Raw genomic sequence first — 72,089 nt, forward strand, 5'->3', positions numbered from 1 at the left:
TCATTTCTTGAGTTCTTTTTATATTTTGGATATTAGCCCTCTCCCAGATATGAAAGTGGTAAAAATCTTTTCACATTTTAGAGGCTGCCATTTTGTCACATTGAAGGTTTTTTTTTTTAACCTTACAGAAGCTTTGCAGTTTCATGAGGTCTCATTTGTTAATTGTCTATCTTAGCACCTGCACTATTGGTGTTCTGGTCAGTAAGTTATCTCCTGTGCCAATGCATTCAAGAATATTCTCTGCTTTCTCCTCTATCAGGTGCAGAGTATTCAGTTTTAAGCTGAGGTATCTGTTGTGTTCGATTTGAGTATTGTGCAGGATTGTATATATAGATCTATGTTTATTTTTTGCATACTGACCTGCAGTTATTCCAGTATCATTTGTGGAAAATGCTTTCTATTGTATATTTCTGATTTTTTAAAAATCCAATCTCTATAGGTATATAGAGATATACATCTGGGAATTACTAGCCTGAACATCTCATCTAAATATTATGTTTCTTAAAGTTTTCTTCATTTTTAAGTACACAAATTTAAGTGTATATTGATATGAGAGAGGGTTGAGAATAAGAAAGAAAATTGATGTGAATAGGCATTTGTCATGATTAGCTGAAGGCCTGTGATGGGGAGGGGTAGGATACAGAGAGCAGGATATCAATTTACCCACAAAACCTTCAACCTCAAATTTGTCTTATCTACAAGATGTGTAGGAATAAAGATGGAACAGAAACTGAGGGAATAGCCAATCAATGATTGCCCCAACTTGAGACCCATCCATGTGAATGATGCAACCCCTAACACTATTAATGCTATACTTGAAGGTAGGAACCTAGAATAACTTTCTCCTCAGAGGCTTCACACAGTTCTGGGTGGAGGCAGATGAAGAGACCCACAGCCAAACATTAAGCTGAGCTCATGTGGGTCCTCTAGAAGTGTGTGGGGGGACAAAAGAGCAAGCTGAAGAATTCAAAGCCACCATAAGAAGACTACGAGAGTCAAATAATCTGGACCATGGGGAGTTACAGCACCTGGGCCATGGAGCATCCAGGAGCTGGATCTAGACCTCTAGTACATTTATAGCAAATATGCAGCTTGTGTTCATGTGTCATGAGTCCCCAAACACTGGAACCAGGGCTGTCTCAATCTATGTTCCCTACCATTGGATTCTTTTACTCACTACTTGGACTGCCTGGTTGGGCCTCAGTGGGAGAGGATGTGCTTAGTCCTGTAGAATAGTCCTCCAGGGTAGGGTAGTACCCACTGGAAGCTCCACTTCTCTGAGAAGAAGGGGAGGAGGCAATGGGAGTAGTATTTGGAAGGGTGGTACTGGGAAGAGAGTAGGTACAGGAAATGTGATTGGGATATAAAGTGAATAAAATATTTAAATAAGTAAATAAGAAAATAAAACACAAAAGGAGAGAGTTTGTGTTTCCTTACTTTTGATTCTATTCAGTTGAACCCTCAATGGGTTGTAGGATTATAGTATTTGACATTTTGTTTTTATAGCCAGCTATTGTTTGTTGAGTACCCACTAAGAACCAGGTATCATACAAATATGAATGGTGATCCTCACCACATTATAAATTGGATTTTATACAGGAGTTTAAAGTAGAAATCTCAAGTTCAAATAGGGTAATTAACATGTCCATGAAAATAAAGAATTCAGAACTTCACTGTTTTTATATCTCATTTCCTTTTGTGTTTCCCTCTTTTTTTTTTTTTTTTTTGCTAAGATGTCTTGTTGTGTTGCCCAGGATGATCTCAAAACATTCAGCTTAAGTTATACTCAGCCACAACTTTCTAAGTGCTAAGAAAACAAGCAAGTGACACTGTTCTCAATTTAGTGACTTTTGGTAGAAATAAAGAGTGTAGCTCCTTTTCCAATGACTTTTGGTTCTATTCAGGTGAGCCCTCCATGGGTTGGAGGATGATAATGATTAAAATCATTGACTAAGTCTACTTTTTAAAAGTATCACTTTTAAATACAACCTCATATTCTAATCATTAAAAATGAATTAAGTTTTTGCTATGAGCATTTGGACATCCCTATACAGAAATGAGCACAATTAACTGAACACAAAAGTGTAACTACTTAACAAATCCATGTCATATTACTGGAAGTTTATAACATTCATTTGTTATAGTCTTCTTATGAAACCTATAAATATATCTTCAGTTTAAAGGACTTTGTATGCAACTTCTTGCATATATTTATATTGGTAAGACAGAATAATATTGTGTGGAAAAAGATTGAATATGATAATATAGTAAATTAATTTTTCAGAGTCTGACCTAGAGTTATCATAGCCATATCATTCAAGTCTTACTCTTCTGAAGAAGATGACAGCATTCTGAAAACCAACAAGCTATTGCTAAGATCAAGATGTCACTTCACTTTCTTGAATTTGGTATAAGATGAGAAAATGTGATTTATTATAGAGTTGAGATGAATGTGTCAAAGTTTTTTTTTTAGATTAAGATTTTATTTGGTAACTGAAGAAACACACAGACACTGACGTTGCATAAGCAAATCAATGTACACACAGATACAGAAAATTTGGATCATACATTTTTAAATTTTTTTTTCTCAATCTGCTTTTATACCATTTTAAATACTTGCAAGTATTAAGGTCAGTTCTAGGTTGAGGAACTAGCAATACAATAGATGCAAATAGTCTAGGAACAAGCAAGACAATAAACACAAATAGTCAAAGAACAAGCAAGGCAATAAACAAAGTTCTGTGATCACTCCTGTGATCTTGTTTCTAAGAGCTTATAAGGATGATCAAAATATCTGAGCCTATTTCCCTGGTTTAGCCCAAAGTCATTTTTATGCCTGAAGCTACTTATTTGTTCTAGCCAAATATATCGATTCCTGCCTGAAATTGCTTCTTTGTTCTAGCCTAATGTCAGATTCCTAACTGAAGTCCATTTCCTTGTCTTTGACCAGTGTCAGATTCCTGTTGTAGATGAGCCTTTGAGATATTTAGTCAACAATTTAATATTATCCATATTACCAAGATTCCTTAGAATCCTTAAGGACAAGGTATTTTGGAATAGATCTAAGTTTTTTTTTTCATTCTAAATACTAAAAATCAAAGTAGCAACCATCATCTGATTTCAATACAATCTTTGAGAATGCACTTTTCACATCCTTGTTCCTCAGGCTGTAAACCAGAGGGTTCAACATGGGGATGACTATGGTGTAGAACACAGATGCAATTTTGTCAGTGTCCATGGAGTGACTGGAGCTGGGCTTCAAGTACATGAATATGATTGTCCCATAAAAAATGGAGACAGCTGTTAAGTGTGAGCCACAAGTGGAAAGAGCTTTGCGATATCCTGCAGCTGAATGCATCTTTAGTATGTTGGTGAAAATGAACACATAGGATATCAAGATGAGTATAATTGCAAAAAATACATTGAAGCTGGCTACATAAACAAGAATCAGTTCATTAACATGTCTATCAGAGCAAGATGTAATCATGACCGCCAAAACATCACAGAAAAAATGATGGACCATATTGGACTCATAGAAGGAGAGACTTAATGCATCTATAGTACAGATGGAAGCATTCAGCAAACCACAGATATAACAGCCAATGACTAAAGATGTGCACACACGTGTTGTCATGGTGATGGTATAATGTAGGGGCTTACATACTGCTACATAACGATCATAGGCCATTGAAGCCAAAAGATAGTTTTCCACATTGCCAAAGTTTGCAAAAAAGAACATCTGAGAGGCACAAGCATTATAAGACATGACTTTGTCTCCTGTAAGGAATCCAGCCATGACTTTTGGAGTGACTGATGAAGAGTAACAGAAGTCCACTAAGGACAGGTTACTTAGGAAAATGTACATGGGTGTGTGGAGCCGAGAGTCCAAGAGAATCAACAGAATCAGCCCCAGGTTTCCTACAAAGGTGATGGTATAGATGAAGAGGAAGGTAATGAAGAGGGGAAGCTGCAGTTGTGGGTCATTGGTGAGTCCAACCAGGATGAACCATGTCACTTCTGTTCTATTCTCCATTAATGATATCAGTTAATCAATAGAGGGCCTTAAAATTTTCTAAAGCAAAACGAGTATAAGGAGCTAGAGAGGTGGTTTAGTGGTTATAGCTCTGGCTGTCTATTCAAAAGGACCCAGCACCTTCATGGCAACTCACAACTGTCTATTCCAGCACCATGGGATCTGTCTGACATCTTTTGTGTTATAGACATACATGTAGGCAGAGCACCTGTAAACATAGAGTTAATTTTGAAAAATGTTTAAGATTGGGATAATAAAAGAAATGGAATCTGTGAGATTTCAATCAACTTTCAAAGAAATAAAAAATGATATAAATTTATTAGCCACATATAGACCATTTAATAATTGTAAAAACTATTTTTAATGTGCCTGTGTACCTGTTCTATTTTCTAGGTTGTGTACTACTAACACTACTGTTCTTATCTGACAAAAGATAGTATAGCAACAGCCTGTTTTCTGTCAGTAGTGTGATTACTTTGATAAATTGTTACCTCCAAGGAAATTGTCTAGCACAAAAAATATAAATTCTGTGCATTTAAAAATATTACAAGCCAGGTTCAAAACTAAGTGTTTTAGTTAGGAAAGATGACAGAGGTTCCGGTTAGTCAACAAAATGATGGACTGGGTATTAGGACTATCTTGTACCTCACTGGTACAAATTGGCATACATATGCTCTAATTGTACTTTGAGAGAAAAGTTTTATTTTAACAGGAAGGGTGATATATAGGAGGAGCTAAGGGGGAAGGAGTACCAAGAGGAAGAGATGGAGTAAGGAGAGGAGAAGATGAAGGAGAGGAGAAGCTAGGTGATGAGAGAGAGAGAGAGAGAGAGAGAGAGAGAGAGAGAGAGAGAGAGAGAGAAAGAGAGGGGTGCATGAAGGCAGATGTTCACGTGTCTCCACCAGTCAAAGATAGTTTATATATCTAGGTTGTGCATTGGGTTACACTTCTGATTGAGCATTATGAAACTTATAAAGCCTTTGATTAATATTTAAAAAATGTATAAGAGCAAAAAGGAAAAGGGGGCATGGGATGGAGGTTTTCTAGAGAGGGGAAATGGGGAAAAGGGATGGCATCTGAAGTGTAAATAAAATATCCAATAAAAAAGAGAGAAAAAAAATAAAAATATTACAATTAAACATTTAACCCATTGAAAGGTATGCATCAAAATAATTTGACTTGAGTATAATGAATAATTTTTTTCATTTATCCACAGCTATCTGAGTGGCACTCTATGTAGAAAGTTTTTCTTGGTCACTGAATAAGGTTTTTCATTAAATATCAATTGAGAAGCTAATCCCTAACCTAATCATGAAATGTTTGTTTGGTATACTAGAAGGTTATGTATGAAGTAATAAGCTCTGAATTGAATTTTTAACATTTTTCCTACAAATTTTCTTGCTTTTAATATAGTATTTCTAGTTACATTGATGAACTATATCCAGAAACATGAAGGTATGATTAGGTCAAAATTTTAATGTGAATCAGTATTGTTCAACACTGTAATTACTATTTTTGTTGAGCTTGCATTTATGTTGGGAGAATGTTCAGCCTCAAATTCAATATTTAATAAAGACATATCATTTAAAATATAGAGAGTTCAAGTTCTTAGAAGAGATAATTACTAGATCATTAACTAACTCCCCTGCAAGTGGCTGCCTCCTCTAAACAGCATTTTGCCATCTGCATTTGAAGACAGTAATGAAGACTACCTTGTGATATTATTGCAAAAATAAAAGAGCATACCAAAGGCAATATAATTCTGGTTGTTAATATGGCTTAGTGCATGTTACTGATTATGATGTCATTGCTGTATAATAGTATAGAAGGCTTTTATTCTCGGTAAGTTTAAGTTGTGTGTTTAGGTCACTGGTATTGCCTGTACCTTCACATGATCCTCCTTTTATTTTCACTTAAGACTATGTATGCTGGTCATGCTATTCCACATGGCCCATTCTTTTAAAAAGGTTCATTATTATAATTCTTAATTTTAGATAAAAATTTATTTTTTCTTATTTTTAGTTTTATTTTTCTCAGAATATCAACCAACAGTGAGAACAGAGTACAATATAGCTTAAGTTCCTAGGTTATGGTCTTTATTTAGTCTCAGATATATGTACTTCTTGCAGTCTCATGATACTTAAACATTTTTTCCTGGCTTAGCATATTTGGAAGAATAGCTTCTCTATAATCATCCTGTTGAGCTTTTACACAATTTAGTTATGTATTATACCTTGAAAACATTTAAATTGCCAGTATTGTCTTATATAATTACTTTCAACACTGGCTACATTATTTACAAATGGATTGTGTTTGTGTGTGTGTGTGTGTGTGTGTGTGTGTGTGTGTGTGTGTAAAAGAGAGAGAGAGAAAGGGGGGAGAGGTAGAAAGGAAGTAATCTTTGTTTCTTTATTCACAGGAAAATGTAATATATAAGAAATTACATGAAAATTACAATTTTTGAAAATACATGAGAAACATTCAGGAACAAGAGTTACAAATTCTGTCCAACAAAGATTGACTGAGGGTCCATGTTTGTAAATGTGATTGAGAGAGTATTCATTTATGTCTAAACATTTGTCAGTGTACAGAAAGATCATTTTATCTTCTTGGTCTGCATCTTTAATGTTTGCTTCTTCTATCCAACTGAATGAACCATACATTGAACAACATAAAGTTATATCAATCAAATTACATTTTCTGTTCCTTCTGAGAGGAAATTTTTAATATTTGAATCATCAAAATTCCTGCAGTGTTTTGACACTTAGACTCAGCATTTCAAAACTAGTTTGAGAAGAATAACCTTTAGCCTTTAAACAGTTTTAGCCCTCAAGGCTATTTTTAAACAACTGTTTTCAAATAACTCACAGTAGCTATACATAGCCCATTTATTTTATTGAATTATACTTCACATTGGTTTATAAGTAAGGAGTTTAAAGTGGGGTATTATTTTACCCAGAATAATTACTGTAATATCTTAAAATTCTACTATGTGATATTTTTCAAAACTTCTCCCAGCTGGTTGCTCTTAGGAAATGGTCAATTTTTACAGCTTGTCTAAAGCAAGAGGTATTCAGAACTTCTACACAGACAAAGTTCTGAGTTCTCCAAGCATTTTCCTTTTTCCCTTGGAAGATTCACTTACCTCCTTACCAGGAATGCACACTACAGGAATACAAGACAGGATAAATTCTGTCCCATAGTTCATAAGTTATATCTGTACATAAAAAAACAGGAATCTGTAAGAAAACCCATGAAGAGCTTGCCAGATAAAAGTCAATCAATGTGTCAGTTTATCTTTGTTTTAGCTCACCTTTCTTGAAGGCTCAAATCTAATATTCACGTTAGCCCAAAGACCTGCATATGATAACAATGACTACAATTAATAAAGTAAATGACATTTAATGTAAGAATGGCATACACTGTTTCCCCTCATGTGTCATATTGGTATTTCAGAGGCTAGTACGTGGAGGTGTAAGAATTATAGACACTCAGAGAGCTCTGGATAATCCCCCAGAGTATAGCTAAAGATCAGCATACTGTCTTCTTAAGGGAAAAAACTAACTAGCCATGGGGACCAAGCTTCCTTTTGCATCATAGAAGTTAAAGTTCATTTTTAATAAATACATAACACCAAAAAAGTCATACATATTAATGAGGTGCCCTACAATGTTTATACACATTATGTACATTGTAAAATGTTAAAATGTTCAGATTTGATTAAGAATACATGTCTTCACAAATACTATTTATTTGTGGTAAAACTTTCAAAATTCTTTCTCCTAGCAATTTTTTTATTTCTTCTAGCCTCTCCAAAATTATACTACATTATTTCTATCTATTGCAACCCTTTTTTCCCAGAAAGACAACTGAGCTTTCTGCTCCTACTTAACTATAAATTTTTAAAATACCCAATGATCATTGGTCATTCTTTATGAGCTGTTCATTCTTGAACTCTATAAAGTGCTTTGTGTTACATTTAACAAAAAGTCTACTTATTTCTACTGGCTTCTAATTATTCTTACTAATATTTTATTATATGTGTCTGTTGCTTCTTTTACTTGATTACAGAATTAGTGTGTAGAAGTCTGAGAATATCTTACAGAAGTCAGTTTTCTCCTTCCTTCATGTGGTCTAGAATTTAAACACAGATTGTCGGATTTCTTTTTTTCCCAACATAACAGCTGAATAGAAATTTTCTTTTTTTATATATGTGGATACATATTAAGGTTATATTTTGTTACAATGGTATAGATCTTCATATATTGATACATATTAAGATTATATTTTGATACATTGGTATAGATCTTTATGTATTGATGCAAAAATTAAGGTTATTTTTTTCTTTTTTTTCTTTAATATTTTATTTACATTTAAGATGCCTTCCCCTTTCCCCATTTCCCCTCCCTAGAAAACCCCTGTCCCATGCCCCCCTTTCCTTTTTGCTTTTATATAATTTTTTTAAAAATGTTAATCAAAGGATTTATAAGTTTGGTAATGCTCAATCAGAAGGGTAACCCAATAACCAACCTAGATATAAAAACTATCTTTGACTTGTGGAGACCTGTGAACATGTGCCTCCATGCCCCCTCTCTCTTTCTCGCTCTCACCACCTAGCTTCTCCTCTTCTTCATCTTCTCTCCTTACTCCATCTCTTCCTCTCAATACTCCTTCCCACTTAGCTCCTCCTACATATCACTCTTCCTGTTAAAGTAAAACTTTTCTCTCAAAATACAGTTAGAGCATACTTATTCCTAATTGTACCAGTGAGGTACAAGATAGTCCTAATACCCAGTCCATCATTTTGTTGACTAACCAGAACCTCTGTCATCTCTTCTAACTAAAACATTTACTTTTGATCCTGGCTTTTTTTTTTTTTTTTTTTTTTTTTTTTTTTTTTTTTTTTTTTTTTTTTTTTTGGCTTTAGAGTGAATGTCAGCTGAAAACTATATACTTAGATCTTTTCTCTCAAAGTCAATAGCCAGGATTAGCTATGAGACTATAGGTCTTCAACCCCATCAGGAATCCAGAATGACTGAGTTAACTGAAGTTATGGGAAGCACTAAACGTAGCTTCTAAAACTTAGCCAATTTATAGAGACCGCTGAACACCTGAAAAGCCCCTATACTACCGAACGTTCGAGCATCAAATCTTCAGCCTTCTGGCCCAGAGTCATCTGACAGACCTTAGTGATGCAGAATTATTAAGGGCTGATTACTCTGTCTAGGCAGATATAATCAGTAGAATATTCTGCATGTGTGTCCTCTTCTGGACAGTAATTTGTCTGTAGATGGAGAGAGGCAATTCTTGCCTAGTGGCTGTCACCACACAACTGGAGTAACTCCAAGGATGCTCAATTTCCTCTTAGAATCCATGACAGGAAGCTGTCAGGAGCAGACAGGTCTCTAATCAAAATGAACATTAATATAGAAATTTTTGTAGCGTCAATTCTATGGACTTCTGACGTTTTGAAAACCAACTATCCATGTAAGGTCATCTGGACTGTTGTCTGTTCACTCCTCTCAGCTATTTCTAAATAAAATATGGGAAACCTCCTAACAATAAACTCAAAACCATGAATTTGCTATAGTCCCTTAACTCATAGGTTAACCGTCCCAAATCAGTTTAAAAAGTTAGAGAAGGACTGGGTCTAGGCCTTGTATTCCTAAATGTGTTATACAGGCACATTGTCCATGAGAGTATCAATATTCATCTCACTTTTATATTAATAAGAAGCTCGTGCCAATGAAAACCTTAAATTTGAAATCAAAGTAAGTTTTGTACCATTTAAGAAATTATAACTTCATCTTGATAATAATAATACAGATTTCTAAAAATAGGTTATGGCTATGCAACAAGTCCTAGCTAATCCTCCCTGTTCCAACAAGACCACTACTTTTCCCTAGAAAGAGAGACCATTATTAACCACATTAGTCCCCAAGCCCAGGGAATAGGGGCGCTGATTCTTCTTTAACTTCTTCAAGCTGATTATGGGCGTTGAGATATTAGAAGAGGGGTGGGGGGAAGAGTAAGTTGATAAGCCTCTGTTGCTGTGTCTTCACTGAATCCAGATGGAATTCCAGGACATTGGAGGTTTGGGCAGGTCTGCTCAGTATGCTTGATGAGTAGATACACCAAGGCTGTGTATTCTGCAATATACAATTCTCAGAACAAGTTTTAGTATCAAGAAAAAAAAATTCCCCCCCAGGGGGCTGACATTCTTTTTAAAGATGTTGGTTCTAACAACTTTTCTTTTTTTCCCCCCTTTTGAAAATTGGTTGTAATATTTATACTTCAGATTTTATCCCCTAACCCCACTTCCTCCCATCACCCAGAAACCTCCCATCCCATCCCCCTCCTCATGCTTCTATGAGGCAGTGACCGCACCTACCCCCCCACTATCCCCTCCCCACCCTCACATTCCCCCCCACACACTCTGTGTTTATTTTTTATGGGACCAAGAAACTCCTCTTCCACCTATGCCCGACAAGGCCATCCTCCCCTCCATATACCGCTGGAGTCTTGGGTCCCTCCCTATGTGTTCCCTGGTTGGTGGTTTAGACCCTGAGGGGCTCTGGTTGTTTGGTATTGTTGTTTTCCTCCTGGGGTCGCAAACCCTTTCTGCTCCTTCAGTCCTCTTTCTAAGTTCTCTATTGGGAAACCCCTGATCATATCAGTGGTTAACTGTGAGCATTGTCCTCTGAGTGTATTAGTCTTTGGCAGACCTCTAAGGAGACAGCAATATCATATTCCTCAGATTATGCACTTCCAGCCATCCACAAAATTGTTTAGCTTAGGTGGCTGTACATGGGATGAATACCGAGGTGGAGTGGTCTCCTGATGGCCCCTCTCCTTCAGTTTCTGTTCCATGTTTTGTTTCCCTATTTGCTCCCTTGAGCATTTTTGTTTCTCGTTCTAAGTAGACCTGAGGCACACCCTCTTGGTCTTCCTTCTTCATGAGATTCATGTGGTCTGCTGGTTGAGTCTTCGCTAATCCTAGCTTTGGGGCTAACATCTGCTTAACAGTGAGTAAATACCCTGTGTGTTCTTTTGGGATTGGGTTAACTCACTCAAGATGATAATGTCTAGATCCATCCATTTACCTAAAAATTTCTCGAATTCATTATTTTTAATAGCTGAGTAATACTCCATTGTGTAGATGTACCACATTTTTTGTATCCATTCCTCTGTTGAGGGACATCTTGGTTCTTTCCAGCTTCTGGCTATTATAAATAAGGCTGCTATGAACATAGTGGAGCATATGTCTTTATTATGTGTTGGAGCATCTTCTGGGTATATGCCCAGGAGTGCTATAGCTGGATCCTCAGGTAATGCTATGTCCAGTTTTCTGAGGAACCGCCAGACTGATTTCCAGAGTGGTTGTACCAGCTTGCAATCCCACCAACAATGGAGGAGTGTTCCTCTTTCTCCGCATCCTCGCCAGCATCTACCATCACCTGAGTTTTTGATCTTATCCATTCTGATTGGTGTGAGGTGGTATCTCAGGGTTGTTTTGATTTGCATTTCCCTGATGACTAAGGATGTGGAACATTTCTTAAGGTGTTTCTCAGCCATTCGAGTTTCCTCTGTTGAGAATTCTTTGTTTAGCTCTGTACCCCATTTTTAAATAGGGTTATATGGTTGTCTGGAGTATAATTTCTTGAGTTCTTTGTATATCTTGGATATTAGCCCTCTATCAGATGTAGGGTTGGTTAGGATCTTTACCCAATCTGTTGGTTGCCGATTTGTCTTATTGACTATGTCCTTTGCCTTACAGAAGCTTTGCAAATTGATGAGGTCCCATTTGTCAATTCTTAATCTTAGAGCATAAGCCATTGGTGTTCTGTTCAGGAACTTTTTTCCTGTGCCTAGGTATTCAAGGGTCTTTCCCACCTTCTCTTCTATTAGTTTCAGTGTATCTGGTTTTATGTGAAGGTCTTCTATCCCCTTGGATTTGAGCTTTGTACAAGGAGATATGAATGGATTGATTTGCATTCTTTTACATGTTGACCTCCAGTTGAACCAACACCATTTGCTGAAAATGCTGTCCGTTTTTCACTGGATGGTTTTAGCTCCTTTGTCAAAGATCAAGTGACCATAGGTATGTGGGCTCATTTCTAAGTCTTCAGTTCTATTCCATTGATCTTCATGCCTATCTCTGTACCAATACCATGCAGTTTTTATTACTATTGCCCTGTAGTATAGGTTGAGGTCAGGGATGGTGATTCCCCCAGAAGTTCTTTTGTTGTTGAGAATAGTTCTCGCTATCCTGGGTTTTTTGTTGTTCCAAATAAATTTGCAAATTGCTCTTTCTATCTCTATGAAGAATTGATTTGGAATTTTGATGGAATTTTGAATCTATAGATTGCTTTTGGCAAGATGGCCATTTTTCCTAAGTTAATCCTGCCCATCCAGGAGCATGAGAGATTTTTCCATCTTCTGAGATCTTCTTCGATTTCTTTCTTCAGAGACTTGAAGTTCTTGTCATAAAGATCTTTCACTTGCTTAGTTAGATTCACTCCAAGATATTTTATATTATTTGTAACTATTGTGAAGGATGTCATTTCCATAATTTCTTTCTCAGCCTGTTTATCTTTTGAGTATAGGAAGGCTACTGATTTGTTTGAGTTGATTTTATATTCAGCCACTTTACTGAAGTTGTTTAACAGGTTTAGGAGTTCTCTGGTGGAAGTTTTAGGGTCACTTAAGTATACTATCATATCATCTGCAAATAGTGAAATTTTGACTTCTTCCTTTCCAATTTGTATACCTTTGACTTCCTTTTGTTGTCTCATTGCTCTAGCTAGGACTTCCAGAACTATATTGAATAGGTAGTTTGAGAGTGGGCAGCCTTGTCTGGTCCCTGATCTTAGTGGGATTGCTTCAAGTTTCTCTCCATTTAGTTTGATATTGGCTACTGGCTTGCTGTATATTGCTTTTACTATGTTTAGATATGGACCTTGAATTCCTAATCTTTCCAAGACTTTTAACATGAAGGGATGTTGAATTTTGTCAAATACTTTCTCAGCATCTAGTGAGATGATCATGTTTTTTTTTTCTTTGAGTTTATTTGTGTAGTGGATTACATTGATGGATTTCTGAATATTGAACCATCCCTGCATTCCTGGGAATAAAGTCTACTTGATCATGATGGATGGTTGTTTTGATGTGTTTTTGGATTTGGTTTGTGAGAATTTTATTGAGTATTTTTGCATCGATATTCGTAAGAGAGATTGATCTGTAGTTCTTCTTTTTTGGGTCTTTGTGAGGCTTAGGTATGAGCATAATTGTAGCTTCATAGAATGAATTGGGTAGTGTTCCTTCTGTTTCTATTCTGTGGAATAGTTTGAAGAGAATTGGTATTAGATCTTCCTGGAAGTTCTGATAGAATTCTGCACTAAAACCATCTGGTCCTGGACTTTTTTTGGTGGGGAGGTTTTTAATGACTGCTTCTATTTCTTTAGGGGTTATGTGACTGTTTAGATGATTCATCTGCTCCTCGTTTAACTTTGGTACCTGGTATCTATCTAGAAAAATGTCCATTTCATCCAGAGTTTCCAATTTTGTTGAGTATAGGCCTTTGTAGTAGGATCTGATGATTTTTTTAATTTCCTCTGTTTCTGTTTTTATGTCTCCCTTTTCAGTTCTGATTTTATTAATTTGAGTACTGTCTTTGCGCCCTTTGGTTAGTTTGGCTAAGGGTTTGTCTATCTTGTTGATTTTTTCAAAGAACCAGCTCCTGGTTTTGTTGATATTTTGTATAGTTCTTTTTGTTTCAACTTGGTTGATTTCAGCCCTGAGTTTGATTATTTCCTGCCGTCTACTCCTCTTGGGTATATTAGCTTCTTTTTGTTCTAACTCTTTCAGGTGTGCTGTCAATTTATTAATGTACGTTCTTTCCATTTTCTTTTTGTGGGCACTTAGAGCTATGATTTTTCCTCTTATTACTGCTTTCATGTAGTCCCACAAATTTTGATATGATGTGTCCTCATTTTCATTTAATTCTAAAAAGTCTTTAATTTCTTTCTTTATTTCTTCCTTGACCAAGTTATCATTGAGTAGAGCATTGTTCAGTTTCCACATGTATGTGGGCTTTCTGTTGGTTTTGTCTAAGTCAAAGACAAGTCTTAGTCCATGGTGGTCTGATAGGGTACAAGGGATTATTTCAATCTTTTTGTATCTGTTGAGGCCTGTTTTGTGACCAATTATATGGTCTATTTTGGAGAAGGTACCATGAGGTGCTGAGAAAAAGGTATATTCTTTTGTTTTAGGATGAAATGTTCTATAGATGTCAGTTAAGTCCAATTGGTCCATAACTTCTGTTAGTTTCATTGTGTCTCGGTTTAGTTTCTGTTTCCACGATCTGTCCATAGCTGAGAGTGGGGTGTTGAAATCTCCCACTATTATTGTGTAGGGTGCAATGTATGCTTTAAGTTTTAGTAAAGTTTCTTTTATATATGTGATTGCCCTTGCATTTGGAGCATAGAATTTCAGAATTGCAAGTTCCTCTTGGTTCACTTGTTCTTTGATAAATATGAAGTGTCCTTCTTTATCTTTTTTGATTACTTTTGGTTGAAAAACGATTTTATTTGATACTAGAATTGCTACTCCAGCTTGTTTCTTGGGGCCATTTGCTTCGAAGATTGTTTTCCAACCTTTTACTCTGAGGTAGTGTCTGTCTTTTTCAGAAAGGTGCATTTCCTGTATGCAGCAAAATGTTGGGTCCTGTTCATGTATCCAATCTGATAGTCTATGTCTTTTTATTGGAGAATTGAGTCCATTGATATTAAGAGATATTAAGGAAAATGAATGTTGTTTCCTGTTATATTTGTTATTGGCGGTTGTGTTATGTTTGTATAGCTACCTTCTTTTAGGGTTTTTAGAACATTAATTTCTTGCTTTTTCTAGGTTGTAGTTTCCCTCCTTGTTTTGGAGTTTTCCACCAATTATCCTTTGAACGGCTGGATTGTGGTAAGATATTGTGTAAATTTGGATTTGTCATGGAATATTTTGGTTTCTCCATCAATATTGATTGAGAGTTTTGCTGGGTAAAGTAGTCTGGGCTGGCATTTGTGTTCTCTTAGGGCCTGTATGATATCAGTCCAGGATCTTCTGGCTTTTATAGTCTTTTGTGAGAAGTCTGGTGTAATTCTTATAGGTCTGCCTTTATATGTTACTTCACCTTTTTCCCTTACTGCTTTTAGTATTTTTTCTTTGTTTTGTATATTTGATGTTTTGATTATTATGTGACGAGAGGTATTTCTTTTCTGGTCTAGTCTATTTGGAGTTCTGTAGACTTCTTGTATATTTATGGACATCTCTTTCTTTAGGTTAGGGAAGTTTTCCTCTATAATTTTGTTGAAGATATTTACTGGCCCTTTAAGTTGGGAGTCTTCACCCTCATCTATACCTATTATCCTTAGGTTTGGTCATTGTGTCCTGGATTTCCTGGATGTTTTGGGTTAGGAGCTTTTTGCATTTTGCATTTTCTTTGACAGTTGTGTCAATGTTTTCCATGATGTCTTCTGCACATGAGATTCTCTCTTCTATCTCTAGTATTCTGTTGGTAATGCTTGCATCTATGACCTCTGGTCTTTTTCTTAGGTTTTCTATCTCCAGAGTAGTCTCCTTTTGAGATTTCTTTATTGCTTCTACTTCCATTTTTAGATCCTGGACAGTTTTGTTTAATTCCTTCATCTGTTTGGTTGTGTTTTCTTGCATTTCCTTAAGGGCTTCTACCTGTTTACCTGTGTTCTCCTCAAATTCTTTGAAAGTGTTATTTATGACCTTCTTAAAGTCCTCTAACATCATCATGAGAAGTGATTTTAATTCTGGGTCCTGCTTTTCTGGTGTGATGTGGTGATCAGGACTTGTTATGGTGGGGGAATTGGGTTCTGGTGATGCCAAGTAGCTTTGGTTTCTGTTGTTTACATTCCTGCACTTGCCTTTTGCCATTTGGTTAGCTGTAGTTCTACTTACACTCACTGGTTCTGACTGGAGTCTGCCTTTTCAGTTATCTTGGTTGTATCAGAACTCCTTGGGGTATGGATGACTCTATGATCCTGAGCTCCAGCTGCTCTGGGTTCAGTGGCTCTTCTAGGATATTTCAGGATATGGAGTCTCCACAGTGGTAGATCAGCTAGGTGTTTGCTATTCTGAATGTAGTTGCTCCTCTATGATGCTTCGAGATATGGTGTTCCCTACTCTACTGCTCTGAGGGCCGTGTCCTCACTAGGATGCCTGCAGCTCTAGGGTCTTTGACCTCTCTTGGGTGCCTCTGCAGCTCTGCAGTCTGTGCCTTCCCTAGGGTACCTCCAAACTCAGTTTCCAGAGGGGAGCAGATCGGCTGGGAGACTGCTGGAGCCACTGGTATCTGGGCCAGAGGCGGGAGGGGAGTGGTTCTTCTCAGGGGCAGGGTCTGGCTGCCAGGTGCCCTCTGGGGGGGGGGCTCTCAACTACCAGATGTGTTTCTAAGGCCTAGGGCTGTGGGCCGGTTCTCCTACCTTCTGCTCTGTGATCCGTGCCCTCCCTAGGGTACCTCCGAACTCAGTTTCCAGAGGGGAGCAGATCGGCTGGGAGACTGCTCAAGCCACTGGTCGATTGTCGGATTTCTAAAGAAGCTTTTTTATCCATTAAGCTAACTTACCCATCCTGTTTTATTAATTAATATTGAGTTTTCTAATTATTTTTTCTTTTCTTTTTCTCTTTTTAGATTTTTAAAATTTTATTCTTTAGTCTTTTTTTACACTCCAGACTTTATCTACCTCCCACTGTTCTACATCCCACATCTCCTCCTGCCATCTCCAAGAGGATGTCCCCACTTCCCCACTTCATTACCTGGGGCCTTAAGTCTCTTGAGAGTTAGGTGCATTTTCTCTGACTGAGTCCAGTCAGTGGGAAAAGACCTCATCATGTAAATAGCAGGCATGAATACTAGAGTTGTGATCCTTAAATTTCACATAAGTGGCTAGGTAGTCATGGAGGCCTGCATGTGATTCCAGCTCTGAAAGAAAAGACTCGGGTTCTTCTGAGTAAACTTATTAGCTAGGCTAGCATTATTGGTGAACTGGGTCAGGTGAGAGACTCTTCCTCAATTAATAAAGTAGAGAGGAAATACAGAAATGTCCTGGCATCATTTACCATTGTTCTCTGTCTGTCTGTCTGTCTGTCTGTCTGTCTGTCTGTTTTTCTCTCTCTCTCTTTCTCTCTCTTACACACATGCACACATGCACACGAACACGCACATGCACACGCACACACACACACACACACACACAAATCAGTGTACCAATTCATATTCAAGAAGAGTAAACTTTAATGAGAAATTGCCACTATGAGATTGGCCTGTAGAAATATCAGTTTGGATGTTGTCTTGTTTGCTAATTGATATAGGAGGAAATAATCCACTTTAGAGCGATGAGATCCTTGGCTGTTGAGCCTGCAATATATATAAAATGTTGCTGAGTAAGCCAGGGAGAGAAAGAGAGCAAGCCCATAGCAACTTCATTCATGATTGCTTCTTCAGTTACTGCATCCAGGTTTTTGCTTTAGCTCCTCTCTATAATGGATTGTGACATAGAAGCATAATGGAAATAATACCTTTATTTTATAAGTTTTTTTGATCAATGTTTTATTACACAGACAGAAAAGAATGCTAGAACATGTGTAAGTTCACTCAAATGCAGTTTGCATGCATATACATGGGCATTCATGCACACATATACAAATAATAAACAAAAAATAAAACAGATAATCCTGAAACAACATTATGGATGCTCCTCCATTACTACCTGAAGCACAAACTCAAAATCTATCTACTTCGGGTCTGTGTTTAAGGACCAACAGCAAAAGTGAAATCAGTTGGATGATTTAATTGACATGATGGGTGCAAGGAACAGTTATCAAAGATAATTACATATAGTTTTACTTACTCTATTATGGTAGTAGATATAGGGCTAGACATTTGATAGCATTCTTAGTACTATACAATAAAATGTTTGCATCTTCCAGAGCATTAATTAGACCATATTGAAAGAAACAGGAAGTTACAAGTAGTGCAAACACACTGGTACATATAAAAGTAGCCAACCCGATCCCACAGTTCATTTAATTGCTTCCTTCTTACCCTGTAAAATCAGAAGCATCAGACAGAGTCCTGAAAAGAAATATCAAGAGCTCCTGGAGTCCTTATGATTCATTCCTAATCTCCATGAATTTGTCTCTGAGATCTTGTATAACTCCACACCTCATCATTTTTGGGGAAACACTCTCCATGTAATGCTTTGTAGGTCTTTACTTTTCATTTCAATAATAATGGTTGTAAGTATAGAAGGACTTCTGACCTGACCAATTGCTGTGATCTCCAAACATGGTAAGGGAAAATACAGAATGTTAAATATCAAACTAATTGATTTTTAAAATTGTCAACTTTAAATCATGAGGTTTACATTAATGTCTCTATTCATTTATTTTAATTTTGAATTACATGTCTATTTCTTTTGTGTCTGTGTTTCTTTATGCATGAGTGAAAGAACTGACTAGGTAAGAGGAATGAGATCTGGATGGACCAGGAATTACAAGCTGCTCAGTGTGGGTGCTAGCACCAGAGTTTAGATTCTCTGCAAAAGCAATGTGATCTCTTAATCTATGGACCAGCCCTTCAACACTTCACTTCCATTTGTTACTGCTGAAATTTGTAAAATTGGGGCATATATGTTATTGCAGTGTTTGCAATGCCTATAGGAAGGAGTTGAACCACATTTTAATGAAAAACAAAGCAAAGCAAAACAAAACAAAAATGTATGTCCAAACAAATTGGAAATTGGTTCTTGCTAATCTTGATTTTTCCATTTTTCTTACCTTAGTGAAATTGAGATCTTTTGAGTATAACCAGGAAGAGTGTATCTATAATAATAATTAGATTGCACTCCATTTCTGACTTGATCATTGCATACTGACTATTAATAGATTCTTTTATACAATAACTAACAAGCTTGCATAGGCATTTTAGATAGAAGAATAATTCACAAAAGTCAGAATGACTATGCATGTTTGAAGGTTAACATTTATTTCAACATATTTCTAAACAACTGATTTCAAATTGAATTATAAACATTAAAATCTCCATCATAGGTAATTTCTTGATTGCCATATTATTTATATTTATTTATATTTCTGTGGAGATACAAAAGAAAAAAAAGATCTTTCAATGTTACATTGTCACTATGTGTTTATGTATAAGAAGAGGAAGCTAAGAATTAGACAAATAAAGCCAATACAAATAATGAAGAAAATAACATGGTTCTTGTGCAAATGATAAAACTACCCTAAGTGAATCAATAGGTTAAGACCGTATTTTATTTTATTCTTCAAGCTTACACTTATAAGTGAGAGGAGACAGTGAATACAAAGTATCTCTTCAGTTCATGGCAGATAAATACTGTGGAAGTGATAACCTTTACCAAGTTACTAAGTGAACAGCAGGGTATACTAATTTATTTTTGGTCAAATATTTTAACTGTTTAAGAATTAGCTAACACATGGACAAAACTTTGAATTCCATGTATGATTCATTAACATTTTTCAGACTTATCAGCATGTGGCTGTATATGTAATTAATACAGGAAATTGCGATTCAAATCCCAGGCTTTTATATAGTAGTTTTAAGACTATATTGCTCTTAAAATGAAGGAATATATCTTGTATTAGTAAATTTCAATTTCAAGTTTGTTATGATCTCGTTCCTTTGTTATTGCCACAAAACACCTAGTGCTGTCATATGACAATGATGGAGAACATGACAGAAGTGACACAGTTCATCCTCATGGGACTAACTGATGATCCAAGTCTGCAGCTTCCCTCTTCATCACTTTCATTCACGTCTACACCATGCTGGTGGGAAACCTGGGGTGATCCTAATTATTGTGTTGAACTCTCAGCTCCACACAGCTATTTACTTTTTCCTGGGTAATCTTTCCCTTGTTGATCTTGGTTACAATTTAGATATTACTCCCAAAGACTCATATGTGTGTGTGTGTCTCTCTCTCTCTCTCTCTCTGTGTGTGTATGTATGTGTGTGTGTGTGTGTGTGTGTGTGTATTTTATTTATTTAGATTTCAGATGTCATCCCCATTGCTATCCCCCCTTCCAAGAAACCACATATACCACTTTCCCCTTCATTTTGCTTTTATACCATTTTAATTACAGGCAAGTATTAAGGTCAGTTCTAGGTTGAGGAACAATAGATGCAAATACTCAAGGAACAAGTAAAAATAAACACAAATATTCTGAGAAGAAGAAAGGCAATAAACAAAGTTCTGTGATCACTCCTATGATCACTATTTCTAAGGGCTTATCAGGATGACCAAAATATCCGAGCCTACTTCCCTGTCCTACCTAAAAATCATTTTCATGTCTGAAGCCTACTGTTTTCTCTAGTCTAATATTTAGATTTCTGCCTGAAATTACTTCTTTGTTCTAGTAAAATATTCATATTCTTGCCTGAAATTACTTCTTTGTTCTAGCCTAATGTCAGATGCCAGCCTGAAGCCACTTTCTTGTCCTTAGCCAATGTCATATTCCTACCAAGCAGCCCATTTTCTTGTCCTTGGCCCATGTCAGATTCTTGCCAAGCAGCCCCAAAAGTTCCCTGACTCTCACCTCCTCTTTTTTTTATAAATAAGACTGAAGCTTTCTTAGGTCATTATGACAAGAATGCCTTACTTACACATCATGAAATATACATTATCATAATCAATGCACTTCTGTCTTAGGCTGACAAGTTTCTGTGCAGAATCTTACCCATCCTTGGCTTGCCAGCCTGCTAAATTATTGACTCTGTCTGTCGGTCCTTTTAAAGATTCAAGCCATGTACTTTGGGTGCCAACATGTTGATGTTGTTAAAGACAAGCTTTAACAGAGTAGGTAAGAATAAAATTATTCTCAGGACAAAAAGGGCTAGCATAATAAAGCTATATATGCCATTCTTGAAGCTTTGTCAAAATGGAAATACTGACCTCAGGCCACAGGTAATTTTATTATTAGTATCAGGAGATTAAATTCATAATCTCATTGTGCAAAGTTAGAACATCCAGTGTGGAGTTAGAATATGCCAAATAAACTGCACGGGTCTTTAGGATTTTTCTTAATTATATAAACTGTCATTGTAAATTTTAGAAGTAACACAACTCCATTGGTATTTGGCATTACACTTGAGATGGCTCGTTAGTGTTAAACTCTGAACTTCTTTCCATTAATTTGAATAGAATAAAGTGTATCAGTTTATTGTTCCAAACACCTATCTAAATCCTCTTGTATACTCAACACATTAGTAACAGTTTTTGCTATATGATTAACAAAAATAGGTGTCTTAACTTCTCATGTCAAAGCAATTGCAGAAGTAGTGGTGCTAGCAATTAATGTAATTAAAGCATTAGTAATAATGCTTTAATTACATTAATAACAGCACCACTGTTTTATATATATAATATAATATATAACATATAACATATAACATCATATAACATATGACATATAACATATAACATATAATATATAATAACAACACTGTTATTAATAATAACAGCAATAATCAAGCCCACTACCCCCTTTCTTCTGCTTAAATCCTGACTCACTTCTTCCTGTACTTGCAAGCTTTTTTCAGAATACCAAGGTTCTGTAATACTCAGGGCAATAAAACAAAAGCTGGTTGATAGACATCCCTAACAAATATGCCAGGTTTCAATACACTAAAACAATTAAAAATTGTACAATCAATGCAACTTACATTAAATACTGTAAAAGAAATAAAAGTAATTTTAACTTGACAAGTAAAAGTGCCTTAACACATGTACTAACAGTTGTTGGAAATCCAGATCCAGTCCCAGCTTTATCTCTTTCTAACACAACATTATAGAGAACTGTAGCTAACTTCCAAATATGTCTCTGAAAATGCAGAACCAGCCTCCCAAATGAAGGCTGTTATTTCCAATATTGGATTGACTTTTAAACCAGCCTATGATTGAGTCCAAAAACTGGTCACATTTAAGAAAAATACAAGAGTCATTATAACATCTCTTTTTGATTCTCTTTTCCTCAGGGTCTAAAATCTTGAGGCAAGTCAGCTTGTCTTATCTGGAATATAGACAGCAAAGGTGGGTTGGGAACATATGCCCAATACAGCTTCCCATGGCTGGGCTTTTAATATGAAACAAAGTCTTCTATTTCTTACAGTGACTGTGCTGTTCTGATGGCTTTTTTTTCAGGCTTTGGTACTGTGGAAAATTACCTGTTGGCTGCAATGGCCTATGATTGCTATGCAGTAGTGTGCAAGCCCCAACACTATGCCACTTTTATGACTATAAGTGTGTGTGTGTGTGTGTGTCTAATCATAAGCTGTTATGTCTTTGGTTTCTTGAATGCGTTTGTATTCATTGTAGATATGTTCAGTCTCTACTTCTGTAAATCTAAGGTGATCCACCATTTTTTTTCTGTGATATACCAGCCATCATGTATATCTTTTGTTCTGATAGACATATGAATGAACTGGTTTCTGTTTGTCTAGCCAGCTTCAATATATTTCTTTTTTGCATTCAAAATTATCTTATTGTTATATATGTTAATTTTTTATTTATATTCTTAAGATGCACTCATGTACACAATACCAAAAGGCTATATCCACCTGTGCCACCCACATCACTGCTGTTACTATATTCTATGGGACACTTACCTTCATGTACTTACAGCCCAGTTCCAGTCATGCAATGAACACTGATAAAATTGTATCTGTGTTTTATACTATGGACATCCCCATGTTGAACCCTCTGGTCTATAGCTTGAGGAACAAGTAGGTCAAAAAAGCATTCAGAAATTTTTTTCTGATGAAAAAATAAGCTTTTTGTTAATAACTTTAAGATTTAGTTATGTACACTCTCTAGATTAATTCTTACCTCTCTTTTTCTTCATGCACTTAGTTGCATTTAAAACCAATGATATTTTTACATGACTGACTTTGTTTCTTCCCTGTATTCTGTACTGAGAAAAAAGTAAAATTATATTTAAAAACATAGTCAGTATAAAGATGCTTTTCATATATTTGATTGTATTTTGTCAAAAATATTGTTACCAATATTGATACACTTAATAATTTTTCTTGTATTTTGACTATAATTTACCATGAATTAATCCTCGTTTTCACTAATACTTCCCTGAGTAATTTCATAATGTGTTTAATGAAAGGTTAACCATTATGGAATACCCATCCTTCCAATGGAACAATTGATGAGCTGTGGACCTGTATTGATTAAAAAAGAATATTAAAGATTCATAGTAGAGATATTTCTGCCTCTGTTGTACAAAAAGCTTATTTTTCCATCAGAACAATTCTACTCAAATAGACTTACTAAGCAACATATTTTCTGGTCATGAGGAACACAGCCTCAAACACTGAGATTTACAGAAAAAGAACAAAGAATTATGTAATAAGAAAGTTATTTAAATTTACAAATTATGTCTGTTTTGGACATTAGCATTATTGGATCTCCTGATTTCATGATTTGCTCATTGTCCATGAATGGCATTGTCCATATGCCATTCCTGACTGCAAACACCATGTCTTTAAATCTGAATTAATTGTATCACATTCATGTTCCACAGCTTTCAGGTAGCATGTAATGATACTGCTTAGGATCCAATCTCACTTTAACAACATAGTATAACAAATACCATATTTCTCTACTCATGTCCTGTGGATCTGTGTACTGTGGAATGCTAACAAACTGATATTTAAGAATCATGATCAATTTTCAGTGGATGTATTAAAATGTAAATTCTATAAATTTAAAAATACATTTCCATTCTATTATGTCTAACTTTGAAATTTCATATTTTTATTTAATCTTATTTATTTATTTATTTATTTACACTCCAGATTTTATACCACTCCTAGTCTACTCTTTGACTCTTCCACATCCCATACCTCCTCCTCACCCCTTGTCTCCATGAGGAAGTCCTCAACACCCACCATCAATCCCACCAGACCTCTAAACTCCCTGAGGTTTCCACCTCTTGAGGGTTAGGTCCATCTTCTCTGACTGAACCCAGACCCGGCAGTCCTCTGCTGTATATGTGTTGGGGGCCTCATATTAGCTGGTGTATGCCACCTGGTTGGTAGTCCAGTGTTTGAGAGATCTCGGGGGTTCAGATTAATTGAGATTGCTGGCCCTCCTACAGCGTCGCCCTCCTCCTCAGCTTCTTCCAGCTTTTTCCTAATTCAACCACAGGGGTCAACATCTTCTGTAAATTGGTTGGGTGCAAATACCAGCATCTGACTCTTTCCATTGTTTGTTGGGTCTTCTGTAGGGCAGTCATGATAGGTCCCTTTCTGTGAGCCCTCCTTAGCCTTCATAATAGTGTTAGGCCTTTCGACTTCCCCTTGAGGTGCATCCTACTTTGGGCCTGTCATTGGACTTTCTTTTCTTCAGCCTGGGTTGAAGATTCTGGCTATCACAAACAATGCTACTATGAACATAGTGAAACATATGCTCCTGTGCCATGGTATAGCATCTTTTGTGTATATTCCCAAGAGTGGTATTGTTAGATCTTCAGATAGATCTATTTCAGATTTTCTTTTTTTTATTGGATATTTTCTTTATTTATATTTATTGCAAATGCTATCTTCTTTTCAGGCCCACTTCCTGGAAACACCCTGTTCCATGCCCCGTCCCCTGTTTCTTTGAGGGTGTTCACCCACCCACTCCCACCTCTTCCCACCAAAGTCCCCTACACTGGGGCATCTAGTTTTCACAGGCCCAAGGGCCTCTCTTCCCACTGATGCTCAATAAGGCCATCCTCTGCTACATATGCAACTGGAGCCAAGTGTCCCTCCATGTGTAATCCTTGGTTAGTGGTTTAGTTCCTGGGAGCTTTGGGGGGGTCTGGTTGTTTGATATTATTTTTCTTCCTATGAAGTTGCAAACCTGTTCAGATCCTTTCTCTAACTCCTCCACTGGGGACACCATTTGGGACCCAGTGTTCAGTCCAATGGTTGGCTGTGAGTATCTACTTCTGCATTTGTCAGCCTCTAACAAAGCCTCTCAAGAGACAGTTATATCAGACTCCTGTTAGCTTGCACATTTTGGCATCCACAATAGTGACTGGGTTGGTGACTTTATATGGGATGGATCCCCAGGTAGGGCAGCCTTTGGATGGCTTTTCCTTCTGTCTCTGCTCCACCCTTTGTCTCTGTATTTGCTTCCATGAGTATTCTGTCCCCATTCTAACAAGGAATGAAACATCCATACTTTGGTCTTTCTTCTTCTTGAGCTTCATGTGGTCTGTGAATTGTATCTTGGGTATTCCAAGCATTTGGGCCAAAATCCACTTATCAGTGAGTACACAGCATGTGTGTTGTTTTGTGATTCAGTTACTTCACTCAGGATGATATTTTCTAGTTCCATCAATTTGCCTAAAAATTTCATGAATTCATTGTTTTTAATAGTTGAGTTGTGTAAATGTACCACATTTTCTGTATCCCTCTGTTGACTGAAATCTATTTTTTTCAGCTTCTGGTTATTATATATAAGGCAGCTATGAACATTGTGAAGCATGTGTCCTTGTTATATGTTGGAGCATCTTCTGGGTATATGTCCAGAAGTGATATATCTAGGTTCTCAGGTTATACTATTTCCAATTTTCTGAGTAACTGCCAGACTGATTTCCAGAGTGGTTGTACCAGCTTGCAATGCCACCAACAATGGAAGATTTTTCCTCTTTTTACACATTCTCATCAACATTTGCTGTCACCTGAGTTTTTGATCTTAGGCATTCTGACTGGTGTGAGGTGGAATTTTAGGGTTGTTTTGATTTGCATTTCCCTGATGACTAAGGATGTTGAACATTTCTTTAGGTGCTTCTTGACTATTTGGTCCCCCTCACCTGAGAATTCTTTGTTTAGCTCTGTACCCCCTTTTTAATTATGGTTATTTGATTTCCTGAAGTCTAATTTCTTGAGTTCTGTATATATATTAAATATTAGCCCTTTATCAGATGTACGATTGGCAAAGATGTTTTTCCAATCTTTTGGTTGCCATTTACTTTTTAAAAATTATCTTTACTCTTTTTTACAGTCCAATCATTATCCCCCACTCTGTCTGCCCACCTACAGTTAGTTCCTCATTCTATTTCTCCTTCCCCTTCACAAAGAGATTGTCCCCACACACCCACAAACCCCCAAATCCTGTCAGACATCCACATTCCTTTGAGCCTCAATTTTCTTGAGGGTTATGTACATCTTCTCTCAATGACCAGATCAGGCAGTTCTCTATTGTATATGTGTTGTGCATCTCAGATCAGCTAGTGCAGGCTGCCTGGTTGGTGGCTCAAATTCTGAGAGATCTAGGGGTTCCAGTTAAATTGAGACTGCTGATCTTCCTATGGGATTGCCCTCCTCAGCTTCTTCCAGCCTTTTCCTAATTCAAATGCGGGGGTTCTGCCTTCATTCCATTGGTTGTGTGTAAGTATCTGCATCTGACTCATTCAGCTGCTTGTTGGCCTCTCAGAGGGCAGCCATGCTAGGTTCCTAACTGTAACCACATCATAGTGTCTGTAACAGGGTCAGTCCTTGGAACCTCCTTTTGAGCTGCATTCCAATTTGGGCTGGTTACTGGAACTTTTTTCCCTTAGTCTTTTCTCATTTTATGTCCCTGCAGTTCTTTTAGACCATTCTAGGTCAGAGTTTTTTGACAGTAGGATGGCAATCCCGTCCTTCCACTTGATTCCCTGTCTTTCTACTGGAGGTGAACCCTGCAAGTTGCCTGTCTCCACTGTTGGGCATTTCATCTAATGTCCTAGGTGTCTCTCATTTTCCAGGTCTCTGCTACATCTAGAGGGTCCCCCCACCTCCTACCTCCTGCCTGTTTCCATTCTTTCTGCTGTCCCTCAGTGTTTCACTCCTGTTCCCCTACCAATACTTGATCATGTTTTCCTTTTCCTCTCCCTGTCCCCTCTCCCAATTAAGACCTCCCTCCCCCTGTCCCACCCCCATGAATGCTATCTTCTCCCTCTCAAGTGGGGTTGAAGTATCCTCACTTGGGATTTTGACTTGTTAAATGTCTTGTGTTCTGTGCATTATATCCTGGTATTCTATGCTTTTTTGGCTAATACCCAATTATTCGTGGTTACATATAATCCATGTCCTTTGGGGTCTGAGTTACTTTACTCAGGATGATATATTTTAGTTCCATTCATTTGTTTGCAAAACTCATGATGTCTTCTTTCTTGATAGCTAAATAGTTTTTATTGTGTAAATGAAACTCATTTAATGTACCCATTCTTCCATTGTGGCACATCTGGGTTGTTTCCAGCTTCTGGTTATCACAAATAAGGCTGCTAGGATCATAGTGGATTATGAGCCCCTGAAGCATGGTGGGGCAAGTTTTGGATATACACTAGGTTCCTATCTGTAACCACACCATAGTATCTGTAACTGGGTAACTGAGTAGTCAGTCCTTGGAGCCTCCTCTTTTTTTTTTCTTTTTTTTGTGATTTTTTTATTGGATATTTTATTTACACTTCTGATGCCATCCCCTTTCCCAATTTCCTCCCTTAGAAAGCCCCTATTCAATGGCCCCTTTTCTTTTTTTCCTTTTTATTTATTTTTATTGAGTATTTTATTTATTAACATTTCAAATGTTATCTCTTTTCCAGGTTTCCCCTCCTTTTTTATTAGATATTTTATTTACACTTCAGATGCCATCCCCTTTCCCCATTCCCCCCTCCCTTAGAAAACCCCTATCCCATGCCCCCTTTTTCTTTTTGCACATATATATTTTTTTAAAAATGTTAATCATAGGCATTATAAGTTTGGTATTGCTCAATCAGAGGTGTAACCCACTACCCAACCTATATACTGTTTTTGACTGGTGGAGATACATGAACATCTGCCTCCCTGTCTCCCCCCTCTTTCTCTCTTTCATCACCTAGCTTCTCCTCTCCTTCTTCTCCTCCTCTTCTTACTCCTTCTCTTCCTCTCAGTACTCCTCCCACCTTAGCTCCTCCTACATATCACCCTTCCTGTTAAAATGAAACTTTTCTCTCAAAATACAATTAGAGCTTAATTATGCCAATTTGTACCTGTGAGGTACAAGATAGTCCTCATACCCAGTCCAACATTTTGTTGACTAACCAGAACCTCTGTCGTCTCTCCTAACTAAAACACTTAGTTCTGAACCTGGCTTTTCCCTTGGCTTTAGGATGAATGTCAGCTGATGACCATCCACTCATATCTTTTCTCTCAAGGTAAAGAGCCAGAATTGGCTATGAGGCTATAAGTTTTCAACCCTGTCAGAAATCCAGAATGACTGAGTTAACTATACTTGTGGGAAGCACAAAGCATAGCTTCTAAAACTTAGCCAATTTATAGAGACCTCTGAACACCTGGACACTCGCTCTACTACAAAACGTTGGAGCATCTGTTTTCCCGCCTTCTGGCCCAGGATCATCTGACAGACATTAGTGCTGCAGAATTATTAAGGGCTGATTACTCTGTCTAGGCAGATATAATCAGTCGACTATTCTGCAAGTGTGTCCTTTTCTGGACAGTAATTTGTCTGCAGATGGAAAGAGGCAATTCTTGTCTAGTGGCTGTCTCACCACAACTGGAGTTACTCCAAAGATGCTCAATTTCTTCTTAGAATTCAATATAGGAAGCTGTTAGGAGCAGACAGGTCTCTAATGAAAATGAACATTAATACAGAAATGTTTGTCATGTCAATTCTGTGGATTTCTGAGGTAATCTGGACTGTTGCCTGTTAACTCCACTCAGCTATTTCTAAATAAAACATAGAAAACACCCTAACAATAAACTTCAACCCATGAATTTGCTGTAGTCCCTTAATTCAGAGGCTGACCATATCAAAGCAGTTAAAAAATGTTAAAGGACTGGGTCTAAGCCTTGTATTCCTAAGTGTGTTATAATGGTACAATGCCTATGAGGGTAAAAAATTCATCTCACTCTTATATCAATAAGAGGCTTGTACAAATGAAAACCTTAAAATTTGTAATCAAAGTAAATTGGTGCTGTTTAAGAATTTATATCTTCATCTTGATAATAATTGTACAGATTTCTACTAATAGGTATGGCTATGCAATAAATCCTAGCTAATCCTCTCTATTCCCACAAAACCACTACTTTTCCCTAGAAAGACAGCCCAACATTATCACCTTAGTCCCCAAGCCCAGGGAATGGGGCCCTGCCTCTTCATTAGCTTCTTCAAGCTGACTATAGGCGTTGAGATATTAGAAGAGGAGTGGGGGGAAGAGTAAATTGATAAGCCTCTGATGCTGTGTCTTCACTGCCTCCAGATGGAATTCCGGGACCTCAGAGGTTTGAGCAGGTCTGCCCAGCTTGCTTGTTGAGTAGATACACCAAGGCTGATCATTCTGCAATATACAATTCTCAAAACAAATTTTAGTATCAAGATAGTTTTTTTTTTAAAGAGGGCTGAAATTTTATTAAGGATGTTGGTTCTAACCGCTTTTCTTCCCACCCCCTCTTTTATTGAATATTATATTTACATTTCGAAATTTATCCCCTTACCGCATTCCCCCCACCTCCCAGGAACCCCTTATCCCATCCCCCCTCCTCCTGCTTCTATGAGGGTGTTTACCCACCTACCACCCAATCCCCCTCCCCACCCTGAGATTACCCCCCCCCACTCAGTGCTCAGTCTTCAAGGTACCATTGACCTCATCTCCCACCTATGCCCAACAAGGCCATCCTCCCCTATATGTACAGCTGGGGTCATGTGACTCTCCATATGTGCTCCTAGGCTGGTAGTTTAGACCCTGGGGAGCTCTGGCTGGTTGGTATTGTTGCTCTCTTCATGAGGCCACAACCCCTTTAGGCTCCTTCAGTTTACTCTCTAACTTCTCCATTGGGAATCTTTGATCAGATTAATGGTTAGCTGTGAGTATCTGCCTCTGGGTATGTCAGACTCTGGGGAACCCCTAATGAGACAGCCTTATCAGGCTGCTGTCAGCTTTCCCTTCCTGACATCCATATCAGCGTCTATTTTTGGTGACTGCACATGGAATGAATACTCAGGTGGAATGGTCTCCATATAACCTCTCCTTCAGTTTCTGTCCCACACTTTGTCTCCATATTTGCTCCCTTGAGTATTTAGTTACTCCTTCTAAGAAAGACCTAGGCATCTTCACTTTTTCTTTCTTCTTCATGAGCTTCATGTCATCTGGTAGTTGAATCTTTGTTGTTTCAAAATTTGGGATACTCTCTGCTTATCAGTGAGTGAATACGATGTGTGTTCTTTTGTGATTGGGTTACCTCACTCAGGATGATATTTTCTAGTTCCATCTGTTGGGTCCTGCTTACCTATCCAGGCTGATAGTCTGTGTCTTTTTATTTGAGAATTGAGTCCATTGATATTAAGAGATATTAAGGAGAAATGAATGTTGTTTCCTGTTATTTTTGTTATTGGCAGTGGAGATATGTTTGTGTAGCTACCTTCTTTTAAGGCTTTTGGAAGATTACTTTCTTGCCTTTTCTAGGTTGTAGTTTCCCTCCTTGTGTGGAGTTTTCCACCAATTATTCTTTGAAGTGCTGGGTTTGTGTTGAGATACTGTGTGAATTTAGATTTGTCATGGAATATTTTGGTTTCTCCATCAATAATGATTGAGAGTTTTGCTGGGTATAGTAGTCTGGGCTGGCATTTGTGTTCTCTTAGAGTCTGTATGATATCGGTCCAGGATCTTCTGGCTTTTATAGTCTCTGGTGAGAAGTCTGGTGTAATTCTTATAGTTCTGCCTTTATATGTTTCTTTGTCTTTTTCCCTTACTGCTTTTAGTATTTTTTTATTTGTTTTGTACATTTGATGTTTTCACTATTATATGGCGGGAAGTATTTCTTTTCTGGTCTAAACTATTTGGAGTTCTGTAGGCTTCTTGTATATTTATGGACATCTCTTTCTTTAGGTTAGGGAAGATTTCCTCTATAATTTTGTTGATTATATTTACTGGTCCTTTAAGTTGGGAGTCTTCCCCCTCATCTATACCTATTATCCTTAGGTTTGGCCTTCTCATTGTGTCTTGGATTTCTTTTATTTATTTATTTTATTTATTTATTTTTTTATACTTTGGGTTAGTAGCTTTTTGTATTTTGCGTTTTCTTTGACAGTTGTGTCAATGTTTTCCATGGTATCTTCTGCACATGAGATTCTCTCTTTTATCTCTTGTATTCTGTTGTTGATAGATGTGTCTATGACTCCTGATCTTTTTTTTATGTTTTCTATCTCCAGGGTATTGTCCCTTTGTGGTTTCTTTATTGTTTCTACTTCCATTTTTAGATCCTGTATGGTTTTGTTTAATTCCTTCACCCTTTTGGTTGCATTTTCTTGCAATTCCTTAAGGGATGTTTGTGTTTCCTCTTTAAGGGTTTCTATCTGTGTACCAGTGCTCTCCTTAATTTTTTTGAGAGTGTTATTTATGTCTTTCTTAAAGCCCTCTATCATCATCATGAGAAGTGATTTTTATTCTGAATCCTGCTTTTTCTGGTGTGATGGGGTGTTCAGGGCTTGCTGTGATGGGGGAGCTGGGTTCTGATGATGCCATGTAAATTTGGTTTCTGTTGCTTAAGTTCTTGCATTTGCCTTTTGCCATCTGGTTATCTCTAGTGATGCCTGTACTTGCTGTCTTTGACTGAAGCCTGCCTTTCCAGTTATCTAGCTTGTGTCTGATCTCCTAGGGGTCCAGATGTCTCTGTGATCTTTTCCAGCTGCACTGATTACAGTGGTACCTCTAGGATGCCTCAGGATATGGTGCCTCCAAGGTAGCAATCCAGCTAGGTGACTGCTGTTCTGGGTGCAGTGTCTCCTCTAGAATATCTCAGGAAATGTTGTCTGACGCTCTGATTTCAGTTGTTCCTCTGTGACTCTGGGTTGAGTGGACCTTCCAGTATGTCTCAGGTGGAATCCGGGGTCCACACAACAGCAGACCTGGCAGAGGCAAATGTTCACATGTCTCCACCAGTCAAAGATAGTTGATATATCTAGGTTGGGTATTGGGTTACACTTCTGATTGAGCATTGCCAAACTTATAAAGCCTTTGACTAACATTTTAAAAAGTGTATAAATGCAAAAAGGAAAAGGGGCCATTGGGCCAGAGCACTGAGCTGATCTTGGGTGGTAGCTCTGCCCCCAACCTCCAAGAACCCAGAGGAAGCAGGGATCCCAGGCGCTCTAACTTGGACAGTGTCTTAGAAACTAGAAACTAATCATGTCTGCTCAGCTTGCCTAATGAGTAGATACACCAAGGCTGTGTATTCTGTAATATACAATTCTCAAAACAAATTTTAGTATCAAGATAATTTTTTAAGAAGACTGACATTTTATTAAAGATGTTGGTTCTAACAGCTTTTCTTTTTTCCCTTTTATTGGATATAATATTTGCATTTCAAATTTTATCCCTTTACACCATTTCCCTCCACTACCCAGGAACCCCTTATCCCATCCCCCCTCCTCCTGCTTCTATGAGGGTGTGCACCCACCTACACCCCACTACCCCCTCCCCACCCTCTGATTCCACCCCTACTCAGTGTTCAATCTTCATGGGACCAAAGATCTCCTCTCCCACCTATGCCCAACAAGGCCATCGTCCCCTACATATACAGCTGGAGTCATGTGTCCCTCCATATGTGTTCCTAAGCTGGTGGTTTAGACCCTGGGGAGCTCTGGCTGGTTGGTATTGTTGCTCTTCTCATGGGGCCACCAACCCTTTAGGCTCCTTCAGTTTACTCTCTAACTTCTCCATTGGGAACCTTTGATCAGATTAATGTTTAGCTGCAAGTATCTGCCTCTGGGTATGTCAGACTCTGGGGGACCCCAAATGAGACAGCCTTATCGGGCTGCTGTCATCTTTCCCTTCCTGTCATCCATATCAGCGTCTATTTTTGGTGACTGCACATGGGATGAATACCCAGGTGGAATGGTCTCCATACAACCCCCCTTCAGATTCTGTCCCACACTTTGTCTCCATATTTGCTCCCTAGGGTGTTTAGTTACTCCTTCTAAGAAAGACCTAGGCATCCAAACTTGTTCTTCCTTCTTCATGAGCATCATGTGGTCTGTTAGTTGAATCTTTGTTATTTCAAACTTTTGGGCTAATATCCGCTTATCAGTGAAGAAATACCATGTGTATTCTTTTGTGATTGGGTTAACTCACCCAAGATGATATTTTCTAGTTCCATCCATTTACCTAAGAATTTCTCAAATTCATTATTTTTAATAGCTGAATAATATTCCATTGTGTAAATGTACCACATTTTAGTATCCATTCCTCTGTCGCAGGGCATCTGGGTTCTTTCCAGCTTCTGGCTATTATAAATAAGGCTGCAATGAACATAGTGGAGCATATGTCTTTGTTATATGTAGGGGCATTTTCTGGGTATATGCCCAGGAGTGGTATACCTGGGTCCTCAGGTAGTGCTATGTCCAATTTTCTGAGGAACCGCCAGACTGACTTCCAGAGTGGTTGTACCAGCTTGCAACCCCACCAACAATGCAGGAGTTTTCCTCTTTCTTCACATCCTCACCAGCATCTGAATTTTTGATTTTAGCCATTCTGACTGGTGTGAGATGGTATCTCAGTGTTGTTTTGATTTGCATTTCTCAGATGACTAAGGATGTTGAGCATTTCTTAAGGTGCTTCTTGGCCATTCTAGTTTCCTCAGTTGAGAATTCTTTGTTTAGCTCTGTACCCCATTTTAATGGGGTTATTTTGTTGTTTGGCTTCTAATTTCTTGAGTTCTTTGTATATATTCGATATTAGCCCTCTATCAGATCTAGGATTGGTAATGATCTTTTCCCAATCTGTTGGTTGCCATTTTGTCTAATTGATTTTATATCCAACCAGTTTATTGAAGTTGTTTATTAGGCTTAGGAGTTCTCTGGTGGAAGTTTTAGGGTCACTTAAGTATACTATCATATCATCTGCAAACAGTGAAATTTTGACTTCTTCCTTTCCTATTTGTATCCCTTTGACTTCCTTTTGTTGTCTAATTGCTCTATCTAGTACTTCCAGTACTATATTGCATAGGTAGGCTGAGAGTGGGCAGCCTTGTCTAGTCCCTGATCTTAGTGGGATTGCTTCAAATTTCTCTCCATTTAGTTTGATGTTGGCTACTGCCTTGCTTTATATTGCTTTTACTATGTTTAGGTATGGACCTTGAATTTGTAATGTTGTCAAGACTTTTAACATGAAGGGATGTTGAATTTTGTCAAATGCTTTCTCAGCATCTAGTGAGATGGTCATGTGGTTTTTTTCTTTGAGTTTATTTATGTAGTGGATTACATTGATGGATTTCTGAATATTGAACCATCCCTGCATTCCTGGGATAAAGCCTACTTGATCATGATGGATGATTGCTTTGATGTTTTCTTGGATTCGGTTTGTGAGAATTTTATTGAGTATTTTTGCATCAATACTCATAAAAGAGATTGGTCTGAAGTTCTCTTTGTTGGGTCTTTGTGAGGCTTAGATATGAGCTTAATTGTAGCTTCATAGAATGAATTGGGTAGTGTTCCTTCTGTTTCTATTCTGTGGAATAATTTGAAGAAAATTGGTTTTAGGTCTTCCTGGAAGGTCTGATAGAATTCTGCGCTAAAACCATCTGGCCCTGGACATTTTCTTTGGTGAGATTTTCAATGACAATGTCTATTTCTTTAGGAGTTATGGGACTGTTTAGATGGTTTATCTGTTCCTCATTTAACTTTGGTATCTCTTATCTTTCTAGAAAGTTGTCCATTTCATCCAGATTTTCTACTTTTGTTGAGTATAGGCCTTTGTAGTAGGATCTGATGATTTTTTAAATTTCCTCTGTTTCTGTTGTTATGTCTCCCTTTTCAGTTCTGATTTTATTAATTTGAGTACTGTCTCTGTGCCCTTTCCTTAGTCTGGCTAAGGGTTTGTCCATCTTGTTGATTTTCTCAAAGAACCAGCTCCTGGTTTTGTTGATATTTTGTATAGTTCTTTTTGTTTTGACTTGGTTGATTTCAGCCCTGAATTTGATTATTTCCTGCCGTCTACTCCTCTTGGGTATATTAGCTTCTTTTTGTTCTAACACTTTCAGGTTTGGTGTCAAGCTGTTAATGTATGCTCTTTCCATTTTCTTTTTGTGGGTACTTAGAGTTATGATTTTTCCTCTTACGACTGCTTTCAGTGAGTCACACAAGGTTTGATATGATGTGTCCTCATTTTCATTTAATTCTAAAAAGTCTTTAATTTCTTTCTTTATTTCTTCTTTGACCAAGTTATCACTGAGTAGAGCATTGTTCAGTTTCCAAGTGTATGTGGGCTTTCTGTTGTTTTTGTCCATGTCAAAGACCAGTCTTAGTCCCTGGTGGTCTCATAAGGTACAAGGGATTATTTCATTCTTTTTGTATCTGTTGAGTCCTGTTTTGTGACCAATTATATGGTCTATTTTGGAGAAGGTACCGTGAGGTGCTGAAAAGAAGGTATATTCTTTTGTTTTAGGATGAAATGTTCTATAGATGTCAGTTAAGTCCAATTGGTTCATAACTTCTGTTAGTTTCATTGTTGTCTCGGTTTAATTTCTGTTTCCATGATCTGTCCATAGCTGAGAGTGGGGTGTTGAAATCTCCCACTATTATTGTGTAAGGTGCAATGTATGCTTTAAGCTTTAGTAAAGTTTCTTTTATGTATGTGGGTGCCCTTGCATTTGGGGCATAGATTTTGAGAATTGTGAGTTCCTCTTGGTACATTTTTTCCTTTGATGAATATGAAGTGTCCTTCTTTATCTTTTTTGATTACTTCTGGTTGAAAAACAATTTTATTTGATATTAGAATCGCTACTCCAGCTTGTTTCTTGGGACCATTTGCTTGGAAGACTGCTTTCCAACCTTTTATTCTGAGGTACTGTCTGTCTGTCTTTTTCACAAAGGTGCATTTCCTGTATGCAGCAAACTGTTGGGTCCTGTTTATGTATCCAATCTGATAGTCTATGTCTTTTTATTTGAGAATTGAGTCCATTGATATTAAGAGATATTAAGGAAAAATGAATGTTGATTCCTGTTATTTTTGTTATTGGCAGTGGAGTTATGTTTGTATAGCTACCTTCTTTTAGGGTTGTTGGAAGATTACTTTCTTGCATTTTCTAGGTTGTAGTTTCCCTCCTTATGTTGGAGTTTTCCATCAATTACCCTTAAGTGCTGGATTTGTGGTGAGATATTGTGTAAGTTTGGATTTGTCATGGAATATTTTGGTTTCTCCATCAACAATGATTTAGAGTTTTGCTGGGTATAGTAGTCTGTGCTGGCGTTTGTGTTCTCTTAGGGTCTGTATGTTATCGGTCCAGGATCTTCTGGCTTTTATGGTCTCTGGTGAGAAGTCTGGTGTAATTCTTATAGGTCTACCTTTATATGTTACTTTGACTTTTTCCCTTACTCCTTTTAGTATTTTTTCTTTGTTTTGCACATTTGATTTTTTGACTATTATGTGGCAGGAAGTATTTCTTTTCTGGTCTAAACTATTTGGAGTTCTGTAGACTTCTTGTATATTTATGGACATCTCTTTCTTTAGGTTAGGGAAGATTTCCTCTATAATTTTGTTGATTATATTTACTGGTCCTTTATGTTGGGAGTCTTCCCCCTCATCTATACCTATTATCCTTAGGTTTGGCCTTCTCATTGTGTCTTGGATTTCTTGTATATTTTGGGTTAGTAGCTTTTTGTATTTTGCATTTTCTTTGACAGTTGAGTTTGACTATTTATTGTCATCTACTCCTCTTGGGAGTGTTTGCTTCTTTTTCTTCTTGAGCTTTTGCATGTTTGGTTAAATTCTAGTATAGGATCTCTCCAGTTTCTTTATAGAACTTAGTGTTATGAATTGTCTTCTTAGCATTGTTTTCATTGTGTCCCAGATGATTGGGTATGCTGTGTCATCATTTTCATTGAATTCCAGAAATTTTTTAAAATTTAAAATTTTATATTGGTTATTTTATGTACATTTCAAATGTTATTTCCCTTCTTGGTTTCCCTCTGAAAACCCCTATTCCACTCCTCTCCCCATACTTCTATGAGGGTGTCCTCTCCCACCCACTTTTGCCTCACTGCCCTAGAACTTCACAGGCTTGATGCCCCAGTGTAGGGACATAGTGCCTCCACACACATTGATGGGTGATAAGACCATCCTCTGCTACATATGCAACTGGAGCCATGGGTCCCTCCATATGTATTCTTTGGTTTGTGGCTTTGTCCCTGGCAGTTCTTTGGGGGTCTGGTTGCTCTTCTTATGGGTTTGCAAACCCCTTCAGCTCATTTAGTCCTTCCCCTAACTCTTCCATTTGGAGTTCCTGTGCTCAGTCCGATGGTTGACTGCAAGCACCTGAGTTTCTGTTGGTCAGTCTCTGGCAAAGCGTCTTGAGAGACATCCATATCAGGCTCCTGTCATCAAGTGTTTTTTGGCATCAGCAATAGTGACTGAGTTTGGTGGCTGCATATTGGATGGATCCCCAGGTGGAGTAGTCTCTGGATGCTCTGTTCTTCAGTCTCTGCTCCATTCTTTGTCCCTGTGTTTTCTTTACATAGGAGCAATTCTGGGTTAAAATTTTCAGAAGTTTGGGTGGCCCCAGCCCCTAAACAGGGGTTTTACCTAACCTCTGGATATGGTCTCTACAGATTCCCTCTCCCCTTCGTTGGGTATTTCAGCTAGTGTTCTCCCCGAGGGGTTGTGGGAACCTCTTGCTTTACTGGCATCTGGGATGTTCTGTTGGCTAATGTCAGAACCCCATCCCCCATTGCTCCCCACCTCTGTTCAATTTCCTGATCCCCTGTTCATCTCTCTTGTCTCCTCACAGAGCTGATCTTCTCCCCTTTGTTTTTCTCTTCCCGACATCACTTCTTCACAAGTCCCTCCTATCCTCTATCTCCTCTCATTATTTTCTTCAGAATTTATGTAGGAATGAAGCATCCACACTTTGTTATTCCTTTGTCTTGAGCTTCATATGGTCTGTAAGTTGTATCATGAGTATTCCGAACTTTTTCCCTAATATCCACTTATCAGTGATTACATACCATGTGTGTACTTTTGTGATTGTGTTACCTCACTCAGGATGATATTTTCTATTTCCATCCATTTGCTAGCAAATGTAATGAAGTCATTGTTTTTAATGCCTGTGTAATATTCCATTGTGTAAATTCACATTTTCTGTATGCATTCCTCTGTTGAGGGACATCTGGATTGTTTCCAGCCTCTGACTATTATTTAAATAAGGCTTCTATGAACATAGCGGAGCATGTGTGTGTCTTTGTTATGTTGAAATGTGTTTGGGGTATATGCCCAGAAGTGGTATACTGGGTACACAGGTAATACTAAGTCCAGTTTTCTCAGGAACCAGCAGACTGATTTCCAGAGTGGTTGTACCAGGTTACAGTTCCAGCAACAATGGAGGAATGTTCTTTTTTCTCCACATCCTTGCCAGTACTTTCTGTCACCTGAGTTTTTGATGTTAGCCATTTTGACTAGGGTGAGGGGGAATATCTGGGTTATTTTGATCTGTTTTGCCCTGATGACTAATGAAGCTGAACAATTTTTTAGGTGCTTCCCGACTATTTGAGATTCCTCAGTTAAGAATTCTTTGTTTAAATCTGCACTCATTTTTTAATATGGTTATTTGATTCTCTGGAATCTAATGTCTTGAGTAATATATATATATATATATATATATATATATATATATATATATTCAATAATATCATATATATAATCATGTATATGATATATACATGATTATATATATGATATTGTTCTTCTGTTGGATGTAGGAGTGGTAAAGACCTTTTCCCAATCTGTAGGTTGCTGGTTTGTCCTGATGACTCTGCTCTTGGCCATACAACAGCTTTTCAATTTTATGAGATCCACTCTTAGAGCCTGAGCCACTAGTGTTTGGTTCAGGAAATTTTCTCATATGCTAATATGTTTAAGGATCTTTCCCAATTTCTCTTTTAATAAATTCAATGTATCTGGTTTTATGTGGAGGTCTTTGATCCACTAGGACATGAGCTTTGTAAAAGGAGATAAGAATGAATCAATTTGCATTCTTCTACATGCTGACCTCACTTAAGCCAGCACCATTTGTTAAAAATGCTGTCTTTTTATTTAATGGATGATTTTAGCTTCTTTGTCAAAGATCAAGTGACCTTATGTGTGTGGGTTCATTTCTGTTTTTCAATTATATTCCATTGATCCACATCCTGGTCTCTGTACCAATACTATCTAGTTTTTTATCATTATTGCTTTTTTGTAGAGCTTGAGGTCAGGGATGGTGTTTCCCCCAGAAGTTCTCTTATTGTTGAGAATAGTTCTCACTCTCCTTGGTTTTTTGTTTTTCCAAATGAATTTGAGAATTTCTCTTTCTATCTCTGTGAAGAATTGAGTTGGAATTTTGATGAAGACTGCATTGAGTCTGTAGATTGCTTTTGGTAAGATGGCCAATTTTACTAAGTTAATCCTGCCAATCAATGAGCATGGGAGTTCTTTCCAACTTCAGAGGTCTTCTTTAATTTCTGTCTTCAGAGACTTGAAGTTCTTGTCATACAGATCTTTCAATTGCTTGGTTAGAGTCACACCAAGATATTTTATATTATTTGTGCCTATTGTAAAGGTTGTTGTTTCCCTAATTTCTTTCAAACCTGTTTATCTTTTGAATAGAGAGAGACTACTGATCTTTTAAAGTTAATTTTATATCCAGCCACTTTGCTAAAGTTGTTTATCAGATGTAAAAGTTCTCTGGTGAAATATTCAGGGTCACTTAAGAATACTATCATATCATTTGCAAGTAGTGATATTTTGAATATTTCCTTTTCAATTTGTATCCTTTTAACCTCCATTTATTGTCATATTTCTCTGGGTTGAACTTGAGTACTATATTGAATAGATAAGAAGATGGGAGGCAGCCTTTCCTATTCTTGATTTTAGTGGGATTGCTTAAAGTTTATGTCTATTTAGTTTGATGTTGGCTATGGGTTTGGTGTATATTGCTTTTACTATGTTCAGGGATGAGCCTTGTATTCTTATTTGTTCCAAGACTTTTACCATAAAGGGGTGTTGAGTTTTGTCAAATGCTTTTGAGTATCTAATGAGATGATCATGTATTTATTGTTGTTGTTGTTGTTGAGTTTGTTTATATAGTGAACTATGTTGATGTATTTCTGTATGTTGAACAATCCCTGTATCCCTGAGATGAAGTCTACAGAAGAAATAAAAGGGTCATTGTAAATTACCTTTAATAAAATCAAATAACATTTAAAATTGACAAAAAGGTTGAAAGCATGCATACTGTGTTTTATATCAATATATTAAAAGCAACTTTTAGAATCATTTCAGCTAATTGTGCTTGTGTTGTAATTTTTTGCCATGATGGGGTGCTAATCAGAGGGGACTTCAACAGTCTCAGAGCAGAATAGGAAGGGGAGTGAGTGAGGGACTATGTGAGGGAGTGTCTGGGAGAAAGAGGGCAGCCATCAGAATGTAAAGTGAATAAATAAATAAATGGCAAAAGGTAAATGGATACAAATCCTTCAAATAATTTCATATTTATTGTTTCCTTATAAACCATGACATTTTACTTATACTGGATATATTTCTTACCATTTAATGGTCTGTTGCTTCTTATTAGAACTATGGGGAGTTTTAAATGAACTACTTGCTGATGTGATTACAAGAAAGTTACTTTAAACCTGAGGAGAGTGAAAATGATTGACAATGTAGAGAATGTGTTTCTGTACAGCAGACAATTAACAGTGTTTCTTTAATGTCATATTATTCATAAGTAAACACCACAGCCAATTTCCCAATGATCATGTCTGGATAAAGTAAAGCTCAGTAATTTCATTCATTTAATTTAAAAATATTTTTGGGGAATCTATGAAATATGTCTATTTCAGGCTTGATAATCAAGGGGAAACAGGTACATTTCTGCTTTTGTGAAATTCATATTCTACTGTAGGAAGATAAAAACAAAACAAGAGGTATAAAGAGTGACACAGGCCTTCCGCCCCTGGCCTGGATACCAGTGGCTGGAGCAGTCTCCCAGCCAATCTGCTCCCCTTGGAAACTGAAACCTGAGGTACCCTAGGGAGGGCATGGACAGCAGAGCAGCAGGTAGGAGAACCTGCACACTGCCCTAGGCCTTAGAAGCACAAATGGCAGTAGGGAGACCCCAGAGCACATCCAGACCCTGCCTCTGCAGAGAGCCACTACCCTTCTACCCCTGGCCCGGATACCTGTGGCTGGAGAAGTCTCCCAGCCAATATGCTCCCCTCTGGAAACTGAGTCCAAAGACACCCTAGGGAGGTCACAGACTGCAGAGCTGCAGAGGTACTCAAGAGAGGTCAAGGACCACAGAGCTGCAGGCATCCTAGAGAGGACACAACCCACAGAGCTGCAGAGCAGGGGACACCATATCCGGAAGCATCCTAGAGGAGAAACTACATTCAGAGCAGCAAACTCCTACTGGTCTACTACCATGGAGACACCATATCCTGAAATATCCTAGAGGAGCCACTGTACCCAGAGCACCTGGAGCTCAGGATCATAAAGTCATCCAGACCCCAAGGAGTTTTGACACAACCAAGATAGCTGGAAAGGCAGACTCCAGTCAGATCCAGTGAGTGCCAGTAGCACTACAGCTAACCAAATGGCAAAAGGCAAGCATAAGTATGTAAACAACAGAAACCAAAGGTACTTGGCATCACCAGAACCCAGTTTCCCCACCATAGCAAGGCCTGAACACCACATCACACCAGAAAAGCAGGACTCAGAATTAAAATCACTTCTCATGATGATGATAGAGGACTTTAAAAAGGAAATAAGCAACACTCTCAAAGAATTTGAAGAATTTGAGGAGAACGCAGGTAAACAGGTAGAAGCCCTTAAAGAAATGCAAGAAAACACAACCAAACAGGTGAAGGAATTACACAAAACCATCCAGGATCTAAAAATTGAAGTAGAAACAATAAAGAAATCTCAAAGGGAGACTACCCTGGAGATAGAAAACCTAGGAAAAAGATCAGGAACACAAAACATCCAGGAAATCCAGGACACAATGAGAAGACCAAACCTAAGGACAAATCCAAATTATACAATATCTTACCACAAATCCAGCACTTCAAAGGATAATTCTTGGAAAACTCCAACACAAGGAGGGAAACTACAACCTATAAAAAGCAAGAAAGTAATCTTCTAACAACCCTAAAAGAAGGTAGCTATACAAACATGACTCCACTGCCCATAACAAAAATAACAGGAATCAACATTCATTTTTTCTTAATATCTCTTAATATCAATGGACTCAATTCTCCAATAAAAAGACATAGACTATCAGATTGGATACATAAACAGGACCCAACATTTTGTTGCATACAGGAACTGCACCTTTGTGAAAATGACAGACACTACCTTAGAGTAAAATGTTGGAAAACAATCTTCCAAGCAAATGGCCCCAAGAAACAAGCTGGAGTAGCGATTCTAATATCAAATAAAATCATTTTCAACAAAAAGTAATCAAAAAAGATAAAGAAGAACACTTTATATTTATCAAAGAAAAAATGTACCAAGAGAAACTTGCAATACTGAACATCTATGCTCCAAATGAAAGGGCACCTACATACATAAAAGAAACTTTACTAAAGCTTAAAGCATACATTGCACCTCACACAATAATAGTGGGAGATTTCAACACCCCACTCTCAGCTATGGACAGATCGTGGAAACAGAAAATAAACCAAGACAACAATGAAACTAACAGAAGTTATGAACCAATTGGACTTAACTGACATCTATAGAACATTTCATCCTAAAACAAAAGAATATACCTTCTTCTCAGCACCTCATGGTACCTTCTCCAAAATATACCATATAATTGGCCACAAAACAGGCCTCAACAGATAAAAAAAGATTGTACCTTATCAGACCACCAGGGACTAAGACACATCCTTAACATGGACAAAAACAACGGAAAGCCACATACACTTGGAAACTGAACAATGCTCTACTCAGTGATAACTTGGTCAAGGAAGAAATAAAGAAAGAAATTAAAGACTTTCTAGATTTAAATAAAAATGAGGACACATCATATCAAAATTTGTGGGACTCCATGAAAGCAGTACTAAGAGGAAAAATCATAGCTCTGAGTGCCCACAAAAAGAAAATAAAAAGAGCATGCATTAATAACTTGACAGCACACCTGAAAGCATTAGAACAAAAAGAAGCTAATATACCCAAGAGGAGTAGATGGCAGGAAATAATCAAACTCAGAGCTGAAATCAACCAAGTCAAAACAAAAAGAACTATACAAAATATCAACAAAACCAGGAGCTGGTTCTTTGAGAAAATCAACAAGATAGACAAACCCTTAGCCAGACTAACCAAAGGGCGCAGAGACAGTACTCAAATTAATAAAATCATAACGGAAAAGGGAGACATAACAAGAGAAACAGAGGAAATTAAAAAAATATCAGATCCTACTACAAAGGCCTATACACAACAAAATTGGAAAATCTGGATGAAATGGACAATTTTCTAGAAAGATAACAGGTACCAAAGTAAAACAAGAAGCAGATAAACCATCTAAACAGTCCCATAACTCCTAAAGAAATAGATGTAGTCATTAAAAATCTCACCACCAAAAAATGTCTGGGGCCAGATGGTTTTAGTGCAGAATTCTTATCAGACCTTCCAGGAAGACCTAATACCAATTTTCTTCAAACTATTCCATAGAATAGACACAGAAGGAACAATACCCAATTCGTTCTATGAAGCTACAATTATGCTCATACCTAAGCCTCAAAAAGACCCAACAAAAAAAGAGAACTTCAGACCAATTTCTCTTATGAGTATTGATGCAAAAATACTCAATAAAATTCTCACAAACCGAATCCAAGAACACATCAAAACAACCATCCATCATGATCAAGTAGACTTTATTACCAGGAATGCAGGGATGGTTCAATATTCAGAAGTCCATGAATGTAATCCACTACACAAATAAACTCAAAGAAAAAAAATGATCATCTCACTAGATGCTGAGAAAGCATTTGACAAAATTCAACATCCCTTCATATTAAAAGTCTTGGAAAGATTAGGAATTCAAGGTCCATATCTAAACATAGTAAAAGCAATATAAAGCAAGGCAGTAGCCAACATCAAACTAAATGGAAAGAAATTTGAAGCAATGCCATTAAGATCAGGGACTAGACAAGGCTGCCCACTCTCAGCCTACCTATGCAATATAATACTGGAAGTCCTAGCTAGAGCAATTAGACAAAAAAGGAAGTCAAAGGGACACAAATAGGAAAGGAAGAATTCAAATTATCACTATTTGCAGATGATATGATAGCATACTTAACTGACCCTAAAACTTCCACTAGAGAACTCCTAAGCCTGATAAACAACTTTAGTAAAGCGGCTGGATATAAAATCAACTCAAACAAATCAGTAGCATTCCTATACTCAAAAGATAAATAGGCTGAGAAAGAAATTTGGGAAATGACACCCTTCACAAGAGTTACAAATAATATAAAATATCTTGGAGTGAATCTAACCAAGCAAGTGGAAGATCTGTATGACAAGAACTTCAAGTCTCTGAAAAAAGAAATCAAAGAAGATCTCAGAATATGGAAAGATCTCCCATGCTCCTGGATTGGCAGGATTAACTTAGGAAAAATGGCCATCTTGCCAAAAGCAATCTATAGATTCAATGCAATCTCCATCAAAATTCCAAATCAATTCTTCATAGAGATAGAAAGAGCAATTTGCAAATTTATTTGGAACAACAAAAAACCCAGGATAGAGAGAACTATTCTCAATAACAAAAGAACTTCTGGGGGAATAACCATCCCTGACCTCAAACTATACTACAGGGCAATAGTCATAAAAAATGCATGGTATTGGTACAGAGACTGGCAGGAAGATCAATGGAATAGAATTGAAGACCCAGAAATGAGCCCACATACCTATGGTCACTTGATCTTTTACAAAGGAGCTAAAACCATCCAGTGGAAAAAGGACAGCATTTTCAGCAAATGGTGCTGGTTCAACTGGAGGTCAACATGTAGAAAGATGCAAATCAATCCATTCATATCTCCTTGTACAAAGCTCAAATCCAAGTGGATAAAAGACCATCACTTAAATCCAGATACACTGAAATTAATAGAAGAGATGTTGGGGAAGACCTTCAAATACCTAGGCACAGGGGAAAAGTTCCTGAACAGAACACCAATGGCTTATGCTCTAAGATCAAGAATTGACAAATAGGACCTCATAAAATTGCAAAGCTTCTGTAAGGCAAAGGACATTGTCAATAAGACAAAATGGCAACCAACAGATTGGGAAAAGATCTTAACCAATCCTACATTCGATAGAGGGCTAATATCCAAGATATACAAAGAGCTCAAGAAATTATACTCCAGACAACCATATAACCCCATTGAAAAATGGGGTACAGAGGAAAACAAAGAATTCTCCACAGAGGAAACTCGAATGGCTTAGAAGCACCTTAAGAAATGCTCAACATCCTTAGTCATCAGGCAAATGCAAATCAAAACAACCCTGAGATTCCACCTCAAACCAGTCAGAATGGCTAAGATCAAATACTCAGGTGATAGTAGATGCTGGCAAGGATGCAGAGAAAGAGTAACACTCCTCCATTGTTGATGGGATTGCAAGCTGGTACAACCACTCTGGAAATCAGTCTGGTGGTTCTTCAGAAAACTGGACATAGCATTATCTGAGGATCAGGCTATACCATTCCTGGACATATACCCAGAAGATGCTCCAACATATAATAAGGACATATGCTCCACTATTTTTATAGCAGCCTTATTTATAATAGTCAGAAACTGGAAAGAACCAAGATGTTCCTCAACAGAGGAATGTGGTACATCTACACAATGGAGTATTACTCAGGTATTAAAAATAATGAATTCGAGAAATTTTTAGGTAAATGGATGGATCTAGAAATTATCATCCTGAGTGAGTTAACCCAATCACAAAACAACACACATGGTATTTACTCACTGTTAAGTGGATGTTAGCCCAAAAGGTTGGAATAGCAAAGACTCAACCTGTAGACCACATGAAGCTCATGAAGAAGGAAGACCAAGAGTGGATGCCTCAGTTCTAGTTAGAATGAGTAACAAAAATACTCAAGGGAGCAAATATGGAAACAAAACATGGGACAGAAATTGAAGGAGGTGCCATCAGGAGACCAGTCCACCTGGGTATTCATCCCATGTACTGTCACCTAAGCTAGACATTGATGTGGATGGCTGGAAGTGTATGCTGTCAATAATATGATATAGCTGTCTACTTAGAGGACTGCCAAAGACTAACACATTCAGAGGACGATGCTCACAGCTAACCACTGACATGATCAAGGGTTTCCCAATGGAGAACTTAGAGAGAGGACTGAAAGAGCAGAAAGGGTTTGTGACCCCAGGAGGAAAGCAACAATACCAATGAACCAGAGCCCTCAAGGGTCTAAACCACCAGCCTGGGAACACATAGGGAAGGACCCATGACTCTGGCAGTATGTGTAGGGGAGGATGGCCTTGTCAGGCATAGGTGGGAGAGGAGTTTCTTGGTCCCATAAAAAATGAACATGGGAGGGGGGATTCTGAGGGTGAGGAGGACATAGTGGGGGGGGTAGGTACGGGCACTGCCTCATAAAAGCATCAGGAGGGGAGATGGGAAAGGAGGTTTCTGCGTGGTGGGAGGAAGTGGGGTAAGGGGGTAAAATCTAAAAGGTAAATATAATGCCAAAATTTTTAAAAATAGAGATAAAAAAGGAAAAAAGGAGAAAAAAGAAAAAAAGAAAGAAAAAATAGATTTAATAACATAAAAGGTAGGATTTAGAAATTTAGGAGGCAATTATGGAAACAGCTTCTTAGAAACTGGAAAATCACACCCTCATAGAAGCACAAGGGGGGGATGGGATAAGGGGTTCCTGGGTGGTGGGGGGAATGGAATAAGGGGATAACATTTGAAATGTAAATATTACAACCAATTTTAAAAAGGGAACAAAAGAAAAGTTGCTAGAACCAACATCTTTAAAAAAAAATGTCAACCCTCTGGGAAAAATTTTTTATTTCATGATACTAAAACTTGTTCTGAGAATTGTATACTGCAGAATACACAGCTTGGTGTATCTACTCATCAAGCATACTGAGCAGACCTGCCCAAACCTCCGATGTCCTAGAATTCCATCTGGATGCAGTGAAGACACAGCATCAGAGGCTTATCAATTTACTCTTTCTCCCCACCCCTCTTCTAATATCTCAACGCCCGTAATCAGCTTGAAGAAGTTAAAGAAGATTCAGCGCCCCTATTCCCTGGGCTTGGGGACTAATGTGGTTAATATTGGGCTGTCTTTCTAGAGAAAAGTAGTGGTTTTGTTTGAACAGGGAGGATTAGCTGGCATAGGACTCCTTGCATAGCCATAACTTATTGGTAGAAATCTGTATAATTAATATCAAGATGAAGTTATAATTTCTTAAATGGTACAAAATTTACTTTGATTTCAAATGTAAGGTTTTCATTGGTATGAGCTTCTTATTGATATAAAAGTGAGATGAATATTGATACTCTCATGCGCATTGTGCTTGTATAACACATTTAGGAATACAAGGCTTAGACTCAGTCCTTCTTTAACTTTTTTAACTGATTTGGAAAGGTTAGCCTATGAGTTAAGGGACTATAGCAAATTCATGGCTTTGAGTTTATTGCTAGGGTGTTTTCCATATATTATTTAGAAATAGCTGAGAGGAGTTAACAGACAACAGTCCAGGTTACCTTACATGGATAGTTGGTTTTCAAAATGTCAGAAGTCCATAGAATTGACATTACAAATATATTTCTATATTAATGTTCATTTTGATTAGAGACGTGTCTGCTCCTGACAGCTTCCTGTCATGGATTCTAAGAAGAAACTGAGCATCTTTGGAGTTACTCCAGTTGTGTGGTGACAGCCACTAGGCAAGAATTGCCTCTTTCCATCTACAGACAAATTACTGTCCAGAAAAGGACACACTTGCAGAATATTCTACTGATTATATCTGCCTAGACAGAGTAATCAGCCCTTAATAATTCTGCATCACTACGGTCTGTCAGATGATTCTGGGCCAGAATGCTGAAGATTTGATGCTCCAATGTTTGGTAGTATAGGGGCTTTCCAGGTTTTCAGCGGTTCCTATAAATTGGCTAAGTCTTAGAAGCTATGTTTAGTGCTTCCCATAATTTCAGTTAACTCAGTCATTCTGGATTTCTGATTGGGTTGAAGAACTATAGTCTCATAGCCAATCCTGGCTATTTACTTTGAGAGAAAAGATCTGAGTGGATGGTTTTCAGCTGACATTCATTCTAAAGCCAAGAAAAAAAGCCAGGTTCAAAACTAAGTGCTTTAGTTAGGACAGATGACAGAAGTTCTTGTTAGTCAGCAAAATGATGGACTGGGTATTAGGACTATCTTGTACCTCACTGGTACAATTAGGAATAACTATGCTTGAATTACATTTTGACAGAAGAGTTTTATTTTAACAGGAAGGGTGAAGCTAGGTGATGAGAGAGAGAAAGAGAGAGAGAAAGATAGCGGGGGCATGGAGGTAGATGTTCACGTGTCTCCACAAGTCAAAGATAGTTGATATATCTAGGTTGGGTATTGAGTTACACTTCTGATTGAGCATTACCAAACTTATAAAGCCTTTGATTAACATTTAAAAAATGTATAAAAGCAAAAAGGAAAAGGGGGCATGTGATAGGGGTTTTCTAGGAAGGGGAATTGGGGAAAGGAGTTGGCATCTGAAATGTAAATAAAATATAAAAACATAAATTTAAAAAAAGAAAAGAAAGAAAGTGACAGAGGAGGGTATACACACTGTCTTTAGCATGTGGACAATAACTGACTCATAACATTGTCAGATAGGATCCATGTGAAACAGCAACTGGATCAAATATTTGAATGGAATGGAAATGTTCCTTACTGGATGAGCCATTGCAAAGCAAATGAACAAAATTGGCTGATGCAAAAAGAAAACCAAATTTAAAAAAAAGACTGGGAGAATGGCAAAAGAACTTACTAAAATGAGTGATCATTATGAAATATTTCAGAGTGCTTTCTGAAGGAAAACTGCTCATCATAATTTCTCAGCTTAAAAATGCCATTTGAAGTTGGTAAATAGTATATGAGTAATTCCATTTTCATGTTTTTTATTTTAACTGTTGAAATTTCAAGTGTAAACATGTTATGATTATACAAAATGATTTAATTCAGCAAAATTATTAATAGGACATTTCAAAATTATTCACTTGTGAATGTCAGAGAAGAAACATGTACTTTTAATTAATTATTTATCTTGTTTTTACTTGACTCATGTCAACACAGAGAGAAATAAATATTACACAAATAGTATAGTTATATAAAGCAAATGAGACATTAATTTATCATTGCCATATTAGCTACTTTTCTGTTGCTGTGATAAAACATAGATTCCCCCAAATCAATTTATGAAAAAAAGGTTTATTTGGGATTACAGTTTCAGAGGGATAGAAGTTTATCATGACAGCAGGCTTAGCAATAAGAGGCAGGAATTATGGAAGAACTGGAAGCTGAGAGATGACATATTCAACCACAAACCTTAGGGAGAGGTAAACCTGATAATGAGGACAAGGCTATAAACACTCAAAAGCTTGTACCTCCCCTAGTAAGGCTCTACTACCTAAAACTCCCCAAGCAGCACCACCATCTAGTGACCAAGAGTTCAAATAAATGAATATATAGGAGACATTTCTCATTCAAAACACCACATTTACCAAATGCTTTAACTAATGCATTAAGAAGAACTTTTAGAGTTCTCCTTTTTGAAACAGCATCAATAGAATACAATATACATGGACAAATAGAAGGTATTTATTGTGGGCATTGGTTCATGTTGTATGGAGATTGGGAAGTACCATGATATCTTGCCTTTAAGCTTGAGAAGAGAAGCTGGTGATTAATGCAATCTGACGTAGATTTGAAGACGAAAGTCTAAAGAGTAATGAAGCTGGGTTATAGCAAATCTATACTCTACTCAGAATAGATTTTAAGGTAACCTGGATGCTTTCCTGCCATCTCACTGATAATAAAATTTTATTAAACTAATGAAGGTGCTGTTTAAAAAAAGTCACGACCAGATAATCAATTCTGATGTCTGAGAGTGAGAAGAGATGAATGCTCAGGGCAAAGAGGAAAAAGGGGAAAGGATAGAGGAAATGAGGGAGCAAGGAACATAAAGGAAGAGAAAGTGAGGGAGGAGAGAGAGAGAGAGAGAGAGAGAGAGAGAGAGAGAGAGAGAGAGAGAAGAATTGAGGGCAAGAGAGACAGAGAGGAGAGTTATATTTCTTTGAGGTCTAAGTAGTGGGGTCATGCTTACCCACACAGATGATAGATTGTCTTAGTTTCTAATTTAACTGAATTTAATTCTATACACTTGAATTCTTGAAAATATGATCACAGATACCAGTAATGCAGTAAGATGAACACATAAAATTAAGCACCACAAATAGCCACATCTCACACACACACACAATTCTATAAAATTTACTCATGTGCATATCATAGAACACCTCTATGCATTTCTCTGTTCATGGTATTTATTTCAAAATTGCTTTATGTATATTTGCATTGAGATATAGTAGGAAAAATACAGGTAGTTAAGTGATAGATCAGTATTATTAATGGGATTTGAAAACCCTAAACTATTGTATAACATCCAAGTATACAATTCTGTATAAAATATTTTCCAAGAGTTTTGAAGAAGGAATAAGGATATCATTTCATATACTTGAATTTGTTGAGGACTTCAACTCTAATTTAGGTAAAAAAGAAGATCTGAGAAAAATGAAATTATAAACTGCACCATACAAAGTTAAATTAAAATCCTACTTTTTGCATTTAGCAAATGAATACATTCTTCATCCTTAATAATGTAGTATCAACTTTTTAAGTGCATTCTTGACCTCCTTGTTCCTCAGGTTGTAGACTAGAGGATTCATCATAGGAATGACCATGGTGTAGAATACAGATGTAACTTTGTCTGTGTCCATAGAATGACTGGAGCTGGGCTGTAAATACATAAAAATGGCAGTTCCATGAAAAATTGACACTGCAGTAAAGTGGGAGGCACAGGTAGATATAGACTTGTGATGTCCTGAAGCTGAGTGCATCTTTAAAATGGTGACAAAAATTAACATGTAAGATGTACAGATAACTATTAGAGCAAAAAACACATCTAAACTTTCAATGTAAAGAAGAACAAGTTCCCTAACTTGATTATCAAAACAAGTGAGAGCCATGATTGCAGGAACATCACAGAAAAAATGATGGACCTCATTGGACTTGCAGAAGGAGAAAGTAAATATGTCTGCAATATGGATGGAGGCACTCATAAAACTGATGACATAAGAGCCAGTGATTAGCCATATATACACACTTGTAGTCATGATGGTGGCATAGTGTAGGGGCTTACACACTGCTGCATAGCGATCGTAGGCCATTGATGCCAACAAATAATTCTCCACAGTAGCAAAGGCTCCAAAAAAAAAAAACATCTGGGCAGCACAGTCATTGTAGGAAATGACCTTGTCTCCTAGTAGGAGCCCAGTCATGACTGTGGGGGTGACAGCTGAGGAGTAACACAAATCCACCAGAGAAAGATTACCAAGGAAAATGTACATGGCGGTGTGGAGCCGAGAGTCCAGGACAATCAGCAGTATCATCCCTAGGTTTCCCATCAGGGTGATGATGTAGATGAGAAGGAAGGTGATAAACAGGGGAAGCTGCAGGCATGGGTCATTGGTGAGTCCCAGAAGAATGAACTCTGTCACTTCTGTCCTGTTCGTCATTATTGTCATCTTATAATTGCTATATTCTCTATAGTAATAAAAAAGAAAAATATGATAACTTGAAAATTCCATGGAATTTAAAAATACAAACTATATTCTTTAAAAATGTTTTCTTATACAATATGTTTTGATCATATTCCTTCCCCTTCTCTCCTCCCAGATTCTTCCCACTTCACTAGCTATGTCAACTTTTATTTCTACATTGTAGGAAACTAGCATGGGCTTTAGAATTAATTACTCAATTACACACATGTCATATTGAATGGCTCTTAATAGAATTCAGAATTTTATGTATTTGTTAATTGTAATGTAAACAATTTAATAAATTGATTAATATGACTTGTATAAATAATTCTTTCCATGAATCCATGCTCCAGTATTATTTCAGCAATACCCAATACTTTCTTTCCTCTCACATGTCAAGAACTACTATTGACTTTTTATATATTTCAGTTCTTTATTTTTTATCACTAATGTGTTATAGACTGTGCCAAGCTCTGACCCTATGCTTCTGAGGTTTTATCTTTGTATTTTCTTAGGTAAAATTGAATTTGATTGAACTCATTCTTTTGGTTCAAACACACCAAAATTTTGGGGTTTCACAGTTAACTACAAAGTAATTGATTAGGCAGTAATTTAATCTCTTCTGCCACATATTTCTTCATTTTGGTGAGAAAAGAAAGAAAACCATGAAATCTAGAACATGAAACTATACCTTCTTTAATACCAACACTGTCATATGTGTGTATATATATATATTCATATATATATTCATTTCATATATATCCATATTTAATGTATGACACTGTAAATATTTATATATGTATGTATACATATTTAATACCAACACTGTCATATATATACATATATATACATATACATACATATAAATATTCATTTCATATATATACATATTTCATCAGCATATATATTACACAAGTCCCTAAACATTCAACATTCAAGTGGGTTTAAGTTGAGTTTATGGGATACACTATGGCATACTCAGAGTACCTGATGTTGTGAATAGCTTGGGGAGAAGGTGTTCCGCCTGTAGTGTCAGTTCTGAGCAATGTTATGCCATCAGATTCAGTGGACATAGAGCAGAGGTTCCTGGGAGAGATAGATGCCTACCAAATCTACCATTTATATCCTAAATGTTATTGGTCCTAGCATAACTTTCACAAAGACCTTATGTCATTCAACATGAAGACATAAATGATAGCCACTTTCAGATACTATTGTGAGAAATAAACATAAGTCAAAGACAATAAATTGTAAGTTAAACTATAGTTTATTAAGTAATAGCTATACTCTTATTGTCAATATGAGGTGATGGTCTTTAAATTTGATCAATGTAGGTTATGCCATATTCAAGAATTTAATCTCAAGAATTATAGAAGCTTTTTTCCCTCAATTTTTTCTATTCTGTACTGGGTCACTGAGATCATCTGGGTTCTCATGTGCTTTTTAGACTATTCTTATGTCATATCCATAACTGTTGTCCCTATACCCTGCAGCAATTTCAGGTAATTTTTCTTTTCTATTTTTTTAAAAATATAAACTATTTCATTTATTTTAGCCTTTTTTTACAATAGAAAGTCAAAGTATTTTTCAAATTAAAAATAAAGATAAGCTTAGTTGTATATCTTGAATTAGTGCTTCTCAACTTCAGTAATTGTTCTCCTTCTTTACAAAGTACAAGAATGATTATTACATCTTTCCCATATCATGTTTGTGGTTGAAAAATGAGGCCACAAATTTGACAGAGAGCAAGGATGGTACATTGGAAAATGTAGAGGGAGAAAAGGTAAGGAGAAAACTATATAACTATATTTTAATCTAAAAATAAAATAATCATCAAAAAGAAAAGAAAGTAGCCAGACTTGGAACATCATTTTCCTTAAGATTTATTTTATATAATACAAAAGTCAATACATAACTTGTAGTGGACTCTTTATAGAAATGAGACCTTTATTGAAGGTTAATATCAATGATCCAGAAGTAAACCTGGCTCTAGCTGTGGTTTAACTGAGAATGCAGACCATGTTTCTGTGTTCCATCTTAGCTGTCAGTGTTTCCTAAAAGTTTGCTTCTTTATAGGCCTGATTCCTCTTGCTACAAAAGGAGAACTCAATAGTCAGGTCATTTTAAAAATATTTTTTTTCTTAGAAACAATAGTTTGGTTAGAATAAAAGAGTCCATTTTCATTAATTCTCATCTTTTTTCCTTTTCCTTTCCTGGCAAAAGCAAGTCATGGAGACCAAGCTTTGACTGTTCTCAGGTTATGGGCCACTTGTAACTGCACAGATTTCTTTTGGTGATAATTTCCATGTTGGAAAGTATTTTATTTGAATGGATTTTTTTGGTGAAATAATACTATTTTATCTTTTTATTTAATTCTCTCTCATACAATACATCTTAACCACTTCTACCAGTTACATGCCATACCTCAACTATCCCTGAGATCCATTGTTTCTGAGTTTCTCTTCAGAAAAAAGCAAGACTGAACTTGGCATAACAAGTTACATTAAGACTAAGCTTATACCCACATATCAAGGCTGGACAATGCAGCCCAATCTTAAAGTATTATCTTAGTGGCTTAAGGAAATAAGGCTTAGTGTATATTATAAGGGATTAATATGTGGATGACATGTCTGTGAATGTTGTAGTATGTAAAATAAGTGTTATACTTTATCAACAATAAAGTTGAGTACTTGACGAATGTGATGCTCTAAAATTATACAAACTGCTTGAGGGGGAAAAATTTCCAGATTTAGGAATTGAATATATTTATTAATAATCAGAGTGATGTAGAGGCAAAAAGCATTGAATTTCCGGTTCAAGCATTTTTAGAAATATTTTCATATTTCAAGATGGATCATTCCCTCCTTTACATATTTATTTGTGTTTTGTAATTTCCACTGAGATGAAAATATATACAGAACATGAAAAGGTCACCACTTACTAATCAAAGTGTCATCTATCTTATTTTTTGTTTATATTTTTGGAGGATAGAATCACCCTGGTGAATAAATTATCAAGTCTCTGTAGTGAATATCGAGACATTTCTAAATACTTCAAACTCACATTTGTTGTATCATCTGGATCATCCACCCAGAGCAAGTTTGAAAACACTTTTGTCTTTTTAAGGAATTCATAGCAGATCCATACAGCCATCTGTTTCTATATGTGCTAAACTTCTTACATTAGTGTTTATGCAGTATATAGATACTTATCAGATTTCTATAAAAGAAAGAATATTCACCATACAATAGTAGTACAAAATCACAAAACCATCTGTGGATTGTTGCATAGGCACCTTCGGAGGAGCACTTTCAGCTAACGGTCAAAAATTCCAATCTTAATGAGGCAGAAGAAAAATAAGTAAAATCATATTTACATAAACCAAGTTCTAAATTTTTCATTCATTTTTCTATGGCCTTGTAACAGTTACTACTTTCATATTTGTAAAATTAACATAGTAAAAATCACATCTGACACCCAATTCCCACGTTCTGTCTATAAATGACAAACTGCAGTGGCCTGTAGCATATCTCTTGGAAAGGTTATCATTTGAAGGTCATTAAATATGATTTTTATCTTTGGCTCTTTACCTTAATTATATTTGCAGGCTGATAGCAAATCCTGAGGCAAGAGTGACTGCTATACAATGACTAAATGACATTCAATGGACATAGTGTGTCCTTCCTATAATGAGATGCTGGGGAGTTAGGCTGGTGTTTTGGGGCAGAGATTTGTAGGTTTGGAGATCTCTGGAGAGGTTTCCTTTGGGAATAACTGAAGTTCTTCATCATGCCTTCCTAGGGAAGAAACTATTATTGGTCTTTAGGGATAATGCAGGTTTCAATGTTTTATACATTTGTTATTTGTAAAAAATAGATTTATGAATTAATTCATTTTCATTGGCAAGTGTTAAAAATCTTTAATTTTGCACATTACTGTAGTGTGGTATTATGAGACATTTTTGTACACACATGCACTGTTTAAGGTTAAAAGTCATGCTAAGCATCTTTGTCTCCTGAAATATTTATCATCTCTTCATGGTGAAGACTTAAAAAAATCTTATTTCTAGCTTTTAAAATATATAATATAATATAATATAATATATAATATTATATGTAAAATATAAAATAATATAAAAATATATAATATATAATACTGTTACATTTATAGTCTTTTTACTGTTCAATAAGCTACTGCTTCTATATAGTTGTAAGTTAATATCAATTGCCATATTAGGTTTCCAAATATTGATAAAGCTTAAGAAGAAATCAAACATTTTAAAAAATAAACCTTGATTAGACGCACATTTAAGCTAGTATCTATAACTAAGTGGGCTAACAAAATATTAAAAACATTACTAAGGCTGAGCGAAGTAGGCTCTTGAGCCAGTGATACCCAGATGTTTAGAGGATTTTGGAATCCTGGAGATTGCAGTTGGCTGTTCCATAGCTGTCATCAAGCCACAAAATGAATATATTGAATTGCACTACAAACAATATGAATATTGTTTGGACTACCATGAGAAAAAGAGAAAGAAAGAAGGTTGGGAGGCCCATGAATGTTCAAAGAAGCCAAAAAAAAAAAAAAAAAAAAAAAAAAAAAAAAAAAAGATTTGCCTGAAGGCTAAGCTCTACCATAAACAAGTACCATGCCGAGAAAATACAAATGAAAAAGACTATTAAGGTGCATGAAAAGAGAAACACCAGGCAAAAGAATGACAAGAAGACTCCTGCCTATCTGCTGGACAGAGAGGGGCAGTTGGGAGCAAAAGTACTTTCCATCATGATTAAGCAGAAACGAAAAGAAAAGGTGGCTAAAATGGGAGGCCCCTCTACCCAAAGTTCACGCCTAAGGAGAAAAAGAAGTATTGAAAGTTATTGAATGAATAGAAGAGAATGGTTACTAAAGTCTGCCTTGTTAGTGATGGTTTTACAAGAAAACCACCTAAATATGAAAGGTTCATTAGGCCAATGGGTCTACATTTCAAAAAAGCCCATGTCACACACCCAGAGCTGAAAGCTACTTTTTGCCTGTCTATACTTGGTGTGAAAAAGAATCCATCATTCACATTATATACAACCCTGAGTGTGATCACTAAAAGTACAGTTATTAAAGTGAATGCGAGTGAGTTGGGCCTTGTGACAAAAAAAAAGACAAGGTTATTTGGGGAAAGTATGGGTGCATACGTGCGGTCTTGCTTGTTTGACAGTGACTTCATACAAGTCATTCCACTCACTATTGAAGACTACACACTGTCAGGAAAACACCATCGCTGTGAACTTTCTGAACTACCAAGAAGCCTTACCCCATATGCAGTCATCAAGAAGTATTTATTAAGCTGTAAAGGAAAATAAAACTCTGCTCAATTTTACAAAAAAACCCTACTAAGTTTAGTTAAGGTTTGAAATTAATTTCTAGGAGCTTGAGAGATGGTAAGCATAATAAAGTGCTTCCTTCACAAGTATTAGGATCTGAGTTGGGATCCCCAGTATCTACTTAAAAAATGATACTTGCACAATGACCCACAACTGGACAATGTGCAGAAAGTAAGAAATGTTGGATAACTCAGTCCTAAATGAGATGTCTTCATTAAACCTTTGCCACAGATCTCAGAGATCTATGATGAAGAGGAGGCAGAAAGATTGTAAGAGCCAGAGGTGATAGATGACCCCAGAGAAACAGGGTCTTCCATACACAACAGGACTGATGCACAATGAACTCACAGTGACTGGAAAAGGTTTGCACAGGTTCAAGCCAGACAGAGTCCCATCTTCAAGACTGAAAGGGAAATGTGGACACAGGGTCCCACTTATAATCAAGAAGTTATGTGTGATTGACACCAGCAAAGGAAAACTTAGTTTTCTCTGATGGAGTCTCACTGAGTATATCAACTGTATTCCAGAGCAGGCCCTGAGCTCAGGAGGAGATGGTCAACACAAAGTAAACTTTTTTATCACTTCCTGTGTGAGGAAATTTTGTGTATTTTTGACATGCTTTATTTTACTTTTTGAGAATGAATGCATGAAGATTGGTCAGTGGGGAGATGAGTAGGGTATGGGAGGAGCTGGGAAAGAAAAAAAATAATCAAAATACATTGTAAGATAAAACTGCTTTTCCGTTAAAATGGATTAAATAGCTGCCTAAAACATTCCAAATCAGAGAAAAGTTGAATAATAAAAATTCTAAATTTTAAACATGTGACTCAAAATTTTAGAACATTTGTTTATTTATTAACAAAAAACATTAAGTTATTGATAGCAATAAAATTCTTGGTGTTTGACAACAATTAAATGTTATATTTGGATGTATATTACTTAAATGTCAAAAATGGAGAAGAGCCTGAGATAAAAGAAGTCCATGACAGCCCCAAATTGGTATCCAGCTCAAGGGGAGGCTCCAAGGTGTTGTGGATAGCCCCAGCCTTTTGTTTTCATGGTATTTCCACTCCGGGGAGGGGTTGCAGAGGAGGAGTGAATCTTGTGAACCTTCTGTCCAATTGAATTTGTAAAATAAAGTCTAGAGTCAGTGATTGGGCAGTAGAAGGGGAGGTGGAGAAAAAGGCTTATGGGAGGAGTCAGAAGAGGAGGAGTCAGAAGAGGAAGTGGCCGGGCTGGGGAGCCATTGGAGCCGTTGGTGGAAGGACAAGGAGGAAGAGAAGAACATGGCTTAGAAAACCACAGGTTTTAAGGGCTCTCATAGCTGGGGAATAGAGTAGTACAATGGTAAATCTGCCCAATCTAGGCTTGCAGTTTATAATCATAAATATTGAGTTGTGTTTTCCTTGACCTGACTTGTTTGGGTCAGAGATTTACTACAACACCAAGGCCTGACACTATTACTGATGCTATGATGTGCATACAAACAGGAGCTTAGCATGATTGTCCTTGGGGCACCTGAAAGAGTCATATGCAGATACTTACACCCAACCAATGGACAGAAGCCAGAACTCCTGTGGTTGAATTAGGGAAGGGCTGGAAGAGGCTAAGGAGGAGGGTGACTCCATAGAAAGACCAGCAGTCTCAACTAACCTGGACCTCTGAGATTGCTCTGACACTGAGACACCAACCAGGCAGAATATACTAGCTGATATGAGGTCCCCAACACATATACAGCCTAGGACTGCCAGGTCTTGACTTAGTGAGAGAATATGCACCTAACTTTCAAGACACTTGAGGCCCCAAAGAGTGGGAAAGTCTGGTGGGGTGAGAATGGGGGTGGGGGTGGGGACTTCCTCTTGGGGATGGGGAGTGCGGGAGGAGGTATAGGATGTAGAACAATTAGAGAACAGAATGGAAGGGTAATAATGACTAAACTGTAAAAAAAGATTAAAGAATAAAAAATACTTTATTTTTTATACATATGTTAATATGTATAACATTCTGGTCTTTCAACTACAATCACATTTGAATTATTAACTCTTACAATAAAATTGAAAATCAAAAATATAACTATTTATGCTCATATTCATAAATTTTCTCTATTAAAATGATCAATTAAACATATTGCTTTTAAAAATGCTGCACCAATATGGAGGTTCATGTTATAAAACAAGTACCTCTATAAAGAGACTTACTTAAAAGTCATAAACTTTTTTTCATATTTTTATTAGATATTATGTTTGCATTTCAGATTTTATCCCTCACTCCATTCTCCCCACCACCCAGGAACCCCCTATTCAATCCCCCACTCCTGCCTCCACAAGGGTGTGCCCCCGTCTCCCCACCATTTTCCCCTTCCCACCCTCGAATTCCTCCCTGCTCCGTGTTCAGCCTTCATGAGACCAAGGAGCTCCTCTCCCACCCATGCCTGACAAGGCCATCCTCCCCTAAGTATACAGCTGAAGTCATGGGTGCCTCCTTTTGTGCTCCCAGGCTGATGGTTTAGACCCTGGGGAGCTCTGGTTGGTAGGCATTGTTGCTCTCCTCTTGGGGCCACCAAACTTTCAGCTCCTTCAGTCCTCTAACTTCTCTGATGTCCCACTCAGAGCTAAGTGTTCTACAGTCTCCTATTTCTGCATGTTGATCAGTTATGTTTGAATTAACCATTATCACTCGAAAAATAAGTTCTGATGAGAGTTAAAGGATGTACCTATTTATGGTTATAAAAAATAATGTTAGTGGAAACATTAATATTATATGGGGTTTCACCTAAGGCTTATCACCTAGCCACCTATGTTTCCTTGGCCCAGTTAATGGTACTAGGCACAAGTTATGCCTATTTAAATGGGCTGTAAATCCCTAAATAAGGAGATTAATTACTTTTACACAAGTCATATCACCATTGGACCAATGGATCTGTCTTTCCACTAGCTTGTAATAACAAATTGGCATGATTTTTGAATACTTTTCTATTCTAGTAGTATAAATATCATCTTCCAGCACTGTGAAAGCTAGTGAGTAGAGATGAAACATCTAAGTTGATACCAGAGTGATTTTTCTATGTCATATGATTTTAGTATGCTATATTTTCAGTAATAGGGTCTTAGTTCCAACTTACAAAGGATAACCAAGAGTAATTGTTAGCCTATGATATCTGGGAGAGGGATTATCCCCTTGTTACAGAGAAACCACATTCAAACTTTTTAAAATGTGTGTGTGTGTGTGTGTGTGTGTGTGTGTGTGTGTGTGTGTGTGTATCATTTTAGGGGACTTTTCTACTGTTTTTATCGTAGTGGCCTTCATGTGACCTTTTAAAAAGTTTTTAATTGGATATTTTATTTACATTTCAGATGTTATCCCCTTACCCCATTCCCCTCCCACCCAGGAACCCCCTATCCCATCCCCCCTCCTCCTGCTTCTGTGAAGATGTGCACCCACATAAACCTCACTCCCACCTCCCCACCCTCGAATTCCCCTACACCCAGCATCCAGCCTTTATAGAACGAAGGATCTCCTTTCCCACCTATGCCTGACAAGGCCATCCTCCCCTACATATACAGCTGGAGCCATGGATCCCTCCCTATGTGCTCCCAGGCTGGTGGTTTAGATCCTGGAAGCTCTGGCTGGTTGTTATGGTTGCTATCCTCATGAAGCCTCAAACCCTTTCAGCTTTTTCATCTCCTTCTCTCTAACTCCTCCATTGGGAACGCCCTGATCAGTTCAATGGTCAGCTGTGAGCATCCTCCTCTGAATATGTCAGACTCTTGCAGACCTCTAAGGAGACAGCTATATCAGGCTCTTGTCAGCATGCACTTCCTGACATCCATGTCAGTGTCTACCTTTGGTGACTGCACATGGGATGAATACAAAGGTGGAATGGACTCCAGATAGTCTCTCCTTCAGTTTTTATCCCACACTTTTTCTCCACATTTCCTCCCTTCAGTATTTTGTTACTCGTTCTAAGAAGGACCAAAGTACCCACACTTGGTCTTTTTTCTTCATGAGCTTCATGTGGTCTGTGAGTTGAATTTTGGGTATTTCAAGCTTCCGCGCTAATATCTAATTATCAGTGAGTGCATACCATGTGTGTTCTTTTGTAATTAGGTTACGTCACTCAGGATGATATTTTCTAGTTCCATCCATTTACCTAAGAATTTCTCGAATTCATTGTTTTTAATAGCTGAGTAATACTTCATTGTGTAAATGTACCACATTTTCTGTATCCATTCCTTTGTTGAAGGACATCTGGGTTCTTCCCAGCTTCTTGCTATTATAAGTAAGGTTGCTCTGAACATAGTGGAGCATATGTCTTTGTTATATGTTGGAGGATCTTCTGGGTATGGGCCCAGGAGTGGTATAGCTGGGTACTAAGGTAATGCTATGTCCAACTGGATGTGAAATTGGTAAAGATCTTTTCCCATTCTGTTGGTTGCCGTTTTGTCCTATTGGCAGTGTCCTTGGCCTTACAGAAACTTTGCAATTTTATGAGGTCCCACTGTCAATTTTTGATCTTAGAGTATAAGCCATTGGTGTTCTGTTCAGGAACTTTTCCCCTGTGCCCAAGTATTCAAGGTTCTTCCCTACCTTCTCTTCTATTAGTTTCAGTGTATCTGGTTTTATGTCAAGGTCCTTTATCCATTTGAACTTGAGATTTGTACAAGGAGGTAAGAATTGATCGATTTGCATTCTTCTACAGGTTGTCCTCCAGTTGAACCAGCACCATTGGTGGAAAATGCTATTCTTTTTCAACTGGACAGTTTTAGCACCTTTGTCAAAGATCAAGTGACCATAGGGTTCATTTCTGGGTCTTCAATTCTATTCCATTGATCTTCCTGCCTGTTTCTGTACCAATACTATGCAGTTTTTATCACTATTTCTCTGTAGACCAGCTTGAGGTCAGGGATGGTGATTCATCCAGAAGTTCTTTTATTGTTGAGAATAGTTCTTGCTATCCTGTTTTTTTCCTTTTTTTTTGTTATTCCAAATGAATTTGAAAATTTCTTTTTCTAACTCTGTGAAGAATTGAGTTGGGATTTTTTTTTTTTTTGGAAAATTTATATATGTTATTTCTGAACAAGATTTTTTTAATTTTTTTTCCTTTTTTATTAGATATTTTATTTACACTTCAGACGCCATCCCCTTTCCCCATTCCCCCCCTTAGAAAACCCCTATCCCATTCCCCCTTTTCCTTTTTGCATTTATACATTTTTTAAAATAATGTTAATCATAGGCTTTATAAGTTTGGAATTGTTCAATCAGAGGTGTAACCCACTACCCAACCTAGATATATCAACTATCCTTGACTGGTGGAGATACATGAATATCTGCCTCCCTGTCTCCCCCCTCTTTCTCTCTTTCATCACCTAGCTTCTCCTATCCTTCTTCTTCTCCTCTTCTTACTCCTTTTCTTCCTCTCAGAACTCCTCCTACCTTAGCTCCTCCTACACATCACCCTTCCTGATAAAATGAAACTTTTCTCTCAAAATACAATTAGAGCATAATTATGCCAATTTGTACCAGTGAGGTACAAGATAGTCCTAATACCCAGTCCATCCTTTTGTTGACTAACCAGCTCATCTGTTATCTATCCTAACTAAAACATTTAGTTCTCAACCTGGCTTTAGGATGAATGTCAGCTGACGACCATCCACTCAAATCTTTTCTATTAAGGTCAATAGCTATATGTTTTCAACCCCATCAGAAATCCAGAATGACTGAGTTAACTATAATTGTAGGAAGCACAAAGCATAGCTTCTAAAACTTAGCCAATTAATAGAGACCTCTGAACACCTGGACACTCGCTCTACTTCAAAACGTTGGAGCATCTGTTCTTCTGTCTTCTGGCCCAGGATCATCTGACAGACCTTAGTGCTGCAGAATTATTAAGGGCTGATTACTCTGTCTAGGAAGATATAATCAGTCGACTATTCTGCAAGTGTGTCCTTTTCTGGACAGTAATTTGTCTGTAGAAGGAAAGTGGCAATTCTTGCCTAGTGGCTGTCTCACCACAACTGGAGTAACTCCAAGGATGCTCAATTTCTTCTTAGAATTCAATATAGGAAGCTGTCCGGAGCAGACAGGTCTCTAATGAAAATGAACATTAATACTGAAATGTTTGTCATGTCAATTCTAAGGATTTCTGATGTTTTAAAAACCAACTATCCATGTAAGGTAATCTGGACTGTTGCCTGTTGACTCCACTCAGCTATTTCTAAATAAAACATAGAGAACACCCTTATAATAAACTCCAAGTCATGAATTTGCTATAGTCCCTTAACTCACAGGCTGACCATCTCAAATCAATTTTAAAAAGTTAAAGAAGGACTGGGTCTAAGCTTTGTATTCCTAAATGTGTTATACTGGTACAATGCCTATGAGAGTAACAATATTCATCTCACTCTTATATCACTAAGAAGCTCATGCCAATGAAAACCTTAAAATTTGTAATCAAAGATACCACCTGACACCAGTCAGAATGGCTAAGATCAAAAACTCAGGTGATAGTAGATGCTGGTGAGGATGTGAAGAAAGACGAACACTCCTGCATTGTTGGTGGGGTTGCAAGCTGGTACAACCACTCTGGAAGTCAGTCTGGCGGTTCCTCAGAAAATTGGACATAGCACTAACTGAGGACCCAGCTATACCACTCCTGGGTATATACCCAGAAAATGCCCCAACAAATAACAAAGACATATGCTCCACTATGTTCATAGCAGCCTTATTTATAATAGCCAGAAGCTGGAAAGAACCCAGATGCCCTTCAATAGAGGAATGGATACAAAAAATGTGGTACATTTACACAATGGAATATTACTCAGCTATTAAAAATAATGAATTTGAGAAATTCTTAGGTAAATGGATGGAACTAGAAAATATCATCCTGAGTGAGGTAACCCAATCACAAAAGAACACACATGGTATCTACTCACTGATAAGCAGAGATTAGCCCAAAAATTTGAAACAACAAAGATTCAACTATCAGACGACATGGAGCTCATGAAGAAGAAAGAACAAGTGAGGATGTCTAGGTCTTTCTTAGAAGGAGTAACTAAATACCCAAGGGAGCAAATATGGAGACAAAGTGTGAGACAGAATCTGAAGGGGGGGGTTGTAGGGAGACCATTCCATCTGGGTATTCATTCCATGGGCAGTCACCAAAAATAGACGCTGATAGGGAAGTCAGGATGGGAAAGCTGACAGCAGCCTGATAAGGCTGTCTCCTTACAGGTCCCCCATACATACCCAGACATACCCAGAGACAGATACTCACAGCTATCCATTAATCTGATCAAAGGTTCCCAATGGAGGAGTTAGAGAGTAAAGTGAAGGAATCTTAAGGGCTGGTGGCCCCACAAGGAGAGCAACAATACCAACCAGCCAGAGCTCCCCAGGGTCTAAACCACCAGCTTAGGAGCACATATGAAGAGACACATGACTCCAACTCCAGCTGTATATGTAGGGGAGGATGGCATTGTTGGGCATAGGTGGGAGACAAGGTCATTGGTACCCTGAAGGCTGAGCACTGAGGGGGGGGGAAATGTGAGGGTGGGGAGGGGCGCTGGGGGTAGGTGGGTAAACAACTTCATAGATTCAGGAGGAGGGGGTATGGGATAAGGGGTTCCTAGGTGGTGGGGGAAATGTGGTAAGGGGATAAAATTTGAAATGTAAATATTATATCCAATAAAAGAGGGGAAAAATAGAAAAGTGTTTAGAATCAACATTATTAATAAAATGTCAGCCCTCTTAAAAAAACTATCTTGATACTAAAATTTGTTTTGAGAATTGCATATTGCAGAATGATCAGCCTTGGTGTATCTACTCAACAAGCAAGCTGGGCAGACCTGCTCAAACCTCTGAGGTCCGGGAATTCCATCTGGAGGCAGCGAAGACACAGCATCAGAGGATTGTCAATTTGCTCTTCCCCCCACTCCTCTTCTAATATCTCAACGCCCATAATCAGCTTGAAGAAGCTAAGGTCAGCGCCCCTATTCCCTGGGCTTGGGAACTAAGGTGGTAAATGTTGGGCTGTCTCTCTAGGGAAAAGTAGTGGTTTTGTGGGAACAGAGAGGATTAGCTAGGGTTTATTGCATAGCCATAACCTATTAGTAGAAATCTGTATAATTAATATCAAGATGAAGATATAAATTCTTAAATGGCACCAATTTACTTTGATTGAGTTGGGATTTTAATGGGGATTGCATTGAATCTATAGATTGCTTTTGGCAAGATGGTCATTTTTACTAAATTAATTCTGCCAATCCATGACCATGGGTGATCTTTCAATTTTCTGAGATCTTCTTCGATTTCTTTCTTCAGAGACTTGAAGTTCTTTTTTTTACAGATCTTTCACTTGCTTGGTTAGATTCATTCCAATATATTTTATATTATTTGTGACTATTTTTAAGGGTGTCATTTCCCTAATTTCTTTCTCAGCCTGTTTATCTTTTGAGTAGAGGAATGCTACTGATTTGTTTGAGTTGATTTAATAACTACCTAATTGCTGAAGTTGTTTATCAGGTTTAAGAGTTCACTGGTGGAAGTTTTGGGGTCACTTAAGTATACTATCATAACATATGCAAATAGTGATATTTTGACTTCTTCCTTTTCTATTTGTATTCCTATGACATCTTTTTGTTGTCTAATTGCTCTGGCTAGGACTTCCAGTACTATATTGAATAGGTAGGGAGACAGTGGGCAGCCTTGTCTAGTCCCTGATCTTAGTGTGATTGCTTCAAATTTCTCTCCATTTAGTTTGATGTTGGCTACTTGTTTGCTGTATATTGTTTTTACTATGTTTAGGTATGGGCCTTGAATTTCTGATATTTTCAAGGCTTTTAACATGAAGAGATGTTGAATTTTGTCAAATGCTTTCTCAGCATCTAGTGAGATCATGTGTTTTTTTTTCCTTTGAGTTTGTTTATATAGTGGATTACATTGATGGATTTCTGAATATTGGACCATCCCTGCATTTCTGGGATAAAGCCTATTGATCATAATGGATGATTGTTTTCATGTGTTCTTGGATTTGGTTTGTGAGAATTTTATTGAGTATTTTTATATCAATATTTGTAAGGAAGATTGGTCTGAAGTTCTCTTTCTTTGTTGGGTCTTTATGAGGTTTAGGTATGAGCGTGATTGTAGCTTCATAGAACAAATTGGGTAGTGTTCCTTATGTTTCTATTTTGTGGAATAGCATAAGAGAATTGGTATTAGGTCTTCCTTGAAGGTCTGATAGAATTCTGCACTGAAACCATCTAGTCCTGGTTTTTTTGTTTGTTTGGTTTTTTTTGTTTTTTTTCTTTTTCTTTTTTTTTTTTTTTTTGGTGCATATACTTTTAATGACTGCTGCTATTTCTTTAGGGGTTATGGGAGTATTTAGATGGTTTATCTGCTCCTGATTTAACTTTGGTACCTGATATCTGTCTAGAAAATTGTCCCTTTCATCCACATTTTACAGTTTTGTTGAGTATAGGCCGTTGTAGTAGGTTCTGGTGATTTTTTGAATTTCCTCACTTTCTGTTGTTATGTCTCCCTTTTCAGTTCTGATTTTTCTAATTTGAATACTATCTCTGTGCCCTCTGTTTATTCTTGCTAAGGGTTTATCTATCTTGTTGATTTTCCCAAGGAACCAGCTTCTGGTTTTTTGATATTTGAATAGTTCTTTCTGTTTATACTTGGTTGATTTCAGCTCTGAGTTTGATCATTTCCTGCCATCTACTCCTTTTGTGTGTATTTGCTTCTTTTTGTTTTAAAGCTTTCAGGTGTGCTGTCAAGTTGTTAGTGTATCCTCTCTCCAGTTTCTTTTTGTAGGCACTTAGAGTTATGAGTTTTTCTCTTATTACTGCCTTCATGGAGTCCTACAAGTTTTGGTATAATGTGTCCTTGTTTTCATTAAATTCTAAAATGATTTTAATTTCATTCTTTGTTTCTTCCTTGACCAAGTTATCCTTGAGTAGAGCTTTGTTTAGTTTTCATGTTTATGTGGGCTTTCTATTGTTTTTGTCATTATTAAAGACCACCCTTAGTCCATGGTGATCTGATAGGGTGCAAGGGATTATTTCAATTTTTTTGTATCTGTTGAGGTCTGTTTTGTGACCTATTATATGGTCTATTTTGGAGAAGGTACCATGAGGTGCTGAGAAAAAGGTATATTCTTTTGTTTTAGGGTGAAATGTTCTATAGATATCAGTTAAATCCATTCAGTTCATAACTTCTGTTAGTTTCATTTTGTCTCTTTAGTTTTTGTTTCTATGATCTGTCCACTGCTGAGAGTAGGGTGTTGGAATCCCCGACTATTATTGTGTGAGGTGCAGTGTATGCTTTCAGCTTTAGTAAAGTTTCTTTTATGTATGTGGGTGCATTTGGGCATTTATGTTCAGAATTGAGAGTTCATCTTGGTAGGGTTTTCCTTTGATGAGTATGAAGTTTCCTTCCTTATCATTTTTATTACTTTTGGTTGAAAGTCAATTTTATTTGATATTAGATTTGCTACTCCAGCTTGTTTCTTGGGACCATTTGCTTGGAAGATTGTTTTCCATCCTTTTACTCTGAGGTAGTGTCTATCTTTTTCACTGAGGTATGCTTCTGGTACACAGCAAAATTCTGGGTCCTGTTTATGTATTCAGTCCAATAGTCTACCTTGTTTTTTTTTTTTTTTTTTTTTCTTAAGTGACCTCAAAGTGTACTTTTTTAATTTGATATTTTATTTACATTTCAGATGCCATCCCTTTCCCCATTTCTCCCCTCCTAGAAAACCCCTATTCCATGCCCCCTTTCTCTTTTTGCTTTTATACACCTTTTAAAAATATTAACCAAAGGCTTTATAAGTTGAGTAATGCTCAATCAGAAGTGTAACCCAATACCCAACCTAGATATATCAACTATCTTTGACTGGTAGAGACATGTGAACATCTGCCTCCATATCCCCCCCTCTTTCTCTCTCTTTCTCTCTCTCATCACTAGCTTCTCCTCTCCTTCTTCTCCTCCTCTCTTTACTCCTTCTCTTCCTCTCAGTACTCCTCCCACCTTAGTTCCTCCTATATATCACCCTTCCTGTTAAAATAAAAATTTTCTCTCAAAATACACTTAGAGCATAATTATGCCAATTTGTACCAGTGAGGTACAAGATAGTCCTTATACCCAGTCTACCATTTTGTTGACTAACCAGAACCTCTGTCATCTATCCTAACTAAAACACTTAGTTCTGAACCTGGCTTTTTCCTTAGTCTACCTCTTTTTATTGGTGAGTTGAGTTCATTGATATTAAGAGGTATTAAGAAAAAATGATTCTTGCTTCCTGTTTTTTTGTTATTAGATGTGGAATTATGTTTGTGTAACTATCTTTTTTGTGGTTGTTGGAAAATTACTTTCTTGCTTTTTCTAGGTTGTACTTCCCTTCTTGTGTAGGAGTTTTCCATCAATTATCCTTTGAAGTGCTGGATTTGTGGAAATATATTGTGTAATTTTGGTTTTATCTTGGAATATCTTGGTTTCTACATCTATAGTAATTGAGAGTTTTACTGAGTATAGTAGTCTGGGCTAGCATTTGTGTCCTCTTAGGGTCTGTATGATATCAGTTCAGGATCTTCTGGCTATTACAGTCTTTGGTGAGAAGTCTGGTAATTCTTATAGGTCTGCCTTTATATGTTACTTTACCTGTTTCCCTTACTGCTTTTAGTATTTTTTCATTGTTTTGTACATTTGATGTTTTGATTACTATGTGATGGTAGATATTTCTTTTCTGGACTAGTGTCTTTGGAGTTCTGTAGGCTTCTTGAATACTCATAGACATCTCTTTCTTTAGGTTATGAAAGTTTTCCTCTATAATTTTGTTGGAGATATTTATTGGCCCTTAAAGTGGGAATCTTCACCCTCAGCTATACCTATTATCCTTAGGTTAGGCCTTCTCATTTTACCCTGGATTTCCTGGATGTTTTGGGTTAGGAGCTTTTTGCACTTATTACCAAAAATAAAAAATAAAAAAATAAATTTCATTGTGTCTTTAAGAAGTACAGACATTATATATCAATGTTCACATATAAATCTATATCCTTAAATATAATCAGCAATTAGGAGGAAATTGGCAGGAGAACTGAAAGGATGTATTCAAATAAATCAAGTCCCAAGAGATACCTATGCAGTAGAAAAAAATAGATATTTTGAAAGAACTACCTTATTGTGGAAATTAATGTGAAGAACAAGTCTTAGTGGCAAATATGTATTTATGAAATATGAATCTGAGTAATATATAAATGAAACAGGCCAAAAATTTTGAATCAGTCCAATGAATAGATATTTTATATAATTTCAGTTTAGAGACAAGAACTGGATCTTCAAAATTTTGTATAGTTCTAAAACCCACTGATATAATCACTAGTGCAAAAAGGAGCAGCACTTTTGTAAACACCTGTATGTCACACAAATCTCTGAGTATTGATGGCTCCTGTGTGTTCTCCAATGACACTAAAATGTGCCCTGTGGTTCACCAAACTGTGGACTCACTTCCAGGCCTATGCTGCTGTAGTGATATTTACAACATATCTGTTGAGCTTGAGAGGCTTCATGGACAGGATTATCTTCACCAATGAATATTATTTGATATTTTTATTATTGATATTTTTATTATCATTTTCAAGCAGATATCATTGTTTTCTCACAGTCTCAGAACTACATGATGGTGGTTGATCTCTTGTATATATTAGCCTGTCAATTATTAATTCATAAATTATATCAACATCTCAAGAAAATTTTCAGTAGAATAATATGATCTTGAGATCGGGAATTCTGATTCACACAATTATGTCTTGCAAAACTTTATATGTATCTTATTTTATGTTGTAAACTTAAAAAAAAGAAATATTTTGTGAGTTCTGGTTTAAGATAGGATACGCATTATGTGTACTATGGCTGAGAAGACATAATGGCAGAAAATGAAGTAACAGTCTTTTATATTTAGAAGAAAAAAAGGTGAATTATTGAACCCACCCAAATTCTACTTTTCAAATAACTGCTCATTGGATGATAACCACTACAGTTATGATCGTGTTCATCTTTCAGCTGAAACTTTCTGTAAATAACCTCATAGATATACTGAAGGAGTGTTTCTATATTTGGCCTAAATACAGTCAGGTTACCAACAAAGTTAACTATAATATTGTCAAAAATGTGAAAATAAATTGATCAAATGTAGAAATATTGGTAATGTTAATTTTAAAGAAAAAGAGACAAAAATATCCAAAATATTTTTATTTAAGCATTACATTTCTTACATAAGTTTTTCCTAGGGAAAAACAAACAGCAAATACCTGGGAGTAGAATAGCTGGTTTGAGAGGTAGATCAGTCCCCAATTTTCTGAGAAATGACTGTATTTATTTCCAAAGTGACTTTAAAAGTTTGCACTCCCACCAACAATGAAGCCATATTCTGTTTGCTACACATTCTCACAAGCATGAGCTGTAACTTTTTGATCTTAGACATTCTTACAGATATAAAATGGAATCTCAAAATTGTTTTGATTTGCCATCAGGGAAAAGTTAAGAATGTTGAATATTTTCTAAAATGTTTCTTAGCAACTTGAGAGTCTTCTGTAGAGAATTCTCATTTAAATTTGTAAGCCAATTTTAATTAAATCATTTGTCTTGTTTATGTCTAGTTTCTCAAGTTCTTTATATATTTTGGATATTAGCCCTCTCCCAGATGAAGCTGCTAAAAATGTTTTCTTATTTTATAGGCTGCCATTTTGTCCTATTGAAGGTTTTATTTTTTACCTAACAGCTTTTCATATTCATGAGGTATCATTTGTTGTCTATCTTAGTGGCTGTATTACTGATGTTCTGGTCAGGAAGTTATCTCCTCTGCTAATTCATTCAAGCATATTCTTCACTTTCTCCTCTATCAGGTTCAGAGTAATCAGTTTTAAGTTGAGGTCTTTGTTGCATTTGTGTTTGAGTTTTGTGTAGGGCGGTATATATAGATCTACATTTATTCTTTGCATGCTGACATGCAGTTATACCAGCATCACTTGTTGAAAATGCTTTTTATTGTATATTTCTGACTTTAAAAAAATCATATCTCCATAGGTATATAGAGATACTTTGGAGTTACTAGCCTGAACATATCTCATCTGAATATTATGTTTCTTAATGTTTTCTTGATTGTAAATTATATGTATTTAAGTGTATATCTCTATGAGAGAGGGTTGAGGGTAAGAATAAAAATCAGTGGGAAAAGGCATCTGTCATGATTAGCTGGAGGCCTGTCATGGGGAGGGATTGAATACAGGGAGCAGGATATCAATCTATCCACAGAACCATCAACCCTAAATATGTCTTGCCTACAAGATGTGCAGGATGAAGATGGAGCAGAAACAGAGGGAATAGCCAATCAATGACTGCTCCAACTTGAGACCTATCTATGTGAATGATGTAACCCCTAACACTGTTAATGATGTTCTGCTATACTTGAAGGTAGGAATCTAGCATAACTGTCTCCTCAGAGGCTTCACCCAATACTGAGTGGAGGCAGATGCAGAGACCCACAGCCAAACATTAAGCAGAGCACATGGGGTCTTATAGAAGAGTGGGGGGGGGGACAAAATTGAGCAAGTTGAAGAAGTCAAAGACACCACAAAAAGACCTCCAGAGTCAACTAATCTGGTACCATGGGAAGTCACAGAGCCTGGGCCATGGGGCAT

At 37.0% G+C, this 72,089-nt stretch overlaps 2 protein-coding genes and 1 pseudogene across 2 annotated transcripts; 1 reads left to right on the plus strand and 2 right to left on the minus strand.

Moving 5' to 3' along the window:
• Positions 1-2,326: 2,326 nt before the first annotated feature.
• On the minus strand, positions 2,327-7,478 carry LOC117717515 (olfactory receptor 5B3-like). Its single transcript, XM_034514738.2, has 3 exons — positions 7,347-7,478; positions 7,179-7,250; positions 2,327-4,241 (listed from the first exon to the last, which is right to left on the minus strand). The coding sequence occupies exon 3, from the start codon at positions 4,031-4,033 to the stop codon at positions 3,089-3,091; it is 945 nt and encodes a 314-aa protein (XP_034370629.1). The 5' UTR covers positions 4,034-4,241; positions 7,179-7,250; positions 7,347-7,478; the 3' UTR covers positions 2,327-3,088.
• Positions 7,479-22,219: 14,741 nt separating this feature from the next.
• Positions 22,220-22,881, plus strand: LOC117724102 (olfactory receptor 5B3-like; annotated as a pseudogene).
• A 26,762-nt stretch (positions 22,882-49,643) lies between these two features.
• On the minus strand, positions 49,644-52,003 carry LOC117718581 (olfactory receptor 5B3-like). Its single transcript, XM_034516324.2, has one exon. The coding sequence runs from the start codon at positions 52,001-52,003 to the stop codon at positions 51,071-51,073; it is 933 nt and encodes a 310-aa protein (XP_034372215.1). The 3' UTR covers positions 49,644-51,070.
• Positions 52,004-72,089: the final 20,086 nt, after the last annotated feature.

The sequence above is a fragment of the Arvicanthis niloticus genome, chromosome 1 (genome assembly GCF_011762505.2).
Source record: "Arvicanthis niloticus isolate mArvNil1 chromosome 1, mArvNil1.pat.X, whole genome shotgun sequence".
In the NCBI taxonomy this organism is placed as follows: Eukaryota; Metazoa; Chordata; class Mammalia; order Rodentia; family Muridae; genus Arvicanthis; species Arvicanthis niloticus.

Excerpts from the sequence above, each read along its gene's own strand:
- LOC117717515 (XM_034514738.2), bottom strand. The coding sequence starts at position 4,033 with ATGGAGAATAGAACAGAAGTGACATGGTTCATCCTGGTTGGACTCACC.
- LOC117718581 (XM_034516324.2), bottom strand. The coding sequence starts at position 52,003 with ATGACAATAATGACGAACAGGACAGAAGTGACAGAGTTCATTCTTCTG.